At 43.4% G+C, this 64752-nt stretch overlaps 2 protein-coding genes across 4 annotated transcripts; one reads left to right on the forward strand and one right to left on the reverse strand.

Moving 5' to 3' along the window:
- Positions 1-15008: 15008 nt before the first annotated feature.
- MED21 (mediator complex subunit 21) lies at positions 15009-25469 on the reverse strand. Its single transcript, XM_030540798.1, has 4 exons — positions 25396-25469; positions 24049-24163; positions 21469-21569; positions 15009-17805 (listed from the first exon to the last, which is right to left on the reverse strand). Exons 1-4 carry the CDS (start codon positions 25435-25437, stop codon positions 17629-17631), a joined length of 435 nt encoding a protein of 144 aa, XP_030396658.1. The 5' UTR covers positions 25438-25469; the 3' UTR covers positions 15009-17628.
- A 4329-nt stretch (positions 25470-29798) lies between these two features.
- On the forward strand, positions 29799-60452 carry TM7SF3 (transmembrane 7 superfamily member 3). Of its 3 annotated transcripts, XM_030540780.1 has the most exons (13): positions 30137-30225; positions 31883-32028; positions 44220-44374; positions 45615-45765; positions 46473-46593; positions 48602-48773; positions 50030-50207; positions 52005-52091; positions 52606-52686; positions 53442-53594; positions 55200-55297; positions 56897-57059; positions 57925-60452. In XM_030540780.1, the coding sequence occupies exons 2-13, from the start codon at positions 31992-31994 to the stop codon at positions 58185-58187; spliced, it is 1659 nt and encodes a 552-aa protein (XP_030396640.1). In that variant the 5' UTR covers positions 30137-30225; positions 31883-31991; the 3' UTR covers positions 58188-60452. The 3 variants fall into 3 exon arrangements, with proteins under 3 accessions (XP_030396631.1, XP_030396640.1, XP_030396647.1); XM_030540771.1 differs by lacking the exon at positions 31883-32028 and having other exon boundaries at positions 29799-30225; XM_030540787.1 differs by lacking the exons at positions 30137-30225; positions 31883-32028 and adding an exon at positions 45429-45512 and having other exon boundaries at positions 44295-44374.
- The last annotated feature ends 4300 nt before the right edge of the window (positions 60453-64752 follow it).

A 64752-nucleotide genomic window follows, 5' to 3' on the forward strand; every position in this document is an offset into this window, starting at 1 on the left:
AGTGATGAAACCAAATCGTCCTATTGGTGGGAAGATCTTTTTATAACTAGATCAGGTGAATATAAAAAGGTTTAGGAAATCATGCTCCACCCAATTGTAGTAATACTCCTCATACAGGTAGTTAAAGTTGTATATCTAGTAATAATAGCTGTGTATGTGTGTAAAAAGAATTCTAAAGCTAAAGATTCTGCAGTAATGCCTTTGTAATGTGTCAACCACATTATGGGTTCAATATTCAGCGGTTTTAATATAACAATGCCAGATGTTTGTTAAAAATGTTCACATCTGTCAAGGAGGGGATATGTAAGGTGTTTTTGGTACATAGTTATATGCTGTTATGTATTGTAATGAATGATGCTCCAATTCAAAATGGAGCCTAGAAATTCAAGATGGTGCATATGATGGGAAGGGTTTGAACTCCATCTTGGCACCCTTTCTTCATGGCATTTTCCTGCCAAAACTCTATTTCCCACCACAACTTGAGGGACTGAGAACTGACTGGAACTGGTTGGGGGCAGTACCTGCCAGTGTGCCTCAGGAATTCGTGCCACAGAGAACATATGAGGGACTGTCAGCGGTGACACAGTCGCTGTCCACCATCGAGGCAGCCATGTCCAGTTTCTTTGTGCAGCATCAGATCAAGACCATTGGATCAAGACTTTGGCTACTAAAATCTGCCAAGGACTCTGATACTTACCTGACTCCTGTAGTCCACCAAAGGATCCAGTGAAGGCTTTGCTATCAGCTCAGATCTGTTGATCTCCTGCTTCAGCAGTAGAGAGCCAGATATGCCGATGTTCCAGAGATCCTGAGATGGACCATCCGTTGCCAGTGTCCTCCATCTGCAGTTAGAAGAGTCTAGTAATTGTTTTTCGGGCATTTATTAGTTCAACCAAGGGACAGTTTAAGGGTCTGGGCTTTATGCTCCCTTGCTGGAATCTATTCGTGGGTATCTGTAGCATTCCCCATAGTGAATCTTCCCCCAGTTGTTTCTATCCCTTAATAAATCTTCTTTCTGTTTAAGGTTATATTCTCTCTATCCTTTATTACAATGCAACACGGGCGGAAGGCACACAGATTTCTAACTCTCCCAGTTGATAGACACTGTTAGGAGTCGAACCTGTGGTATATATCACCTCCTTATTCTACACAGAGATTTTGGGGTAACACTCCTCAGTGCATTGAAACAATTCAGGAATTTTCATTCTGCTTCCCTATAAACAGAGTTTCTTTCAGTCCAACTTCACTTATGGCCTGATTCAAGGAGTCTTTCCAATTACTTCAATGTTGACTTCACTTGGCTTTAGATAAGGTTCATAAACAGGTTCCACTATACATTCTGTTGTAACACAAAGGGTATTTCTACACTTCACACTCAGTCTGGGTCTGTGGGATCTGAGCTTGTGGACTCAGTGTTTCCAGGCCCGTGCATGAGCATCCATACTGCATTGTAAACCTGGGTTTACAATTGCTGAACCTGGATCTGATTGCATTGTGGACAGTCAGAACTAGTGGTCAGAGCAGGAGTCAGGCCAAGTTGGGTACCAGAGAGTAAGAGTCCAAGACAGGCTAGAGGGCAAACAGAGTCAGGTATAGTGTTGCCAACTTTCTATTTGCAGAAAACCCAACACCTTAGCCCCACCCCTTCCCTGAGTCCATGCCTCCTGCCCTGCTTGTTCCCAGAGGCCCTGCGCTCCCAACTCTATACATTCTCTCTCCCTCGCTCACTTTCACTGGGCAGGGGTTGGGCTCCATCTGGGGGTGAGGGCTCCAGCTGGGGGTGTGGGCTCTGGGGTGGGGCTGGGAATGAGGGGCTTGGGGCATAGGGGGGCTTCAGACGGGGGTGGGGCAAAGGGGTTCAGGGTGTGAGAGGGGGCTGGGGCAGGGGGTTGGGGTGCAGGGGCGTGAGGACTCCATCTGGGGATGAAGGCTCTGGAGCAGAGCTAGGGATGAGGGATTTGGGGTGCAGGAGGGGCTGCGGGTTTGAGGGGGACTCATGGCTGGGGAAGGGAGTTGGGGCACAAGCTTACCTCAGGCAGCTCCCAGTCAGCAGTGCGGGGGGTGAGGCACTAAAGCAGGCTTCCTGCCTGACCTGGCTTATGCTGCACCCTAGAAATGGCCACAGGTCCAGCTCTTAGACAGAAGCATGGTAGGTGGCTCTGCGTGCTGCTCTCGCCCACAGGCACCACCCCCGCAGCTCCCGTTGGCCACAGTTCCCAGCTAATGGGAGTAAGGAGCCGGTGCTTGGGGGGGGTGAGCAGAGCACACGGAGTCTCATGGCCTCCCTGCCTAGGACCCAACCTACTGACCACTTCTGGGGTGCAGCACAGTGCCACGACAGGTAGGGACTAGCCTGCCTTAGCTCCATAGCACTGCTGACCAGACTTTTAATGGCCCAGTCAGTAATGCTGATTGGAGTTGCCAGGGTCCCTTTTCCACCAGGTGTTCTGGTCGAAAACCAGACACCTGGTCACCCAAGCAGGCATCGGGAGGCAGGCAGGTAGGATCTGGTTAGCTGGAGGTCTGAGTCAGACAGGCCAGAGCACAAACCAGGAGTCTGGGGTCAGTAGGCAGGCAGGGTCCAATTACCAGGAGGTCAGTGCCCTGGAAGGAAAATGGAAGGGAGGCATGGGAAGCAGGTATAATAGCCCAGGGAAGCTAAGAGTTTGCAGGATGGGGTCTTTAGTCCTCTGCATCTTACATTTTCATATAGCTGAGTAGTCTACAGGGTGGTGGTTTTGTAACTGCAGAACTCATGTAGCACTTGCATGATTTTAAATACTGTTTCCTAGGAGCCTGACAGGAGTTTGTTACTGTTTTTGAAACAATGCTGATTGAAAACGATTCATTGAAAACACTCATTGTCAAACACAGTCTGAGAACTCTCCTTCAAGTTCTACGTTCAGTACACACATACAATGCTTGCTGGGGCGTGAGAAGATGTTTATCTAACTGTAGGATCTTGAAGATGTCCAGATATCAAAATTAATGTGCTTGCTTACTTTAGCCATATAAATGTTTTAAATGAAGTTGGTGGCAGGCAAAAAAAAAAAATAATCTATACTTTTCAGATACCTGCTGACAAAAAGTGTGAGAGAACTTTACACAAAGTCATCTTATCCAGTTCTCAGCTATATCAAACAGCTAAGTCATATCACTTTCCCATGGCTGGTGCAACCACTTAGGCAAACTAGGCGGTCACCTAGGGCGCCTAGTGGTTGAAGGTACCTAAAAGCCTGCTCAGGGAAGGAGGTGGAGTGGAGGTGAGCTGGGGCAGGGGAGCACGGGAGGGCTGCCCGTGGAAACCGGGAGGGGGCCACACAGGGGAACCGCTCCTCACTCCAAATTACCTCCACTCTGCCTCTTCCTCTGAGCACACAGCTCCCGCTCTAAGTCTTCTCCAATCTGCGCCGCAAGCCTGGGGGGGGGGGGAGTAGAATTAGAGCAGCGCCAGTGTAACTGCGTGCTCAGCGGAGGAGGCAGAGCAGAGGTGAGCTGGGGCGGGCTCCCCGGGCGGAGTTAGCTGCTGCGGCGGGAGGTGTTTGCTGCCATGGAGGGGAGCAGGGTTAGCTTCTGCAGGGGGCTCCCCGGGCAGTGATAGCTGCCGTGGAGGGGGATGGGGTTAGCTTCCACGGGGGGCAGGCTCCCCGGGCGGGGTTAGCTGCCACAGCTGGCAGTGTTAGCAGCAGTGGAGTGGGGCGGGGTTAGCTTCTGTGGAGTGGGGGTGCTCCCCAGGCCGGGTTAGCTGCCATGAAGGGGGGACTTGCAAGGAAGGGTAGTTGCTGCAAGGGGGGGTCCCCAGGTGCAGGGGTGGATTAGCTGCCACGGCCAGTGGGGTTAGCTACGGGGAGGAGGAGGGGCTCCTCGAGTGGGAGGGGCGGGTGGACATGCTTAGCTGCCACAGGGAGGCGGGGAGTGGGGCTAGCTGGGGGGGGGGGGGTGCAAGGTGTAAGTTTCCCCTAGGGCGTGAAACTTCCTTGCACTGGCCCTGCACCTCCCTTCTCAAACTCTTCACTGCTTCCCACCTTCTCCAGAATCCAAGTCAAAATTATCCTAATTTTAAAACCTCACACATTCTTGCTCCCATAGAGCAGAATTGTTCAAGGGACTATCAGCATACTAAGGAGAGCAGGATTTGTCCCTTTCTCTCTCTACTCCCTTCCCATTCCTATTGCTTCAGAAGCTGCCTCATCTGCCTCATTACACAATTTTACTGCTATGTGGGTGCAAGAACCTCGTTCTCAGAGGTGTAGCAAGTGCTCTCCGTACCCTCCGACTGGAGGGGGCCCCGCAAGGAAGGGGGCCCCTAAAAGTGGCAAAAAAAATGTAAGGTATAACTAGGTAAGGGACATTTATTGACGCTATTGCACAATCCATGTCGGTTTTACTGACAAAACCGTGACATCATTATGATACATCATAATGCCATTGGCTACATCAGTTGTCTGTCGGTCAGTTTCAAATTTTAGTTGGACCATTCAAAGAATGTGTATTTGCGTTCATAATGGTGGTCGGTGGATAATGTTATTAATTTAGTTGGTTAGTTTTTTATCGTTTCCAACGCAGAAGCGTGCTTTGTGATGTCTAAGAGAATGTATAAGAGCAGAGCTAGTAAACGAAAGGCAGCAAAAGATGCCGAGAAGGAACTTGAGAAAATTCCAAAGTTGTCAACGTATTTTGCGCTGCAATCCAAAGTACAGGTACAGGCACATGAAACGGACAGCGCTAGCAGTGACGAATCGTATCCAGAAGTATCCAGAAGTGCTTCATGTGAGGTCGAAGGTGAAGCCAGTTGTTCTACCAAACAAACTGTGACAGATATTCCAGCTGCTGCCGGGAAAGAAGTATCTGAATCTGAACCACTGACTGATGATCCAGGAGATTGGCCGTCTATAATATCGGACAGGCAAGTGTGTGACATTGTTGCACGTGGCCCACCGCAGCTGAATGAAAGTTACGAATTTCCATTTAACGAGGAAAGACGGAGGTTCACAAGTACTCATTTCTGTCGAACCATGGCAAATGGCGAGAAAATAAGACGTTCATGGTTAATGTACTCAGTTCAGAAAGATGGCATTTTTTGTTTTTGTTGTAAATTATTTGGCACTGGCGACATACTGCTACGTCGTGGAACATCTGCTTGGAAAGCACTGTCAAAAAGACTTCAGCAGCATGAAACAGGCAAAGGTCATCAAGACTGTATGGTGAAATGGTTTGACCTTTGGTCAGGCATGGTAAACCGTACATCTATTGACCAACTCGAATTGCAGGCTTTTCTGAAAGAAAGAGATTTCTGGAGAAATGTTGTCAAACGCATGGTTGATGTCGTTATTTTCTTGTCCGAAAAAAATTTGGCATTTCGAGGAAGTAATGAAAAGCTCGGCGATCCTTCGAATGGCAACTTTTTGGGACTGTTTGAATTGCTTGCAAAGTATGATACTGTCCTCAGCGAACTTTTACAGAGGATTAAGAAGGCAGAGACACATGTTCAGTACCTCAGTCCACAGATCCAAAACAAGCTGATTCAACTTGTTGCCAGTAACATTCAAGAGGCCAACATAGCGCAGCTTAAAAAAGTAAAATATTATTCAGTTATTTTGGACTGTACTCCCGACGTGTCACATGAAGAACAGATATCTGTGGTGTTACGCTTTGTTGAATGCAACGGTGAAGATTGTGTCAATATTCGTGAAGCGTTTGTTGGTTTTCTTAATGATCATGATACAACTGGCAAGGGCTTATTGGAAGCGTTTCTTGAAAAGGCAAACAACTTAGGCTTAGACATTGCTGACATGAGAGGCCAAGCTTATGATAACGGCGCAAATATGAGAGGAAAGAATAAAGGAGTTCAAGTCCGCATGCTAGAAATAAATGACCGTGCCTTGTATGTATCATGTGGAGCTCACACTTGGAATCTTGTGATCTCAGATGCGGCAAAGTCATCGAAATATGCCGTTGACTTTTTTCGGTCTGATTAACAGAATATACGTTATCTTTTCTTCTTCACTTTCACATTGGGATATACTTCAAGAACATATGCCAATATCTCTTAAAGGGTTATCGGACACTCATTGGGAGTCGAGAATCGATGTTGTGAAGCCACTGCATTATCGCCTTGAAGAATTGTGCAAGGCTTTGTCATCTTTGCGAGAATATGCGCTCGAAAAGAAAGATGGCAATACAGCAACAGAAGCCGGTGCGCTTTTAGATCATGTTACTACGTGGCCTTCTGTTCTGACTGTGCACACATGGTACGATATACTATTTCATTTCAATAAAACCAGCAAATTAATTCAGTCACCAGATGTATCAATTGACGTACTGCAGGCAGAAGTCGGTGCTACAATGAAGACTATCGAAATACAGGATATAACTCTGTGGTCACAAATGCACGTGAAATAGAGCATATGGGTATTCAGCAGGTGTTTCCAGAAACCAGGTTGCGACGTAAGAAGAGAATGTTTGATTACGAATGTGCTGATGATTCGAGTCATCTTTCTGCCGAAGAAAAATTCAAATCGCAGTTCTTTCTTGTTCTCACTGATCAGGCCATATCTTCTGTTTCGTCGCGATTTGACCAACTCGTGGAGTGGTATAAGTTGTTTGGATTTCTGTACAATGCTAACAGCCTGTAGCAGTGTCACAGAGAAAATGAACTGGAGAATCACCGCAAAAATTTTGAAAGAAAAATGGGAGACATTGATGCCAACGAACTCATAATGGAATTGAATCGTTTTATTTATGTCATTGAGAAAGAGAGAGGACTTGTGACGGCAAACAATTTTTTAACGTACATATACAAGAACAGCCTTCAGGAGATATATCCGAATCTTTGCATTTGCATCAGAATTCTTCTGACCACACCAGTTACTGTCGCTGGTGCTGAAAGGAGCTTCAGCAGAATGAAACTGATCAAGAATATCCTGCGCTCAACCATGACAGATGACAGGCTTTCTGCGCTTGCAGTTATCTCAATCAAAAACAAGATTGCCAGATCTCTGGACTATGACACATTGATTAACCAATTTGTGGAGAACAAGGCTCGAAAGAAGGGCTTTGCGTAAATACAGAATACATGTACACTGTAGGCCTATGTATACATAATAGGAACCCTCTATATTGTATAAAATAAATACCGCATTCCAGTTTCTGCATTGTAAGGGGCCCTGGACCTATGTTCGGAGGGGGCCACGTTCTTTGTTGCTACGGCCCTGCTCGTTCTCTGCAGCTCCCGGCATCTGCGATGATCTTCCTGGGCCTCATCATCATTATTTTTTCAATCTTTTAAAACCTCAGCTGGAAACAGTTTTTTTTCCCCTCTCTCATTTCTCCTTTTAGGTGGTTATTCAGGAAAACACTGAAGCACTTGCTGATTTTAAATGTGCTGAAAGTGACAGCATGTGCTTCAGTGCTTTCCTTTTTATTCTGTAAGTGTAGTGGGTGGGGAAGGATGGTCTTTAGCTGCAGGACAGGGCCTGGAGCCAGAAAGCTAGGGTTCTATTCTCAGCTCTGCCACAGATGACCAAGATGGCCACATCACTGTCTCAGTTTCTCCATCTGTAAAATGGGATTTTTTTCTATTGTCCCTATTATTAAATCTATGAAATACTTTCAGCTACACCAGTGTATATCCAAAGTAATTCCAGTGTAACTGACAGTAGAAGCTGGTGCCCTCAGGTTTAAAGCACTATTACAAATACAAAATGTTATACAAAAACAAGATAAATATACAGATTTATATATTAAAAGTATGAAGAGAATAGAGCCAATTTCAGTAGAATATATGCTATATAGTTATTATTAAACTTGATTATCACATCCTTTTCCAACCTTGGTAAGCAATATTTACTCCTTTAAATAAGTAAATATCAAGTCCGTTAACAGAGGAAAAGCTGATGCAGAGGAAGGTATGTTTACATAAACATTGTGCTGTGCTTTCTGAATGTTAATTATAAAGAGAGATTCAGGAGAAGCCCAGTCCTGATACCGGTGGCAGTCTAACAGTTCATTGAAGAGACAACCCTTTTGTATTTGGAGTTGGAGTTAGACATGCATCTATATAATAAATCTGTACAGAATGCTGCATTTATATCTCACACTAATGAAACTAAGAAATGAAAAATCCCATAATTTCCCACCAAACAGACAGACTATACAATTCTTCTTGCAGACACTGAATGCAGAATTGAATGCTATACGAGTTTTTGACACTGGTTCCAAAAAATTGGAAGTTGTTATATGGCCTTCTGGGATTCAAATACTCACACGAAAGTGTACATGACCCTCAAATTAAAGATTCATTATAAAGACGGACACACACACACACACAAATCGTTAGCTGCACTAAAACAGCCAAAAATTTCCCAAACACCAGTTCCATAAATATTCCCAATCTGAATCTGAGTGTAATACAAGCAAATTAAACAAACACTAGATAGCATAACTGGAGCACTAGGAATACTCATTTGTAATATAAATCTAATATTCTTCTCTCTTTTGATGCTGGAGCAGATTCACAGAAGTTAGAGATGAAAAGAGCCTATTAGATTATCAAGGACATGATCCATAGCAAAATGTCCATTAAAATTCAATACCTTTATAGTCCTTTTTTCCAGACTAAGTTTAAATATCTGGAGTGACAGGGTTTCCATTGCTTCGTATGTAAATAGATTTAACAAACTAATGTGTATATGCAGAAATATAATTTATTTCCCATTATGGCACAGTAGCAATCTGAAAGCGATTGTAATGAAGTCTCTCTTTGTCTAGAGCACTGACTAGGAATCATCTGGTAGGAGCAGATGGGTGTATTACACATGATTGATTTTCTGTAATTACTGGATGCAGATCCTGCATGCCATGTTCTCTGAGGGCTTCAGATAAAGCATCAACCTCACCATCACCACTTTAGTGTGGAATTTCACACTCCACGTTAGACCCAGGGCTGGCTCTTGGTTTTTTGCTGTCCCAAACAAAAACATTTCTGGCTGCTCCCCCCCCCCCCCCGCTTTTTTTTTTGTTTCTTTTACACATGTTTGCATTTTGCAGTTTTGTTTTGACTGTTTAAAATTTTTTAAAAATGAGAACAGAGAATTTGTAGTTAGAGAAATAAAACAATTTCCTACTAGTGTAATTTTAATGTTCAATTTTAACCAAATCACAATTGCAAACAATTTGGGTTCAACTATATGCTGTAATGAAAAACATTAGTGTCTTCCAGTTTCTCATAAATTAAAAGAATTTATATGAACTGAGTTTTTCTGGTTTTTACACTTGCGTAGTCTTTTAATAAGTCAGTGAAATCTAATTTTTTTGCAATAGTACTTTCAATTGAAATTAATGCGAGTCCTGACAAACGATTTTGAGACATGGTGGACCTCAAATAATTTTTTAGTAATTTCGGTTTTGAGAAACTGCCCTCACCAGAAGCCACTGATACTGGTAATGTTAAAAGAATGCGTAATGCTACAGCAGTGTTTGGAGTGAAAAAATCATTTCTTGCTATAAATTCTAATACTTTTAGAGGAGAAGTTTTAGGACTTATTAGCTCAGATAAAGCTATTAATTCATCATGCAATTCTACTGCATCAGTGTCAGCAGTGTTACCAGTACTGAGAGCTAAATGTAGGTCTTGGCAGTGCTTCATGAGGTCTTCTTTGGAAAACTGATTTTTAATATTTCCAATATCATATAAAAATTCAAAAGTTTCACAATGACCATGCAACTGACAAAATCTTTCTTCAATGGAAGTTATAGCTACATCCAAATACAGTAGAAACACTCAACTTTAAAACTTTTGTTTGGATCGAGAATAGGATCATCATGAGCCTCATAACAAAACTTCCTTGTTTTTTTCTGAGGATGAATGAATTATTGAGGTGCAAATGTCTGTTCAAAATCAAGATCCTCTGCTATTGTTGTTGCTTCTTTGACAGTTTCTTCAAATCCTTCATCTGAATGGTATTTTTTTTTTAAATATTACAGCGTTTTATTCAAAATTGTCTTTGCCTCAGATATGTCTATGGTTATGTTCTGCACAACTTTGCTAGTCAAATTAATTTGATTTAGAATATTATGCCAAATAACTGTGCAACATGAAAATTGAAACTGCATCATTTTCTGAGCCAATGTTTCAGCTTAATGTTGAAAAGAAGGATCATACGACAAGTCCTGGCTTATTTTGAATAGTGCATCGTAAATCTCTCCTGATGAATATCAGAATGGTCTAATAGCATCTATCCTGCTTTCCCATCTAATTTGACTTAGAGGTTTAAGTGTGAGTTTTTGTTCAAGATGCTTCTTCAAGACTGCCCAACGGTTTGTGGAAGCACTAAAAAAGTTGTAAATTGCTTGTACTGTGGTAAAATATGAAATGGCATCTTTAGATGATTTGGTGGAGTCACTAACAACGAAATTGAGTGAATGCACATGGCAAGGAATGAAAAAAGCTCAGTTGTTTAAATTCAACATTCTTTGCTGTACACCTGCATGTCGTCATTGCATGTTTGAGCCGTTATCGTACGCCAGGCCGTGCATATTTTCTAAAGGTATTCCATAGTGTTCCAATCTCTGTAGAATTACATCTGTGAGGGCTTTCCCAGTAGTTTTGTTCAGTGGTATAAATTCTAGAAAGTGTTCACAAATTTTCACTTCTGCATTTTCATCAGTTTTCAGAAATGGTAAAACTATTGACATTTGCTCAGTTTTGCTCAGATCTTGAGTACAATCAACTATAATGGAATAATATTTGGCACATTTCAAATTCGATAACATTTAATTACACACTCCATTAGAAATTAATTCTATTACCTCATTTTGTGTACTTTTACACAAATCTCACCATCTTTCACTCTTCGTACATGCTCAGCCATAACATTATCAAATTTTGCCAATAACTTAACCAATTTTAAGAAATTTCCATTGTTATTCTCATATAAAATATCTGAGGATCCACGGAAAGCAAGGCACTGTTCAGGTAAGAAATTAATGATTGCCAGTAAACATTCCAACACAGCTTGCCAACGTAGAATTTCTGAATTTATTTGACGTTGCTGCACCGCATCGATTGTTGTACCGGAACATAATTTGTTTGACAGCTCAATCCAATTTGTCAATGAGTGTAAATGATTTGTTGATGTTTCACGTTCTTTCAAATACTGATGCAAATTTTGCCATCATTAAAACCTGCAGTTGCGAGAAGAATGTCCAAGTTACAGAACAGTTTGCAGCAAAAAGAAAAAACTACATCTTTGGTCTGTGAATACACTAACCATGATCTATTAATTTGTTCCCCATTTTTCATTTTTTTCTTCATACTAGATAATAGACGATTCGACTTATTAAATGGATATTCAAATGTAGGATCTAGTTTTGAAGGACCTTTTTTCACAATAATCATTTGCATTGCATCAGTAATTATTGTCGGTCATGTACTTGGATCCGATCCTATGTCAGTCTCTTCCCCCTTCCAATAATTGTTCTTCAGTTTTAGATTTGGATAACAGTTCTTCGTTTCTGGACTCTTCAGCTGAAGTAGTAAATCTTTGGATGGATTGTGATTGTTCGTCTTTATCAGTTAGCGAAGATAATCTTTGGTCAGATTGTTGTTCATCTTTATCAGTTGATAAAGGTAATCTTTGGTTCAATTGGTCTTCATCAGTTGATGAATAATCACCTTCAATGCATTGCTTAGAGATTTCTCCTTGATTGTCAACTTTTTAAAAATACTTTTTTGAAGTATGAGATAGTTTTTCTAATTCTTTTTCCATTTCTCTCTTCGTTGTTGGTAGGCAGCACCGGAAAGTTGTTTTCGTTTTTGTCCCAGCATTTTAGCCCTATAACCACTGGCGCCGACGTGAAACGGAAATTAGTGCAAATGGCACCAATAGGGCAGCACAGTACACACACATAATCATTATTTGAGTGACTATGTCACAATGTGACAATATTTTTCATGTCACGCTCCTATTGCACTACTGTACTTGCCGTAGGTAAGGCGCTAGTCATTGGGGTGAGAGAGCTTCCCATGAGCTCAGATACACACTGGACTCAGCCCTGCTGGCGTTTTCCCATTGCTGAGGCCGCCAAGCTGGGAGCCCGAGGAGCATGCAATGGAGAAGCTCTGGGGCTAGAGGAGCCAAGGAAGAGGTGCTGGGCTTGCTGGACAGATGCTGTCCCTCTCTGCCAGGTCGCTTGCCCCCTGCAGGGGGGGAAGCAGAAGGAAACTCCAGGCACAGGCACGCTGTGTGGGGCTGGGGAGGGAGACGGTAGTCTCTGGGGATCCAGCAGGCAGAAGCTCCCGAGGGGTCCTGGGGACCCTCCTGCCCGACCCGACTCTTACCTTGCTGCGGATCTGGCCCAAGGTGGATTCATTTCCCATTGCCACTGCTGCCGCAGCTGGGGGTTCGGGCTGCTGCTGGATCCCAGCCCTGCTCATCCTCAGTCTTCGCTTTGGCCCTGGCACAAGTTGTGTTTAGCCCGGGCTGCCTTTCCATTCCTCTCTCCCCTCCCCTGGCAGGAGGTGGAGCAGAGGGAAGGAGGAGGAGGAAGAGGCGGGGACAAGCCGGGAGGAGCGGCCCGCCCAGGCCCCATGTTCTACCCATCCTCTGCAGCCAGGGCAGGGCCGTGCTATCGGCTCCCACAGCGGCTACACCCCCTCACAGGCAGGAACCAGTAGTGCAGCCCTGCCCCGGCTGCAAAGGATGGGTGGAACATGGGACCCAGGTGGGACAAATTGAGGAGGAGAATCCCGCCCGGGACCCATGTTCCACCCATCTTCTGCAGCTGGGGCAAGGCTGCGCTACTGGCTCCTGCCTGGGGGGGGGGGCTGCTGCCCACAGGAGAGCAGCAGGGACATACTCCCCAATTAACTGGGTCCCTGTCCCTCTGCACCCTGGCAGCAGAACAACAGGCTAGTTACTGCCCCCCTGGGCGGTCAGGATCCAGCCAAGGATGCTGCCTCAGGTTTGAGCTGGGGTCCCAGCATTATGCCACCCCATATATTTTGCCGCCCTAATCACCTGCTTCTTTAGCTGGTGCCTAGAGCTGCCCCTGGTTAGACCAGCTCTGTGATGAATTGGTTTCTTTGTAGTTTCATGAGAGACCTTTGAGCTCACCCTGACGGTCATCACTAGGAATGAGACTGATATTTCATTGCTTTGCCCACAGGAAAAAAATAACCTTTGATTGAATAATACAGTAGGGAAAACACCAGCAATATAGCTCCTCTGCAACTTCATTCCTCCTTTCCTCTTTCATACTCATTAAGTGCTATGAACCCTCTTCTGATGCTAATATACCTCTGAGTATTTGTTCCCATTAGTGCTTGGGACACTTATTGCAAATAAATCACCCACTTCAATGTCTGTGAATAATAATACAGAACAGATGCAAATTCACACTATTTGAAAGTACTTTTCTTGCTGAATTCACCCCACTCTAGTCTGGTAGCTTATTTTGCTGAAACTGAACGGGCACTGTGAGTTCCTGTCCTCCTAGCATAGATGTTTATAGTAAAGAATGAGATTTTTTTATTCAGCTGATTGCAGTCTTTGCTAAAGGGTGCTGTAGGTTCTCAGCATAAAATGCTCTTGCTCAGTTGAAGTGGTTTAAATTATTATTCATTGGAATCTTCCGTTAAGTGCTGGGTCATCTTTCCTCAAAGCACAATTTGTTCCCTGGAAAGTATTGCTTGTCGAGCTCAATATTCAAAGCTATTTCACCTCTTGCTCAACATTTTTTTTGTTTTCTTTCCGTAACAGCATGTCTCCCTTTATTCTGGCATCTGTGAACAAAATGAGTTCTTTGCAAGGGGCCAAAAGAGATTTCATATTTTTCTAATACTTACTGTGTCCTATTATGTTTTTGAGCAGATTTCAAGCCATTTGATGGAGATAATAAAGGTCTCAGCTAGAATAAAGTGCCTTCTCTCAAAACCTTGTGATGAACAGACAGAAATAATGAAACAGATCTAAACTGTAGTCTCAGAAACCATAAGCCAAATAAAGAGAACTCAACTTCTTAGGTTTTTAGATTTCATTTTGGGGATTTTGGGGGGGGGCAGGGGGGGATCTTTGAAGTGTAGCTTAGTTTAGCAGTAAGCCACAACACAGGTAATATTTGGTGGTCCAAACATGTGGTTGCAAGATGTCCTCATAAACATCAGAATAAGGCAGCTACAGACAAAGGGAGACTCCTAATTTTCAAATGCACCTCATTATGGTAACCTAAAGATGAAGATATACAACCTCTATCTTTAAAGGCTCAATAAGACCGAAAGTGCAATTCATAGACCTTTTTACTATTCCTAGACAGCATGGTGAGAGATATATTACATATGTAAGCAGTCACCCTCAACTTCCAGATGACTTCCACGGCCTCATTTCTTCCCCTCAAGGTGCCTCTGAGCTGCACCATCAGCTTTCCTTCGTCTCTATTACCAAAAACTGAGGCCATGACAAACGCAAAGGATCATTAGTGCTGTCACTTCCCTCCCCTCCTCCCCTAGTTATGAGCTAAATTACTCCTTACACAAGTCTAGGTTTGTTTTTTTTTGCGGGGGTGGGGGGAGGAATGCACTGCACAGCCTCAGGTCCTTGAGGTCCTTCTAAGCAAGCAATTCCATGCTTTCAAGCTCTCCCTTGTCCTGAACATAACCAGTAAATTTGGGAGCACTGTACTAGTTTTAATCCACTTTCCAGTAGTACTGAAACAAATGCTGTCTATGAAAGCACTGCCATGACATATTACTACTTGTTATATGAATCATCCTTATTTCCCCCATTCTGTGCTGCAGACCTGTCTATGACTCAGGCTGGACAACAGAAGCAAGGGGGGGTGCAGATTGAGCTGTTAGGTTATAAAGTGCAGGTGAAAGTTTGCATTGTGGGACTCATGCACATCAGTATGTGACCCACCAATGCTGAGTAACAGATGGAAGTGTGTTCAGAGGTTGTAACTGAAAAACAATCATCCTCCTTAAAAAGCAAAAAAAGGAAGCATTTAACCAATTTCCTTGCTTTGTTTTATTTTTATTATATTGTCAATAAGCAAATCGTGACATTTTAGTATAAATACTGAGCTAGACATCAAAGGGACACACAAAATGTGTGTATGCCGTACTTCACAGTAGCATAAGAGTTAAAGTTCTTCACATGCAGGACAGAAATAGGTGTCGAGACCAGTATGCACTTTAATATTAAGGTGGCTGGCACATTAACATACTAGAGTAAGCCGCAAGCATGAAGAAAATACTACACTAAGGCAACGTTTTAAACAAGGAAATCTGGAATTCCAGCAGTAGCAACTTCCTAATATTGAAGCACAAAGAGCACAAAACTGAAGTATCCAAGGATGATGTAACCATGCACAGAGAACTTCTGAACGGCTAAGAAATATTGAGTTTGGGTTTGCTTCTGGCAAGTAAACAGCTGACACCACAGATCTTAGAGCCACTGTGCACCTACACAGATGTTAAAATGTAATTAGGGAATCCATTTGAGAGTGTGAATTTAAGATTTAGGTTACCCTGCCATTTAATCCATCTCTGTTGAACTCCTGTAGCAATATACCTCAAAACTCCGTTAAGACTGGGAAGTTTTCTCCATCTTACAGATGAGAAAATAGACTGCTAGCTCCAAGTTAAGCATTTATTAATTTTGGTACCTCACTTTCACAGCACACAAACTTGAGACATGAGCATTTTTTTTTTTTAGATGTGCTAAGCCGCATTTCCCATGACTTCAATTGCAGTTGGCGTCTGACATCTATTTAAAAAAAGAGTCAGGCCCTGAGAGTCAGCACCCAGAGTTAGTACATATTTGTGAAAGACTGAGCTCTAGTGATTTACCAAGAGACAAAAGAAGCCTATGGTATAGCTGGGACCACAGCATGGCCCCCACTTCTATTTGAATAATAGACCATGTTTCCTTTCTTCCTTGTATTTAAGTATCACAGGAGTCTCACAATAGCAGGTGAAGTTCTCCATTTAAGTGTGATTAAATCCTACATTTCCATTTTAGCAACAATTAGCAGTACTTACTACTTTGTATTTAATTATATTGTGAAAGTCTTTAGAACAGCATACTGTTACAGTAGTAAGTGTACAAGGCGTGTCCCATGACCTGCTCCACTCTTCCTTTTACAGCACCATTTAATGGATGTATGGCTCCTTGCATGCATTGCCATTGGTAGGTTGCCAAAAAACAAGTTCAAATTGTTTCAGACCAGCTGAACACAATAGAAGCATAATAGTTCTATGTACATTAGGGAAATTTTGACAGTAGACATAGATAAACAATCTGAAATCAAGAAAAGGAGTAGACTATATACACACAGACTCCAAGAGAAGCCAGTCTATCTTCAACGAAAAAGTGGCCAAAGTAAAATTTTTAGATTGCTAAGGGAGAAGGGTGTACACTCCAGTACTTTTGCCATAAAGTTCAAATATTGATCCAAACATCCCTAAAAGCTTACTGTTTGAATTGACCCCAATTTTTCTGTTTTTAATTCACACCATTGGGGCCCAATTTTTTTCAGTACTGAAGAATTCCTGAATATCTTAGGGACTACCCCTTTCATATTTACACTCACACAATGTCCATGCACTGGCTACAGCAACTGCTTACACAAGAAAAATATTAGAAAAGAAGTTAGAAGCCAGTGATGGAAGGTATCCCTACTAGACACCTTCCGTTCCTTCTCCAACTCCTCTGACGCAACTACAACCAGCAGCTCCTCCTCGGTAGCATCTGCTTTTACAGGCACACTCTGTCACAAGAAACCTGGCGTGTGTAGAAACAGCTGGAAGCAAAGGGGTACAGTCAATCCCATATGATCTACTAGCAGCCTGCAGGGAACCAGCAAGTGCATCACGAACCACTAGTGCTCCACAGTCCCATTTGTGAACAACAAATCTGACAGACACATGATCTTGGCATTGTCTTTCTTTTTAAGTATTAACAGAATGCAGCCGGCAAGAAAACTGTATAACAGCTTGCAGCCAAAGATGATAAAATACAGTCAAGTAATAAGTATGCCAAAGAGTCACAGTAGAATCGTAATTACGCAGTATATATAGCAATGCAGGAGGTGAGCACTGGAATAACCTCAATGTACAGCACTTTGCTCATAGAATTCTGCAAAGTGAAGCTCTATTTCTTGTAAAAGCCTCACAATAAAATAAGACGTCTTAATCTTGAAGATTTAGAGGCGAGGAAGGTTACCAAAAATATGCTGAGAAAATTTTCCCTTATTCCCCAGTAGGAATATACAAATTTACATTGCGAAGATGACAGCCCATTAGATACACATCTATGCATAAGAGAAGCGAAACTTTAAAAAAAAAAAAAAGTATTTTGAAACAAAGGAAATACATTAAATGTGTAGTGCTGGAGCAACATGAACACCAATTCTTAGTTTATAAATGCTTCTCATACCAAACATGAGACAATATAACAAAACTTTTAGGCTTTGACAAGTGACATGCTTTTACCATAATCAGTTCATTCAAAATATTTACGCAACAGTAGGGCTCAATATTACTGTGTTTGATACAGAACTTTGTTTTAAAAAATGATTTTATTCACAATCTAATAGTTCGCTTTTGCAGCAAAATGCTGCCCCCTGCTGCTATGAATCTGGAACAGGCTGGCTATGAGTACCACTTCTGGTCTTCAGCTGTGATTGAGCAATATCTGCTAGGGCACTCTGTATCTTTTCTAGTAGCATATCCCCACGATAAACAACCTCTTCCAGACGAGCAGCTGCTTCATGGTTTTCCTCCTCTAAACGATACAGACTAGCAGCCTTTAAATACAAAAGAAAAAAGGTAAGGAATCTTGAACATCACATAAGGCAGTTTTCTTCAAGGGGATGGGTGAAGGAGTTGTCCATGCCTGTGATGAAACACAGGCAGAGCCCCATCTTTAGCTCCTACATCAGTCATTGTCTGCTGGAGTTCATGAATATTATTTATCTAAAGTGCACTCCTCGTCTGGAGACTAAATTAATCAACAAAAATAGATGTTTTTGTTTCTCAGCTTGCCAATTTTAGATTAACTCAACTACAGCTTTCTTAAACAAAAATCAGAATCTTTGTCCCTATTCAAAAGAGATGAATAAACTGTAAGACTTTCAGATCTCAGTGTTAATTACTTTGTGCCACATTGTCCAACAAGCTCATCTTTGGAACTGCACAGCCAGTGCCTCCAGTGAGGGCCATTAGACATATACACGTAAAGGACAATGAGAATTAGACTCCAACTATTTGTTGGACATGTGATGGTAGCTGAAATATGGGCATTTATACTAAAGATGTGGTAATGGACTAGCTATCTGAACAGAAAAGTGAAAAAAGGTCATGTCTTGGGTGAACAAATGTGGCAGCCCTATCTATACATTTAGCATACTGTCTGTGGCACACTGAACGAGAGATGCCACTAAGGGTTACTTGATTAACAGGAACATGCTGCTGTTGTGAGATTTACACTGCTGCCGTGTTATGGACAGTTCAAAGCTCAAACTGACCTATCAGCCACTTACATGTTCACAGAAATAAACCTATCAGTGATGTCATGGTCATCTTCGAACTTGAAGGACGATCATCATTTAGGATAAATTCATGAAACCAGGTTTCAAGTCCAGCTACATTTTAAGTTACGCATTAGTGTCAATAAATTGAGTCTTTTTACATTGCACTTTTAGAATCTCTACTGTTTTGCTGAGGTAAGCATTCAGCCAGTTTCATCCACCCCTATAACATGCCTTGTAAGGGTGGATTGCGACACCTGTTTGTGACAACACACCAATTTAAGAATGGAAATAAAGAACAAACAAAAAAAACCCAATATCAGGCATAGGCACTAGTGCAATCAGCTCAGAGGAAAGCATGCTTTCTACTGGGTCATCAAAACCAGTTTCTATAGTGCCTTGGTTTTCCCACACAAGTGCAATTAGGGTCAGACATGGCTCCGCTATGAAACATGACATCATAATCTGTGGTATATCTGCAGATAAGACTAAAACCTATAAATAAACTGAATACGGACTGTGAAATTACACTGATGCTTACATAGTCTGAGTTTTTAATGTAACTACACCTCTAAGCCAACATAACGCAACTCGATACAGCACAAATTTGGATATAATGCAGTATAGCAGCACTTGGGGGGGCGGGGATGCACGGTCTGGCAGATCAGCACATCAGCGTGTCTGGCTCCACCACACTGCTCTGAGTGGCATGTTAACGGTGGAAGGCGAATGGGGAGGTGAGTGGCAGGCAGGAGAGTGAGGAGGCAGGCAGCGGGAAGACAGCGAGCAGGAGTGGCGGTTGGGCAGATGCAGGGAGGCACGCTGGACAGATGTTGAGGAGACTAGCGGGGAGGTGAGCGGTGGGCAGGCGGGCAGTAGGTGGGGTAAGGAGGCGAGCGGCAGCCGGGAGCACTGGGCGGACGGTGAGGAGACTAGCGGGGAGGCTGATTTGTCCCAGACCCCACACCCCTCTAGGGATGGCTCCAACACACTGTTCTGAGCGGCGTGTTAAGGGGTCAAGGGGTTGAATAAGGGGCAGAGGGTCTCGGGGGTTGGTCAAGGGACAAAAAGCAGGGGGGAGGGATCAGATGGGACAAGGGTTCTGAGTGGTCAGACGGGGGGGGGAAGTAGGTGGGGGTCAGATAGGGAGCGAGGCCAAGCTGTTTGGGGAGGCCCAGCCTTCCCTACCCGATATAACACAGTAAGATTTTTTGGCTCCCGAGGACCACATTATATTGGGGTGGATGTGTAATATGTTTACACACTATTGTAACTAGAGATCTAGCAGAATATAGCACTTTTGTTCGATATCCTTAAACTATTTGGGACAGTATTTATTAAGCCTTATTTATGCTTCTCCAGTTTAGACATGTCTAATCTCTTTTGTAATCTGCAGCGATCCTCTGCAACTCTGAGACTATCAACTCATCTCCAAGAACTGAAAATACAAAGTTTACTCTTCAATCTTAAAATTGCTTCAGTGTAGCATAGGGAATTAGGGCTTGTCTTTGCACACATAATTACAAAGTAATTGGGAAAAAAAAATAATCAGAAGACCGGGCTAGGAAGAGCAAGATAGGAGGACCACCAAGCAAGACTTGTAGAAGGAGATGAGCACTGCAGTAAACTGTTTCATGAAGTAGGACTGATTGCTGGAGAGACCCTAGCAGGAGCCACACAGGCCCTTTGGAGGGAAAAAGGTTTGGGGAAGCAAGTGATCTGCTGAGCTGCAGGAAGGTTTCCTTATGGAGCCAAGAAGTGGAAAGAACTAACATTTCAGAAATGCTGAAATTCCTTTAGAATATGAGTGGTCTAGACATAAAGCAGTAGGACCATGTCAGATACAGCGTTTAAGTGAAACTCGCTTGTGACATGCGCTTATAGAGACTGGGTGAAACCTGCTTTGAGAGCCAGAAAACTTGCAAGTTTCTTTTAATAAGAAAAAAACAAAACGTATATTAAAACAGTTGTGTGTTTAAATATTAACTTAAAAAAAAACCACATGGCTCTCAAAAGTAGTTTCAAATGGTGATGGAGAGGGCAGAATATTTAGGAGCCCTGTGAAAAGAAAAATGAATTTAATAAAGCTCAGATTTCCAAAATTTAAGTCTTCCCATCCTGTTTCAAGTTTTAATTTAGGCTATGTAATATTTCCAATAAATGAAGCGATTGATTACAGATACAGTGAAATCCCGCTGTAACGCGATCTCTGGGGTCCAAAAAATCCCATCGTGCTAAATGCGGTGTCGTGGCATTGCGGGGTTTCAAATCAGTCAGGTGGTCCCCAAAGCCGTGCATTGAGGTGCACTGCCTAGTGCCCCTGGTGCCTAGTGCCCAGCAGGGGAGAGGAGCTGCATCTCCCCACCTGCTGGGGACAGAGAACTCCGGTGCTGCGGGCACCGGTGCTCGCTGTCCCCAGCAGGTGCGGAGCCACGGCTTCTCTCCCGTTTCAAGAGGAGCCACGGCTCCCCTCCTGCTGGGGACAGAGAACTCCGGGCGCTGGTGCTCTGTTCTCGGCAGGCGCAGGGCCGCGGCTTTCCCCTCGCTTCAAGAGGAGCTGCGGCTCCCCACCTGCTGGGGACAGAGAGCACCGGCACCAGCAGCCTCGGAATTCTCTGTCCCCAGCAGGTGCAGGGCTGCAGCTTCTCTCTCCTGCCATGGTGTTGGGGACCATTGGTACAGTACCATACTGTACCTTAAAGGGGAACCAGCCTGCAATCACGTTATATGTGATTTCACGTTATGGCAGAGTTTGACTGTACTTTTTTCTTGGGGAGGTGTAGGTGGGTGGACAAAATATTCCCTCAAACTGAGCTAAGATTATATCCTTTACACCACCTGCTACTTCGGGCTGGGATATTCAGAGGGGACTAAGAAGTTGGAGTTTTGGGGGTTTTTTTGCTGTGTTTCAAGTGTTTTAGATTTTACTGATATTCTTACCTGCAAAGCTGCTGTTGATTCTTCACTAGGTAATGAATCTATTAAAACATCAATATCCTTAGCAGTTCGTGCAATCAATGCTGCAAACAACTGAGCGTATTCTATTAAAAAATCAGATCAGACTATTACAATTTAATTTACCTTTTTAGAGGAGAACTGTAATAAACAGTGCTCAATGAAGGAACAAATGACTTAGAATTTTACTCTGAATTCCAGAAGACTTGCACTGATTTCTAACTCCAATGTATTCTAAAATTTTTAAAACTCTTTCTTGTATTAAAGCCAGTGGTAATATCTTCCATCTGAGAGAAATCTAGTACATGCTAATGTTCAAAGACTGATTCTAAATCTTATCAAACAATTAAACAAATGGCATTGGAATAGCAGTCCCCTTACAAAATAAGGCAGGTCTTAAACCAGATTCGCCATTCTAGCAACATATCAAACATTCCAGTTACAATGTGTTACATATTCTGGAGCATCGAGATAATCTTTCCATTCTTTCCTTGAATTTGGCCATTGTGCTAGTTAAAAAAAAAGAGTAAGAATTAGATTAGGATAGTGTGATTAAAGTCTGAATTTTATGAAATGTTACACCAACTTGGTAACAGATCAAGAAAAGAAGGATTCTCAATATGGTTGGTTAATAGATTTACAACTACCACAATCAATTTTACCACTTAAAACTTAAAATGCTTTTACTATGTTAATGTACAAATGCTTAGTTATCACTTTGTGACTGGATTTTAATTTAACTTCTAAATAACATGAAAATGTGTGGCGTACTTTCAAAAGGATATTACTAATTTAAAGTCAACTCTGAATGAAAATGTTTTAAATCATGTTACAAGTAAAACCCCACGTTATTATAGTTGAAAAATTAAGAGGGAGAGCTGTATTTCCTCAGCTTACTTTGTACATTTGCCAAACTTTTAGTTATATTCACTATTTCCCCTGTTTGTATAGGTCTCTCACACAGCTGCGAGGGAGAGAAAATTTTTAGGAAACTGATTATACAACTCGGAGATAGGTGTAGTAAACTGTATTTTCAAACTTGATTGTATTTCAAAATGACAATGTTAACTTATATGGTGATGGCACAGTACACATTTACCACCTTGATATAGAAATATTAAAGTCGTACAGATTGTACTTAAGCTTTCAAAGTTGTCACTACCTGAAGATAAGAAACTTACAGGGAGAATGATCTGCCAAGAAAACTTTGGCTTCTCTAGAACCTGGACTTTAACTTGAACAGTTACAATATTCTGAAATATAACTTGACTTGATCTAACAGTCTTAAACTCTAGACAAGGATCTTACATGATCTAATGCCTGTAAACCTTAAACAAAAACTTGGGCTCCTGAGTCATCACTTAGCAGATACCAGTACCTGGGATTGGACCAGCTGCCACTAGAAAGGGAGTAAATGAAAGCTCTGCTTTTTGCACTTTTAACTAGCTCCTCACAGCTGTCTCTAATATCAGATGGCAAGCCCTTACAGGCCACTGTAGGAGTGGTTTGACAATTTTCCAGAACTGCAACAGAGCATCATTTGTGCACAGTGCTAGCCTCAGTTGAGATTCCTTAGGTCAGGCCTAATCTGATCCAAGAGATGTGTAAAATATAGGGGACTAAAGAGCCATTTAGGCATACAATGTGTCTTAACTAGAAAACCATGTTTAAAAATATTCAAAAAATTAGGGCCATCCTGAGCATATAAATAAATATTTTTTTTCCCCTAAATATACATATCCGCATGACTCAACTTTCTTCCCAGCTTGCTTTGTTTTTTCATATGACGTATGATAATACACCGCTACCTTGATATAACGCCACTTGATATAACACGAATTCGGATATAACGTGGTAAAGCAGTGCTTCGGGGGGGGAGGGGGGGTTGCTGTGCACTCTGTTGGATCAAAGTGAATTCAATATAACATGGGTTCACTTATAATACGGTAAGATTTTTTGGCTCCCAAGGACAGCATTATATCGAGGTAGAGGTGTATTCGATCATATATTTGCTTCATCTTTAGAAAAATGCCCAGAATTAATCTATAAAAAAGCACAGAAGGAAAAGAGTTTTGGGTAAACTAATATGGATGTTAAATTTTATAATTGCAGACAATAGAGAAGGTATTATTCCAGAAACATTAAAAGCAAAAACACAGATAGATAGATAAGCTTTATACTCAAACTAATGTAAAATTTCACAAGACTGGTACATTATTGGTTTGGCTTTTAGAAACAGAAGTTTCCTGAACACTGACTGAGAATCTCCTCATAACAGTGATTCTTATAAAAGGACTGATGTTTGAATTATTAGAGCTATATTTATAAAAAAAGGACCATGAGACACACATTTCTGTGCTTAACTTTGTCTAAAAATATTTCACGTCTCAATCAATTCACATCCCTACAGAATGTGCAATTATCCATAACTTGGCCTGAATCACAACAACTGTTACAACTTCTGAAGAAAGTTTCTTAAGCTTGAAGTAACTTAATTCGAAACTGACGCTAACTATTTTACTAGAGAGTAATCATGTTTAGTTAATGAACACACATAAAACTGACCTTCTGTAGGATTAGCCGGCTGGTCTTTGTTTATAGCTGTCTGAATGTTACTGAAGGAGGCAGGTGGGCCACATTGCTGCAATACCCCAATGGCATTACAAAACTGATCTGCAAGCTACAGACAAGATGAAATAGGTTTACACAATCATACTATCATTTTAGTCTGTATTTACACTAAAAGATAATCAGTTCAAACTTTTTGTCCCAACAACCATTACATAGAATTGCACTTTAATAAATTAAAATAGTTAATCCAAGTCTGTAGTGAAGATCCCAATCCTGCCTTCTGTGCAACTGGATGGCCCTGATTGCACTGGGACTTCATGACAATGCAAGTGTCCACTCCCACATATCAACTAGAAGGCTTAGGGATTAATTAAAATGTTATCATTAGCATACTCAAGTCCATGACAAAACTTTGGTTCCTAAATCCTGGCCTTTAGCTGCTCAGCCTGCTGCAGAGATAAAATGCTTTCTCCCATTCCCCTGGCCACATGAATAGGTGCTACCCAACCAGTTACTGAGCCCAGTGAAATTAAGTGGGAAGATTATTGCAATCAGAGCTAGAAAGGGAGCAGTGTCCTCTCACCAGCACCTATCAGAAGGGCTTACTGAAGCAGAGTAGACTCATGGCTGCATTCTCACACCGGTAAGTCCTTTCTAGCAAAGTGTTCAGCCTCAAACCAGCCATTTCAAGAGGGACCTGAAAGAGTGACTTAAGCCTACATCTACTCAAAGGGCTTGCTGGCTGCTTCTCTATAGGGTGATCAGATGTCCCAATTTTATAAGGACAGTCTCAATATTTGGGATTTTTTCTTATGTAGGCGCCTATTACTTCCCACCCCCATCCCGATATTTCACACTTTCGAGCTGGTCACCCTGCTTCTCTGGGAGCGACTCCCTGGAAAAGCAGCATTCCCCCCTCAGCAGCCCAGGACGGGGGAAAGTCCCCCACTCCACTGCCCCAGCAACAGGCTGCTCCGGCCATTCCTCACACTGGCAACAGCGCCGAGTTCCCGCCCGCCGCTCTGGATGGCGCGAGCTCAGCGTGGGGCGCCCCGCGGAGCTTCCCAGGGGGAGGGGGGCGCGGGACCAGCCGAAAACGCTTAAAAGCCCAACGGCCTCCGCGGGGTGTTTTCAGACCGATTCCGCCCTCACCCCAGCTCCGGCCAGCCCTGGGGCGGAGCGAGCGAGCAGACGCCTCAGGTTTGTTACCCCGCCCCCGCGGGGCCCAGAATCCCTCCCCCTAGGGCACGGGAGCGACTCGGAGATGCAGGGACCGACGCGCGCTCGGCGGGAGCCGACTCGGCCTAACCCAGTTCTGAGCCGCCCCGGCTCCTGCCTCACCGAGTTCACCGCGTCCTGCAGCTGCGTTAGCCGATCCGCCATGATGCTCCCCGAACGCCCATCCCGCTTCCCTCCTTCCTATTGGACAGAGCCTAAGCGAGGCCTGGCCGAGCAGCCAATGGGCGCGCTCGGTGTTGGACGGTTGGGCTGGAGCGGAGAGTGGGCGGGGCTTTCCGTTCTCTTTCGGGTTCGACTCTCGGCTGTGGCCAAGCCGATGGCTCGCTGCTGTGGGGCGCGCGCCCCCTGCTGCCTGAGAGGCGAGTCGGCAGAGGCCATGGCCGCCCTCCGGAATGAAAGGCCAAGGGCGGGGTCCAGGGTCTATTGAAGTAAATGGAAAGAGTCTCGTTGACTTCAATGGGCGTTAGATTAAGGGGGGGGGGGGGGAGGAGGAGGGGTCTGGGTGTGCTGAGCGATGAACAGCTTCATGTGATATAAATAGGGACGGAAACAAGCTGGCCCAGGATTGTTTTAAATCATCCTGGCAGGAATCACAATTTATTAAATGTTTTTCTAGACTTAGGGCTTGTCTACATCACAAAGTTGCAGCGCTGGTGAGGGGGTTACAGCGCTGCAACTTAGGAGGTGTACACATCTGCAGTGCATCACCAGCGCTGCAACTCCCTGTTTGCAGCGCTGGCCGTACTCCCGTTTTGTCTCGGGTGTAGAGGATCCAGCGCTGGTGATCCAGCGCTGGTAATCAAGTGTAGACACTTACCAGCGCTTTTCTTGACCTCCGTGGAATAAGCAGGTATCCCAGCATACCTGAGGAAGCCTCTGGTAATCAAGCAGGTCTCCTTCCCCGGTTTGCTCTCGCATTCCCTGAACCCCCGAGCAAGCAGGTCTCCTTCCCTGCGGTTTGCGGGGGGGTTCGGGGAACGCGAGAGCAAACCACGGCGAAGCTGGTCTCCTTCCCCGGTTTGCTCTCGCGTTCCCCGAACCCCCCGTGCAAGCAGGTCTCCTTCCCTGCAGTTTGCAGGGGGGTTCGGGGAACGCGAGAGCAAACCGCGGCGAAGCTGGTCTCCTTCCCTGCGGTTTGCTCTCGCGTTCAGCGAATCCCCGAGCAAGCAGGTCTCCTTCCCTGCGGTTTGCAGGGGGGTTCGGGGAACGCGAGAGCAAACCGCGGCGAAGCTGGTCTCCTTTCCCGGTTTGCTCTCGCGTTCCCCGAACCCCCGTGTAAGCAGGTCTCCTTCCCTGCGGTTTGCAGGGGGGTTCGGGGAACGCGAGAGCAAACCGCGGCGAAGCTGGTCTCCTTCCCCGGTTTGCTCTCGCGTTCCCCGAACCCCGCTTGAAGCCGCCCAACAGCGCTGCAGTGTGGCCATATCTAACACCACTTGCAGCGCTGGTTGCTGTAAGTGTGGCCACTCTGCAGCGCTGGCCCTATACAGCTGTACTAATACAGCTGTAACAACCAGCGCTGCAAAATTGTAGATGTAGACATACCCTGAGTATCAGAGGAGTAGCTGTGTTAGTCTGGATCTGTAAAAGCAGCAAAGAGTCCTGTAGCACCTTCTTCCAATGGGGGAATGGCTCAGTGGTTTGAGCATTGGCCAGCTAAACCCAAGAATGTGAATTCAGTCCTTGAGGGGGCCATTTAGGGATATGGGGCAAAAATCAGTTGGATGATTTAATTGGGACTTAGTCCTGCTTTGAGCAGGGGTTTGGACTAAATGATCTCCTGAGGTCCCTTCTAACTTTGATAGTCTATGATTATAGACCAGGGGTCAATAACCTTTCAGAAGTGGTGCGCCAAGTCTTCATTTATTCACTCTAATTTAAGGTTTTGTATGCAGTAATACTTTTAAACATTTTTAGACTGTCTTTCTTGTCTTATGTATAACTAAACTATTGTTGTATGTAAAGTAAATAAGGTTTTTAAAATGTTTAAGAAGCTTCATTTAAAATTAAATTAAAATGCAGAGCCCCCCAGGACTGGTGGCTGGGACCCAGGCAGTGTGAATGCCATTGAAAATTAGCTCACATGCCACCTTTGCATCTGTGCCATAGGTTGCCTACCCCTGTTATAGACCAACAGACATATTGGAGCGTAAGTTTTCATGAATATCCACAAAAGCTCATGCTCCAATACATCTGTTAGTCTATAAGGGGCCACAGGACTCTTTGCTGCTTTTCTAGACTGAGTTGTACCTCTATAAGGGTTTGGACACAAGCAAGACTCTCAGGTCTCAAGTATCTTAGTGACAAATGCAATGCTTTGTGATAGCACAATTTGGCCCATCCTTCTGTCTTAGCAACAGCTTTGAGCTAGGATGGAAGCAAAATTGTAGCTCTTCCATCGATGCACAGATTTGTCATTCATTTGCAGTATTACCAACTCTCAAGCCCAGGCTCTAGTAGTCCAGTGAACACACCAGAAATTCAGATTTTTAAAAAAAAAAAAGTTTCTACTCTTCATACTCCCAGAGAAAAGTTGGAAAACATGCCCATGGGATACTCTAATGACTCAGAAAGCACAAGGAAAATAAAAAGAACTCAGTATTCATTATTTTAAAAATAATCTCACAATTTTTAAGACAATCTCATGATTTTTGTATTCTTGGAACTAGCAAAACTGCTTGAGCATATTGTTGACAAAGTAAACTCTCAGTCAGCTGGGGCAATCAGTTGTGCAAGTAAGTACAGAATCTTAGGCCTGGTCTACACAAGAAAATTAGATCAGTTTAACAACGTGGATCAGAAGAGTGAAAAATCCACACCTCTGAGCAGCATAATTAAGTCAACCTAAGTCCTCCTGTGGCCAGCGCTAGATCAAGCAAAGAATTATTTGATCAACCTAATTACCACTTATTAGGGAGGTGGATTGCTTACATACAACTTTCCCATGCTGGCCACGCTTTAGATTGGAACCTTGTCACAGCAGCTGTTACTATGTGCGTACAGCACCTAGCACAACAGAGTCCTGATCTCAACAGGCCTCTGAGAGGCACTGGTCCTATTCAGTTCTGGGACACGGGCAGGCGCAAGCCCATTGTTAAAGGACCTTCCCCCAGCCTAGGGGAAGATCCACAAGGTCTAGGAACTCAAATAATTACAGGGGACAACCAAAAATGTAACAGGGGCAGGTATGAGGGTCAAAGGGTCAAATAAAGGGAGCCCAAAGGGGACACCAAGCAGAGAATCCCAGAGAGTGCCCACTGCTTCTTGAAGATGTCAAGAGAGCCAGCAGACGCCACCCAGAGGAACCCAGATGTGTGAATGGAGGGAGGACCGACACGTGAATGGAGGGAAATAGGCCCACAATAGCAAAGAACCCCCTCAGCCAACATCCTCTGCCTGGTGTTGTAGATGGCAGCTTTGGCCATCGCCAGGAGGACGTTGACTAGGAGGTTCTGTAACTTTGTGGGTCCATGGCTAGAGTGTGAGTATAGGAAAAAGTGAAGAGAAAAGTGCAGCCAGAAATGTAAAAGGATGTTCAGGAGGAGCTGGAACAGTGGCTGCAACCTGGTGCACTCCAGGTATACATGTGTCAGGGTCTCTCTCACGCTGCAAAAAGGGCAGGTGGTAGGGACGGGTGTGGCGCGCCAAGTAAATGCCCATGCTCACGGCTCCGTGGAGGAGCCACCAACAAATATCCCCGGTGGGCCTTGGGACTAGGGTGGAATATAGGCTGGCCCACTGGGGTTCTTCACTCTCAATAGGTGGCAATAGGTGCCGCCACTTCGAATCAGGGCAGGACATGAGGGTGAGGAAATGGAGGATGTGAAGCACAAGCATGTACAGGTGTTTCCTTGGTGCGTTCTGGAAGCGAACCGGCTGCAAATTGTGCAGCTAGCTTGCGGTGTATGGGTGGGACTAGGGTGGCCAGACTTCCTGATTTTATAGGGATGGTCCCGATATTTGGGGGCTTTTTCTTATATAGGCTCCTATTACCCCTCATCTGTCCTGATTTTTCACATTGCTGTCTGGTCAGTCGTGGGACATTTGGGGAGGCTCATGAGGCGGAGGTCTGATGAAAAGGACTGTAGGGCCTGGGGTGCAGGTTGGGTGAGGAATACCCAGCCGTAGGACCTGGTCACGGTAAACTTGAGCAGTGGGCACTAAGGCTGCCCTCACCTCCTGAAGTACGCACTGGGAGCGCGGAAGGTGGAGAGCCCCATGCGCTGAGCAAGCATCATGGGATCTACCCAGTCTCCGGGTCTGTGGTCATAGTCCAGGAGACTTCTGCAAGAACCAATAACATCTCTGACAGTCAGACATTCCCTAATGCTAATATTTACCTTGACACAAACCCTAGTGCTGAGACTTGAAAACCACTGACAAGGAGACGCACAAACAATACAAAACGGGAGCCCTTCCTCCGTTAGTATTGGACGATTAGTTTTTGTCCCTTGCGCAACTAGTGCCAGCCACTCCGGAGGCCCCTCGCGTGCACTGTTAAGCAGAACTAGCCCCTGCTTAGCTCCGCGGCGCCCGCACTTCCCTGGGCACTTGGCATCTCCAGCCCCCGCTGCTGTTCTGCGAGGAACCAGCGAGAGCGAGAGGCGCTCGCCGCGGACGCGAAGCGGAGCACGGGGCTGATTGCCGGAAGTGGGGGCCTGGGCTGAGCCTGCCGGTTAGAAATGGGGCCGAGCGGAGGCGAGGCCGGCTCGGGTTGGCGTTAGGGCGCATGGGGCTGGCTGCCGGGCTGCGATGAGGGGCAGTGCCTGCTGCCTGCCTGCGCCGCGGAGTTAGCGTCTCGCGAGCCGCCGTCTCGGGGAGTCCTTCCCCCTCCCCACCTCGGGCTTGCAATGTGGCTCCTGCGCTTCTTCCCCAGCGCCTTGCTGGTCTTGGGGCTCGTTTGCAGGCGTGAAGCCTTGGTCAGCTCCAGCGCGGGTAAGATATTAACCCGGGTGGGCTAGGGGAGAAAGGATCCCCTCTGGCCGGCACTATCAGAATAACCGCCCCCCCACCCCACACACATACACACGGCAGAGGCCCCCCGTGGCTTGAAATAGAAAGTTGGCTCCTCTTTCACATCTGCACGGTCAAAACAAGCATGCGTGTGTTTTAAAAACAGATCGCTGCTTATTTGTCCTTCTTGAATATTTTTGAACTGTGTTTGCGAAAGATACTTTCATAAGCCGGTGGACACCTCGAGATTGTTTGCTCCACAAAGATAGTTAAGAGTCAGGGATAATCTCCTTCAAGCTGCAAAGATGATCCTGGATCACAGCTGCTAGAGGCTTCAATGAGCTGAAAATAAAGGGTGGCTTAGAATAGTTTGTCAGGATTCCTAATAATTTCTCTGTCCTGGGGTAGTCGTGTTCTTTCTTGGGATCTTTATTTATTTGCAAATAACATTTGAATAGCTGTCAAAGTACTTTGCACACCAGGATGCATTCTGCACAGTGGGGAACTGGCATGAGTTGGGTTGGTTACCAAAATCAGGTGCTTTGCATAAGCAGCAAAGTGATCATGAGCACTATAGGCTTTAAAGGAGCATGTCATATGTTTCCTGGGTCAGGACTCAGTCATATGTTTTGGCAACAGTGAGGCTTTTTTCCTGCTGTGAACAAGCATTTCATTATCGAGGAGAGAATAGTAATAGCACTATGGCTAGCCTGTAAGCAACTGTACTGTCCTTCTGGAGGGCTTGATTTCATTGAATGGTAAAACAGAGCAGTCCAAAAATTGGTTAAAACAAGAAATTGAACAACTACTTGTATGCCCTCTTTGAAATATGGGCAGTTTCCTTCAAACTGTTGGATTGTGATGCACAGTGAAGGTTGGACAATGTGTGTGTTTGAATAATAGATGTGGAAAATAAAGGTCCACCTGATGGACGCAATCTGTTTTATACAAAGATATCTCTGAAATCTTTTGAAGTTCTAATTGTAACAAAATTTTCAGTATGAAAAGATTATAGATGTATTATTCACAGCACTATAGTTTGAGGCTGTATTGGCATTGCCCTAATTATCCTTCTTGTCCCTGGTTCGTAAACTGAATGAGAGTCTGGATACACTGGACTTGAAACTTCCTTAATTCAGAAATGGTTTTTTGGTTGGTTCCAAACTTTTGATTATATCTGTCTGTTCTAAGAATTGCAGAAATTGATTTTAATCTCATTTTGCTGACAACTAGTAAACAGTGTGGTTTGTGTTTTAACTTGATATTTCTCTTTCAAAAGCCCTAAGTTGTGCAAAAGTGTTAAGCAAATACATGAGTTTTAGTTCTACAGGTATCATGGTTAATTCAAGCATATGGACTCTTCTGGATCAGTGTGTCACCCTGTCAAGTCAATAGGCAGTAGAGGTTTAGAGAAACTGATTTGTCTATTAGACCTGTTTTTTGTGTTTTAAAGCTTGCAAAGTGTTGGTCATCTCTTGGTTAATGATCCAAGAAATAGTAATGAAGCAAACTGTTTGAAAAGCCTGGTTCTTGAATCCAAATTAGTTCAGCTGTGCAATGTTGTTATATTGACATAAGTCTGTAGTGTAGACCAATCCATGCATGGCGACTTGACCTTAACTCTGAATTTCCTTTTTAGCTTGTCTCTTACAATGGCGAAGGCACTCGACTACAGTCCTGAAGCTCATGAGTTCGAGTCATGTTCCATCTTACACTGAAAGGCCACCTCCAGTTCACCCAGCTGCAAAATGGATAACTGGTTCATGGGATTAGGGATAATCAAAGGTAGTCAGGTGTGACACTGGCCACATCTCTCTCCCTTATGTACTGTTGGCTATGAAATTGACTTGCCTTCACCACATCAGTCCGATGGTTTGGGAGATCTTTGATTTGTTTCTTACAACTTTGCTTTAAATTTTAATATCATTTAGTAAAGCATAGAAAATATTTGGCAACAGGGTACTTCCAGCTCTTGTCATATGTAATAAGATTTTAGACCAACATTTAAAAAAATTATGTGTGCGCTAATTTGGTACTCAACTTGAGACACATTGAGTCTCCTTTTCTCCCTCCCCTTGGAGATGCTGAGCTGAACTTAGTTGAGGGTGTGCTTCTGAAAATCAGGCCCTGAATATCTCAAATTGGGCACCTAAAATTAGTGAGTACTTAGGAAAATCTGGGCTGAAGTGCACTGGATTCCTGTGTTTGTAAAATGCTGGTAATGGCTTCCTTTCTGACCTAAAAGAGATGAGAGAGAAATAAGTCATTTTTCACACTTTTTATGGTTGTGTTGTTGGTTTCTGCAGTACACTGAAGTGGGGAAACAGCAAAATACTGAGCTAACCCACTTCCCCTTGGAGGATGCCTGGCTACGGTTGCAAGGCAGACCTACATTTTTATAAAGCTGGTAAAAAAATGTAGGAAACACTCTCAACCAGCTTTAGGTAAAAAAACATTTAACACATCTATGACCAAACACTTTTTTTAAAGTAAACTTGAAATATAAATTAATAATCCACTTGGCTAGGAATATCCAGTGGTTGTTCATGTGCTTTGTATTAAAAATATATCTTCTGAGTTTGGAGGAAGTGGCTGGGTTTTCTTTGCTAGCTCTCTAATTAACCCTTTCAAATGTATATTGGTGTCTGAAAGAAGTTAGGTTGATTCGATCTGTGTCCTTGCAAATGCATTACAGGATGTGTTTGACAATCTAGTTTCTAATACTCCCCTTGTAATCTCTGCTGAAATTCTAATTCTGCACAGTAGTACTTCTGGGTGAACAACACCAGGTTGGTACAGGAGACTTAGGCTATCGTATTCCACCGGGATTCTTTTTCTTTTTCTCAAATGGAAGAAAACAGTTGTACTTGCTTGTCACAAATGGCACAGCACTACAACAGTTGTTTTTATAGTGCAGATAGGGTAACAATGCCTTTGTAACAAAGTGAAAGCTTTGTGTAGTCTATGCTGTCCTTTCATTTCAGGGAGACAGTTAAGACACCTAGCACAGGTGGAACTTAACTGACTTGACTCCCTTTCCAGGGCCTGCTATATTTGTAGTGTACTGGGGGGCTTGTCAGTGACCCTTCCTTATGCTGCACATAAAATACCACCATATAAAAGGCCCCTCTCGATAATCTTAAAGACTCAGAGTGCCTTGTGACATTTAAGAGTAAAAGGAGGGACTATAGAGGAGTGGTTGGGTTTCCCCTACCCTTTTGTTTGCTGAGTTAATTTGGTTCCGCTGCCAATGTGGTTCCTTGATTGAGAAAGTTTATATGGAATGATTGAGACAAACATGGAAACAACTCAAGGTGATTTTTCCCTAGTGGTGAAAATTGGGCAATAATGTGATGAGCGAAAATTGAATGGCTTGGGGGAGTAGTCTGGTAGCGAAATACAAGTTTTTGTGAATACTTTGTTTTAGTGTCCATACAGTGTTTTTTGTTTGTTTGTTCTTGTGGATTCCGAATTGAAAAACCCTAAATTCTTTAAAAAAAAAAAAAGCTGCCTGATGACCCCCTGTTGCTGCTTAGCACTTAATTCCACCCTGCTCCAGATTCACAAGCGAGGTGACAGTGAAACCCCCTTTCACTGAATTTCAATTTTTTAATAAACTTCATACTAATATTTTGTTATGGAACATAAATTAGTTAAAAGGGTACATATGTTATCTTCGTATTAGTGTCTGTATTAGGAATATACCTTACTAGTGTGCTTCCTCCTGTCCCAGAGACACTAGCCAATTTATTGTTCTCTGAACACGCTCACTTAAATTCTCACATACTCACTCCTGAGAAGTAATTCTGAAATATTGGGCAGTTATAAACATGAACAGATTATAAACAAACACGTGGTGCGTGAGAACAGCTGACCATGTTCCAGGAATATGGAATGGCATATGCAATGACATGTACTTCAAAACCACCTTCATGAGGCAGAAATACAAGAGATCCACAAAGAAGAAATCAAGTCAAGGATTGCTGCAGTTGCAAGGGACCGAGAAAGCATTAATAAGAAGCCAGAGCTATGTATTGATCCCTTAAACCCCACTAAGCACCCAGAAGAAATAATAAACATTGTCAGTGGTAGAGTGGCACCGCTATCCATCAGTGTAGATGACACTTACAATTAAAATTCACCAAATGCAAGAATTTGAACAAAGCTGGCCCACAGGGTTCTGTAACACAATACCAAGAATAGCAGAGCCACTGGCAGGAACAAAGCATGTATAGGTTTGTCCAACAAAGGCATTTGACACTTGTGTACAAGCAAGTTCACGAGAGGTTGACATGAAGTATATTTTGTCCCACGAGTTTGACACTGGTACAGGAACTATGTTCTCTGACTCTGATGACATGAGACTTTCCAAGACTAAGTTTAAGCTAAAGAACCAGCTGCAGATAGAGGTGTCAACTAGACGTACTTAACAAGACGTCACCTGTAAAATCACTGACCATTCCACTTCTTTCAGTGGTATGCTGGCCAGCAAGTGATATTCAAGGACTTTGTGTCCAATTTCTGAGTTTGCAACTGAACACAAGCTAGCTGTAGGTGATGTACCCCTTGTCTTTGAAAAGTGCAAAGACGGCATCAAAAGGGTGTCACAAGATCTAGCAGAGCTACAGAAGCAAGCAGTGTGCATCAGCTGAGTGCAAGTACAGAGCTACTGCCACAGAAAGTTGTTTTGACAGTAACTGGAAACAAGAAACTTCTGTACAGAACTCAGGCAAGACAAGAATTTTGACCAAGAGAAACTATTAGAGCACAAGCTAGTGATTGCAGGTAGAGACCATACCCCAGCTGAAGTAAAGAGGAAGGTGTGGTGATCAATAGGAAAGATATGGCCACCTGAGGAGTCAGACAACCTCCTTGTACAACAAATAGTGATGGTTGCGAAAGAGAATCCTGTGGGAATTATCAGATAACACTGATGATTGTTTTACTCTTGCATCATCACCTTGAACAGGCCTAATTTCTTAAGTGATTATGGAATCTCTAGTTCAAGAGAGCTGTAATAGACATTCCTGCTACTGCAGAGCAACGCGAGAACATTGTGCCTGGACTGTTAGCTGCCCTTGCACCCTTGGGCAGTAATGCAGTAGCATCCTATTTTGGCCTTTGCACTGTGTTGAAGATTTTGTGAGCTGGTTGACATCCGTGCAGCAGTGCCTGATGGCTTTGGCAAACTGTGCCACCATGTCAGAAGCATGGGAGAAATAACGTGCAGTGAAAATTGGTAAAGGTACCACATCAACACCAAAGGTCAACTCCCTACCACCACCAACTGAAGCATTTTATAGAAAATGAGCACATCTTCAGGCACGAGTGTGGGAAAAGAGCTTTGGAGTATTTGGTTAAAATATTACTATAACTTTAACAAATATTTTGAATGTTTTTTCACATTAAAAAGTGTTCAACATATGAATTGAAAATTGAGGTTCATACTGTATCCTCCCCCCTCCTGCCTCATATACGTGTATTAGTCATATACATGTTAATGATACTGCAAATATTAATATGTGAAATGCATGTATTAACAACTCTTGTGCCTTGTTTTTTGTATGTCCCAAATAATGTGTGAACACTTGTTGATGGGTGGGGTGGCAAGGGGGGGATGAAATGTTGATAATTCCAAATGCTCAACAGTGATAATCATCAGGCAGACTTTTAAAATGTATAGTCTTGAGATACAAAATTCAAAAAAACTTGTATGGCCCCTAAAGCAAGCCTGACCAGACTGACTGCTGGACTAGAGTGGTAATGGGACATTTATGTCCCAGGGTTATTAAGCACTCTACAGAAATGCAAGATCCCTGGCCCCCAAAAAGGTGACTTTCAAAGGCCGTGATGCTGCACTGAGCTTGACGCAGGTGAATCCCTGCCTCCTCAGTCCAGGAGGAGGGCCAAAACTAGCATCCTCCAGAGAGAAGATGGGATACAGTACCAAGTGATGAAGCAGTGGGTTTTGAGATGCACCTAATTACTTAGTTCTACAGTTTTTCTGTTCTACATTGAAATCATTGTGCTCTGATCTTAATGTTAATGAATATCCAGTAAGCAAACAGTAAGTAATATTTGCCAAGTGCAGCTGCCTCTGATTATATTTTGTTTTTAATTCCAGGTCCAGCAAACAAAATTCCTTGTTATCTCTAGGTCCCCAGTTCAAATCCTGCCTGGTTTGGTAGCAATCAAGTCATCACTATCTGACTGTTTATTAACCTTCTAGAAGGGAGGCTAAGAATGGACTAGACCTGTAGACTGAACTAAGCTAATATCCCCTAGAGGTGATCATTCAGGTTTGGGTTTCCTAGTCTCACTTTTTTTGTCCAGTGACTAAGGTATAGTCTTGGAGGACCTGGATTCTATGTCTGGCTCTGCCACTGACCTGCTATGTGAATTTGGGCAGATAACTTCACATCTCTGTTTCCCTCCCACTTTTGCCTACTTAAACAGAAAGCTCCCCAGCGCAGAGGGGCCTCAATCTCAGCTGAGCCCCCTTAGTGCTACTGTGATACCTATATTCAATACAGGGATGGCTGCAGCAACACAGTCAAGTGGTGGTGCAGGCTATGTAGTGATCTATGGGTGGAGGACTTTGTTCCCCTGGCTGTCAGTATGACACTTTTCAGCAGTACTAAGCTTCCCGAACTTGTAAAAATTGTGTATTAAACTGCCCATGGCTTAAACATGTATTTATATGCCTTTATACACCCTGACATTTAATGGTGAGGGACTCCTAAGTAGACTGTTTCTTTTCCATTCATCACTTGTTGATGCAACCAGTAATGCTGTACAAGCAGAACACATGTGTGCTTGGTATGACAAAATAACTAGAGACTTTTAAGAGGAAACTTTTAATAGTAAACCTCAGAGTAAGGAATCTTCCAACTTGATATAACTGAATGGAGGGAGGGAGGGGGGGAGATGTCCTCTCTAGTACCTCTATCTTGGCTCTCCTAAACTCTTAATAAATGATACATTTCATTTATTGGTAGCTTTGGCTGTTTACAGGCCTCCGTATAAACAAGTTGATCAGGTTTCGATGGACAGACAGATCTTGGACACTGCAGAACAAACGCCTCAGTTTACAACCTTTTGGGGCTTTTTGCATAGGCATGGAGACTGAATTGCCCTCTCAGCTTACTTAATAAGATGAATTGAACCCTTATTCCCAGTGCTTAATTTGTAATGAAAAAGGTGCTGGGACTCAAGCCATTTTTTAATATTCATAACTAATGCGCCAGCCCAGAGATGCCAGGGCTATGAACTGCCAAGCCTAGAGGTGCCGGGGCTCAGCACTGGCAAGCTCTGGCATAAATTAAGCACTGCTTGTTTCTGTAGTTTGGGGCTGAGGCAGTGGGGAAAGCCTTTCACTAGCCATATGGTGTCTGTACTGTGGCTGAACAAGAGTTAAAAAGGTTATGGAAAATTCTCTTGTGTGTGAATTTAGTGCCTGTGAAAAATTCCTCTTTGATTGTAGCTGTTGAAACCGCTCGATTCTAGAAGGCAGCTTTTCGTGATGGTGGTGGTGGTGTTAAAAGCCAAACACCAAGAATCCATTTTCTTTTCCTTTTGGAGTAAGAAATAAGTTCGCTTTCATTAATCAGGCTACTGCTTTAATTGTGAAATTGTTTATAAATGATCTTTCTTAAATCTAAATTTCTGAAATGATATGCTCAGAGACTGCACTGAGGGGAAACCTAATATGTGACAGATGACTCAAAAGAAGGCATGTTAAGTCTATCAAGTGGCGTTTGTGTGGCTTGCATGGCATATTAGTTCTGCAGAATCTGTAGAAACTTCTTAATATGAAATCTTTTAGCACTCAGGAAGGTAACTATCAGAATGCGAACAGAGGGTAGCTGTGGCTGTGTTGTCTTCTTGAATTTGCAGACCACCTGAAATAATGATTGAAAACTGACTGTTTCATTGCTGATAAGGTGGAAGGGACTGGAAGTTGTTGCATGGAAGAAACTATGGAAGGGAGACATTCAAAGAAAAGAAACTGATGACAAAAAAAAGAAATAACAGGGATCCTAAAAGTTAGCTTATTTCCCAGCGAATGATGCTGAATGCAGCATCAAGGTACTACAAAACAAAAGCTAAGTTTTGAGTTATAACTCTGCCCTTGCTTTTTGTATAAACTTCTTGTTGACATAAATGGGAATTATCCCTATGGACTGAAGGAGATATGGAGTAGTAAATCTGTAATTATGGCCCATGAACAATAATTAGAACTGGACTTCAGACCTCTCCACCAAATATGTTTGAAACTGACTCTAAAAGAACTGCTGTTTGTGTGTTGACCTTATTTTTTCTGGATGAGCCAGCTCGAGGCCACAGAATAAGACTGGCAAAATCATTTAACAAACACTAACTGTATATAAGGGCTTGTCTACACATAGGTTATTCTGAAATAACTCCCAAGTGTGTACACTCTTATTGTGGATTAAACTAAACTGATAAAAGCACTCTTGTTTCCAGAATAAGGGCTGGTCTATACTGAAAAGTTACATCAGCATAGCTACTTCTCAAGGACTGTGAAAAATCCACACCAGAGAGTAGTTAAACCAGTCTAATCCCTTCCAGGAAAGAATCCTCACATGGTCCCACTGATTAATGTTCTGCTGGTGTGAAAAACAGCTGAGTAGACATTATGAAGTAGTAAGCAGTTTTGAGCAGTCAGCATATTGAGCAGTTACTTTAAGCACTGTGGGTTTTGTTGCTACCTGTTAACTATGGTAAATGGTAGTTTTTTAAAGTTGCAATTCCTTAGGCCGCCAGTGATTCTCAAACTTTTGTACTGGTGACCCCTTTCACATAGCAAGCCTCTGAGTGTGACCCCCTCCTCCCTTATAAATTAAAAATACTTTTTTATATATTTAACACCATTATAAATGCTGGAGGCAAAGTGGAGTTTGAGGTGGAGGCTGACAGCTCGTGACCCCCACATAATAATCTCACTACTCCCTGAGGGGTCCCAGCCCCCAGTTTGAGAACCCCTGCTTTAGGCTATGTCTCCACTATAGAGATAAGTTGACACAAGTTACGCTGACGATCATAAACTGCTCTAGTTACGTTGCTTGTGCATGTTCACACAACATTCCTTTTGTCAGCAGAGCCTGTTCAGTTTCTGCTCTAGCATCAACAGTGAGAGCAGTGCACTGTGGATAACAGTCTGTGCTACTCTGCATCTTCTGTAGCTGGGAGATGTGGGAAGGCGAAGTGGATCACAGTGCATCATAGGTGCAGGTTCAACATCTCATGATGCAGTTTTTTCTGTCCCATCATTCCATGGGCTTCCGACTACATTTCTTGCCATTTTTCAACAGTCCCTGGTTACTGTGTGCCTGTCATCTCCACTTGAAAGCATGGATCCGGCATTGCTCTCTACTGTTGTGGTCAGTATTATAAAGGACAGTACAGCTGATCATGCAGTATCTCATGAGCTTCAAATCTGAACAAGAATCTGTCATGCCTGCCCTGCTGTGTGCCATGGAAAGAAACAATACCAGATTACTGTTGGCATTCACAGAGCAGCTGCACACAGTGGGGGGGATCGCATCTTTATTCACACCTGGGATGATGAACAGTGGCTGCAGAACTCTTGAATCTGCAAAGACACCCTCCTGGAAAGGTGTGCAGAACACACCCTAGCTCTGTGGCACAAGGACACTAAAATGAGAGCTGCCCTCTTGGTGGAGAAGTGCATGGCGATTGCTATATGAAAGCTGACAACTCCAGACTGCTACTGTTTAGTTGTGAATCAGTTTGGAGTCGGGAAGTCCACCATGGGGGGTTGCTTCCTAGCTGTGACTTGTAGTCTGCAAATGTGCCAGTGTATTAATTCCAGCAGCAACCACTGTGTGTAGAAGACAAAACAAAGTTTCTTTGAATTTTTTTTTTTATTAAACAGCAATAAACAATGCACAGAAAATGCTTTGTTGAAAGGGACCTACCACTGAGAGGAACACTCTTGTGATGGAGGCTCTTGTAGCTGTGTGTAAATCCAGTTTTCAGTTTGGAAGTGGTAGAGTGAACGGGGTACTGTGATGGACCAGGAAGATGCAAGGAATGTATGGGAGGAGTTTGGGGAGGACATGGCAAGCGGTTCTGTATGGGCCGCGGAGTAAGGTGGGTGAGCGCACAGGTGTTCTGTCTGCAGCTCAGTTAGGGACTTCAGCATCTCTGTTTGGTCCTCCATCATCTGTTCCTGTTGGTATCATCTGTTCCTGGCCCACTAAAATTCCCTCCTGGCCCAGCTTCCTGTCCTGGCTATCTATTTAAAATCATTCATTAATTGTCTCCCCAACCTGTGTTCTTGATCTGTGGCATTAGAGGATTGGAGCACCTCCCAAAACTTGTCCTCCTTGCTTCTCCTGGGTCGCTTCCTTATCTGGCAGAGGCACTCTGCTGGTGTATAGGGGGTTGCCCTGAAGGCCACATCTGCAGAAGCGCAAGAAACAATAAACAGAGGCATGATTGTTAGAGCACTTACAGCATTGAATCATAATAGTAAAATACACCTTTCTCACTGTCCCTTGGCAAGCACACAGCTCAGCGAACACCCTAAATGTGGTGAGTTTGGCCTGGGTGGGGTGGGGAGTGTCAAGATGGGGCAAAAGGTCTAGGTGACTTTTTAAAGAGATCACTGCAAGCGACTACGGAAAATATTGTAAATTCTGCCACCATTTTGCACAGGCGGGGGTAATTGAAGCCGATATCTCACTCCTGAAGGTAAGCAAGGTTGCATCTGCATATGTGCGGCTTCAGACCTGGTCCCTATGTGATTACTGATTAGTGTGGAAAAGTTATCTACAATGGGGGAAGGAACAAAGCAGTTCTGCCAAGCAGAGGATTGGCAAATACCTCCAGGAAAGTTCCCTAGAGATCTCTCTGAAGGATTCCCATGAAATCTCAGTGTGTTCCACAGGGTCTCCACTGCATAGCTGCACAAGGGAATGTGAAGCAGACACAAACACAGCTAGTTTTGTACATTTCTATCCCTTAACTTACTTCCAGCATATAACAAAATAAAAGATAGCTCTGCCTCATGTAACTGAGCAGTATCAACTCAGAGTGAGCACTTACCAGAACTCCCATCTCCTGCATCAAGTGTGCCACAGCTAGAGTGCTGGGACTGGCTCGAATCCTCTGGGGTTAAGAAGCGTTCCTGGCATGACATTCTACCAGATGACCCTATTGCTTGTCCCATCTCATCCTCCAACTCCATTTCTTCTTCCACCTCTTCGTCCTCGGGGTTGAGTCTGTTGGCCGCTATATCCAACGCCCCTGAAGTATCCATAGGGCCCTTGGTGGTGAAGATGGGGTCACTGCCGAGGATGGCATCCAGCTCCTTGTAGAAGCAGCAGGTCTTCAATGCAGCACCAATGACAGTTTGACTCTCTTGCCTTCTGATATGCTTCCTTCAGCTTCTTTATCTTCGCACAGCACTGATGCATGTCCCATTCATAGCCCTTATCCAACATGCCACGGAAATCTGCCCGTAGATATAGAAGTTGTGACTGGAGCGGAGCTGGGACTGTCCAACCTCCCCTCTGTACAGAGCCAGCAGATCCCACTACTCTAGTGTACTCTATGTGACAGATCATTCAGTGTGTGGAGCTGCTACGGTCAGCTGGAAAGAGGCAATGTGAGCTCTCCATGCTGAGCAAACAGGAAGTAGAATTTCAAAAATTCCTGTCCCTTTAAAGGGAGAGGGGCAGATGCCTGTGTACCTTGATCTGCTGACCAGAGTGGTCAGGATGGACATTGTGAGATGCCATAAATGACCTTTGGGAGGTGACATCACCAAGTGCAGTGTCTACACTGACACTGCATCAATCTAACTTTTGCTGCAGAAAGCCCTGCACGTCTCCTCAAGGTGGCTTTATTTTGTTGGCATAGCAGGAGAGTTAAATCAGTAGGAGGAGCATTGTAGTGTGTACAAATCTACTGTTTTGTCAACAAAACACTTTAGTGTAGACAAGGTCTTAGTGAATGTTGAGATGGGGAAGAATATGCATTCCTTGCAGGCTTGGTGCAAGGCCTGTGTTGTATGAACTAAAACCATAAATGGGGCTATTGTTGCAATCAACCGGACCATCTGAAAGCATAGAGCCAGGGGTAGGCAACCTGTGGCATGTGTGCCAAAGGCAGCACGCGAGCTGATTTTTTTCAGCGGCACTCACACTGCCCAAGTCCTGGCCACCAGTCCGGGGGACTCTGCATTTTATTTTAATTTTTAAATGAAGCTTCTTAAACATTTTAAAAACCTTATTTACTTTACATACAACAATATTTAGTTATATATTACAGCCTTATAGAAAGAGACCTTCTAAAAATGTGCAAGGATTAAGTTTTTTCTTTTGATAGTTCTGAATTCCTATGCATATAATCCAGTCTGGCTGTGGTTGCTGCTACTGTAGACCTCCCAAGTCTTATAGCCTCACTTAGGGTAACTTTACAGTATCCTCTTGAGAGTTTAAAAGGACACCTGACCGCTGCATATTCTGTGAGGGGATTGGGAAAGGGAATCAGCAGCGCTGTCCTCAAAGCAAATCCAGTCCATCTAACAGAGGCAACATCTGTGTCAGCATTTACTCCATGATAAGAGTTGTTCTGCTGAGGAAGTAGCTCACATATGTTTTTATGCCCGGTTAGTTCTCTGCTAGCTAGACTACTGGTTGGGAGCAGAGAGAACTTAGCAAGAATTGTGCCTCTTGGTTTAAAACTGAAGGCTTGTCTACACTTACAGCACTGCAGCTGTAGTGCTTAGTGAAGATGCTCCCTATGCCTCAAGAGGCGGTAGCTGTATCAGCGGGAGAAACCCTCTTATCGACCTACTGCTGTCTACACCAAGGGGTTAGGTCAGTGTAACTTCGTCACTCGAGGTATAGAAAATCCACACCCCTGAGCAATGTCGTTATACTAGCATAAACTTGTAGTGTAGACTAGGGCTGATAGAGACCTAACCTAACCAATAAAGAAGCTATTAAAACAAAAACAGAAGACCAACTGATTTAAAAAAATTAGCTTCTTTAACTAAGTGACAAATAGATTCTGAGGTCTTTTATGTAGATTTTTTTTTTTCCTCCCCTCAGCTACTGGCACTAATTAGGCTTTCTTGCAGAACCTGAATAACTAGTTAACATGTTAATTCTTATTATCTGGTATGCGGGGTCACGCAGTGTGGTTCTTTAATGCAGAGGGTGTACCTCTCAATTTAAGGATCACACTCCAGCAAGACTGCATTATTTAAGAGAAATTGTCCTGGCTTCAGGCCCCAAACTTATCTTTGAATGAATTAACTTTTATCAGATCTCCTCACTTAGAGACTTACTGTGCCATCAATGCAGAATTGAAAGATCAACGTGCACCTGGGAAAAATGTTAAACTTCTCTAAAGTGGCTGGGCCTGTCTTCACTAGGAAATCCTGGGTGAATTCTGGAAGTTTTGCCATTGAGTTCAACAGGCTCTGGATTCCACCTGATATGTCTAAAGTGCACTGACCAGTCAGTTATGCCAGTAGACCAGGGAAAGTGGCATTCAGCATCATGTCAGCTAATTCAACTCATCATATTTATTCCATACCAAATGCCGTTTGCCTTGTTTGCAGTCAGTTCAGGCATGGCCAGCATTGTTGGCTAACTCAGTTCTGCACAACATAAGGCTTGAGTGAGGACAGCCCCTTTGATGGACACTCGTCGTGGGTCCCAGGCTTAAACTCTCATTATGGCTTTCTTCTGTAGAAGCAGATCTTTTTATGGTCTGTGGTGTTCTGATGGGAATTTAATTAATTATTTTTTTAAATTTAATTTTGTTTATTTTTTGTACCAAATTCTGCTTTGTCTCCAGATAATTAATTTTGTACCCTGTAAATCTTTAAACTCATTACATCTATCTTCTTCCTTCTCTCCTTTTCAAAGATACCAACATAACTTTTTTGACTGTTGGATATTTATGTAATACAGGTCTTCTTGAACTCTCTTTGGACAAGTTCAGAAATGTGCTACTTAACAAGACCATCCCAATGGAAGCTGTAATAAGGAATATTGCAAGCAACGTGACTGTTGTTATTTTTCAAGTACATTCCCACCAAAAAAATGTAACCATCTCTTTTGATAAGGTATGTATGAAGTTGGAATCCAAATTCCTCTGTTGTGTTCACATTAAGTAATGGTACTCACCATTAGAAGAGGAAGATAAGAAAATCACTCTGTAGTGTAGTAAGGATAAATTTTATGTTGGAGGGGCAAGGGGGAATGAAACTGTATGAACCATACATATGTTTTTAATGTTTTAGTCTAGCTCCCAGACTTTAGAATAAGAATCTTTCTCATGTCTACTCAACTTCCTTGTAGCTTATGTCTCGCAAAAAACATAGAGCCATTTTGTATATTGGGATTCTGAATGAATGAGCAGTTGGCTGCAAACTGCTCTGAGGCAATTGTGATTCTGTCACATGACCTTTGAAACATGCTGTAACATCTCATATTTGATCTGGGACTGACATCAGTATACCAGTTCCTCACTCAGTGCTCTCCACTAGGCTACAAACCTTTGGCTGTTGCCATTCATATTTATAGGTGTAGATGTTATAGAGCCCTTCTTAAAATCTTGTGTACGGCTTTTTTGTTTTGTTCGCCTAATTGCCACTTCTGGATTTATCTTTGTTAACTTCAGTGTGTGGGATGAGGGGGAGATATGCTCTTGAAAGCTCAAAATCATTCTCTGTTTTGATCTCTCTCTCGCACACACACACGTACGTCAGTATAATCTAGCTTTCCTGTGACTAACCCCATTCTCCTAAGCAAAACTTTTATGGGCATTTCAGCAAGGACTCACTAACAGGGTATTTGGAACAAAACTGGGGAACTTGTGCTTGATGGAGGTGGTGGCTCTGCAAGTTTCTTCTCCCAACGCTTTAACCCACTCGGTTTTCTGGAATATTCAGTAGTACTGAACTATTGCTGCAGAGGTAACTGCATAAAGCATTGCTTTTTGTGTAGGTCCTAAATAAAACAAATACTGTGATCATTCTGTTGCTTTTTAAAATTATTATTTAATGTAAAACCATCACAAATGCAACACAGGGATTTAGAAGTCTGAGAACATTGCCTCAGACTAATCACTCCAGTGTCATATTTTGAGCCCAAACTAAACAATATTGTCTCTTAAAGGAATAAAATAAAAAAGCCTGTGGCTGGCTGACTTGTCTGGAGTATGCAATGATCTAATAGCTGGCAATGGGATGCATGCCCCAGGTAATGTGTGCCTTCAGGAAGGAGCTCTCTGTGTGTCTGTCACTCTGCAAAAACCTAGTGATGTGCTGAAGGTATGCTTGGGTTTTATCTGTTTGTTTTCAGAATCCCTCTGCAAATAGCTCAGGAACTGGAGTAGACACAGGGTTAGTTTCCATCCTTCGGCCTCAGCAGGGTGTGTGTACATGGTACCTGCAGTCTCCGGATGCCAGCCAAGTGTTGAGCACAGCTGTTTCTTTCGCTTATTCTGAGAGAGGTAAATTTTCGTTCCCTCTCATTCTGTTCTGGTATAAGAGTTAAACTACAGATCTTTTCTCTGGAAGGCCATATTGGTTGCACAGTACTATATGTAGCTTGCAGTAAACACACCAGAAGTCCTGACACTTAATGGAGAGTGGATACCAAATCTGGGTTCAGCATTAATCAACTGATTGATAATGTTAAGATCTAACATTTAAAGCAATTGTTATCTTGGAGCTGGGTGTAGAGGCTTTGCTCAGTCCTGCAAACATTTATTCCCATGTTTAAGACTAGTCAGAGTTTCACTGAAGTCCAAAAAGAACAGGAGTACTTGTGGCACCTTAGAGACTAACAAATTTATTTGAGCATAAGCTTTTGTGGGCTAAAACGCATTTCATCGGATGCATGGAGTGGAAAATACAATAGGAAGATATATACACACAGAGAACACGGAAAAAATGGGTGTTGCCATACCAACCACAACGAGAGTAATCAGTTAAGGTAAGTCCATGTGACTTACTCGCATGTATATACCTGTAGGATCAGGACCCTAGATTTCAAGATCTTTGGAGAACGGACTATGCCTGTTGGTACATACCAAATGAGGCCCTAATAATAAATACAACGAAAGCAAACTGTAGCTTCATTCCGTTGCACTGCTGAGAATTCTGCATGAGGGAGAAGAAGACTTGCTACATCTAACTGTCTTGTTTGTGTTTTTAGATCCTATCCCTGGAGGCTGCAATCTGGAATTTAACTTGGAAGTTGATCCCAATATTTATTTAGAGTATAATTTAATTGACACACGCATCAAGTTTGCCCCTGCAAACTTGGGATATGCCAGGTGTGTGTAACTTAACAAATAGCTTTCCTTGTATTGCATTTGTGCAGAGCTGGAAATGCTTAATAAACAATATTATCCTGCTGGAAAGGTGGTTTCTCTTAGCAAGAGAGAATTTTGTGTATAGCAAAAGGACTAGACAGCAAATGAGGGGAGATGCGTAGCTGATCCTCAAAATAGGTTAATTTTGTGAGGGAGAGAGGAAATGGGGTGAAGAGACTATCCATAGATTTGTGAAAGAAACTATACTAGCTAAAACTTCTGATGTTTTTCCCTGGTGAAGAATACACAGTTATTGGGACTAATGATTCTTCATGGGAAAATGTCTGTTCTGTTCTGGAAACCATTCTGTACTACTGTTTTTTTTGTTTTTCTTCATTCTATTACTGGGCTGGGCAACTATGGCTCGCAGGCCGGATCTGGCCTGTGAGCCATTTTAAGCTAGCCTCCGAGCTCCCACTGGGGAATGGGGTCTGGGGCTTGCCACGCTGCAGGCTGGGTGCTGAGTCAGGGGCCGCACCATGTGGCTCTATCCCACTGTGGCTGGGGCGCTGGCTTGGGGGCTGCACCGCGCAGCTTGGCCCCACTCCAGTGCTCCAGTTGGGGTGCAGGATCTAGGGCTGCACTGTGCAGCTACCGGAAGCTGTGGCATGGCCCCACTTGGCTCCTATGTGCTCCAATGGGAGCTGTGCCGTGCCTCCGCATAGGAGCCAGAGAAGGGACATGCCACTGCTTCTGGGAGCTGCTTGAGGTAAGCGCCGCTCGGAATGTGCACCCCGAGCCTCTCCCCACGTCCCAACCCCCTGCCACAGCCCTGATCCCTCTTCTGCCCACTGAACCCCTCGATCCCAGCTCGGAGCACCCTCCTGCACCCCAGACCTCTCATCCCCAGTCCCACCCCAGAACTCGCACCCCCAGCTGGAATCTGCACCCCTTCCCTCACTTCTGCCTAGCCCTGATCCCCCTCCCACCCTCTGAACCACTTGGTCCAGAGCACCCTCCTATACCCTGAATTCCTCATTCCCACCCCAGACCACGCACCCCAAACCAGAGCCCCCACTGCCTCTTGCATCCCAGCCTAATTCTGTGAGCATTCATGGCCTGCCATGCAATTTCTATTCCCCAATGTGGCCCTCAAGCTAAAAAGTTTGCCCACCCCTGTTCTATTACCATGATACCAGGATCCTCCTCTGGAAGTCTTATCTAATCTTGCTGCTTATCACTTGCAGTCCTAATCTTCTGCATAGTGTAATGTATCATGATAGATGGCTGTTGGCAGAGGGTGGGGAAGGATATAAGGCCAGATGGAATTTGTGCCTTTGTCAAAGCAGAAACTCTAAGGAAGGGCTTTTCTAAGGGAACGTCTTCACTAGCAACATTAAAAATAGCTGCCAGCACTGGGAATGCGGCTCCCAGCGCTGGTGCACTGTCTACGCTGGCACTTTACAGCACTGAAACTTGCAGCACCGAGGGGTGTGTGTTTTCACACCCTTGAGCGAGAAAGTTGCAGCGCTGTAAAGTGCCAGCGTAGACAAGCCCTAAAGCTCTATGTTGTTGGATGGATTCTAAGGTAGATCTGTTTCTTCTGCATTTTAATCTACTCGAGGGGAAAACGTGAATTCTCTCCTAATGTCTGTCTGGCTATTGTGACAATTTAAATGACAACTTGGAAAATCTGTGATGTATTTCCTTGCAATGGCTTATGTTAAGCATTAGCTATAATGGCAAGGTCTGTTGTATGTGCTGTAGAAATGCCAAGTAAAACATTATCTCTTTCCCAGAAGATTTTACAACCTGCATGTACAGCTTGGATACAGATTGAAATCTAAACTCTGAGCCTGAACTTCTTTAGAATGAGCTTCAGGGATTTGGCTCTGACTTGGATCTGAATGTTGAAATATCAGTATTCAGATTTGGAGTTCCGCTTCTGCCAGTTAGCGATACAAATCTAAGATCGGGACTCTTGATCTGGGCATGTAGCTAGTATAAACTTTTGTTTGTCTAATTCCAGAGGTGCCAACCCTCCCACGTGTGATTCAGGGACAGGCCAGAACTCTAGATGGCGACTGCACTATGACATCTATCAGTATTTCTTACCAGAGAATGATCTCTCGGAAAGTGCACTTCTGAACCACCTGCGAAAGATGTCTGATGTGCAGAGTGTCCGAGCTAATGGCATTAGAGTAAGTTTGGCCTTTTGGATTGCCAACAAAGGAATGTGTGGGGGAAGGAGTGAAACTGTTGCAGTGTTGTAACACCTGGATGCTATGTTCCCTCTGGGTTCTGTTCCATGTCATGACACCACAACTATTGACCTCTACTTGTGGAGTGTGACATCTGTGAAATGGATATCTTGTAAACCTATTAACTGTCAGAAATTGCTGTATATATGCCTTGCATTCAGGGGTATGATCAGCTAGCTGGCCCATTCTGATAATGGGAAAACTTCTAAACTGATGCTCTGTTATAGACCTTTGGTGTAGGGAGCTGCCTGGAAATTGGGTTCTAACTTCCTGTTCAGTTTGATTCTATTTGCCTTGTGACTTTTTTTTTTAAACTTTTATCACGAGTCTCTATACAAATTTAAGAATGATTGATTGAAAATCTGATTTCTGCCTTCAATCTTGAAGTTTAGCCTTAGCCAGTATGGCCACTGTCTCCTTTTTAGCAATGGTACTGAGGCCACGAGCTGGCCCCAGTAACATGGCCACTGAAGAGGAAATGTGGGGTGGGAGCAAATGAAGGTAGGGGGCTTGCAGGAGACTGGGGAGCACAGAGGAGAATGTGAATAGCACACTACTTCTCCTGTCTAGCTAGGGAGAGGATTAGAGTGGGATAGAATGGCAGCTCTCCACACCGCAGGGAACAAGACAGGGGAAGTAGAGTTCCCTGTGAACAGGATGGCTGCACTTGCATATTTATTTAAGGCTGAATTTTTGACCCTTTTAGCTCTCTCCCAAATTGGGAGCAGGTCGCTTCCTCCTAAAAGTACAGAAGAGGGGTCAAATGCAGGCCAAAAAAATGCAATTCATGATTTGGTGTTAAAAATCTCAGGGGGTGGGGGGAATATTGCTGACTTGGGGAGCAGATGTAGAGTCTGATCCATGAATTTTGGGTTGGATTGGCAATACTGAGTGACGGCTTGTGCGAACTGGCTCTTAATAGGCAGAATTCCCACTGAAATCAATGAGACTTTGGCACACAGATGACTCTTGGATTACATCCCACATTTACTTAACTCTGCCTCTAGATCTTTAAATGCTGTTCCAGAGTCAGTACCCAACATGATTAACTCGGAACTTTCTTAGATAGGCTTCCCAAGGCATCCTGGTCGGATGGCATGTGCCCCAGGTGTGATGCAAAGGAGGAAAGGGGCAGAGCCCTTTGTAAGATGACAAGAATGTTTATCGACAGTGACAAATTTTTTGTTTTTTTTCAGCTGGTTTCCTTAACAACTGATGAAAAGACCAATGTACACTTCTCCTCACTCCCTGGACAAGGAGTGATCTATAATGTCATTGTGTGGGATCCACTTTGGAATACCTCTGCTGCATATGTACCTGTTCATACCTATGCCTGTAGCCTCACTGCTCTCGTGGATAATTGTTTCTCTCTTAGTAAGTCCAGTAGACTTGTATGTTTTTTTAATAGGCACTTGTGCTTTCAGTGTGAGTTGATCTATTTAACGTGCTCAGACCTGGGCTTGGGCTTCTGCATTTGTCAGCAGCTTTGGAGAATATCTAACACAGAGCAAGAAACGGCCAACTTTATGGCATTTTAGTGTGTTACTAGCATGAGAAGTGATTCTATGATAGGGAGTTTCCCTAGCTTCTTTCAGTGACCCCAGATCTAACTTGTCAAGTACCTAAGTGCAGGTATAGCATTTACACTTCAACTGCCTACCCAAGCTGTATTCTTAATCTCGTGCACCACCAGTAAGAAGGATGCAGCAAATGAAATTCATTGGCTAATGAATATAGCATATGGATTAGAATAGGACCAAGCTCTCTCCAATAGTTGTGTTAACATGGTAGTGCAAAAGGGAATAAAAAAAGTATGAAGTAAATCTGTCACCAAGCTGTTGAAATATGACTCTGCATGCAGTGAATGAATCTCTTGAGTCAGAAGGTGACGTTTTTTACATAACTGCCTTTCTGACCATAACGGTACAAGTGAGTGTCGACAGCAGGAAAGCGTAGTGCCTGATTCGCTGCTTCCGTGCAGCTCACAAAGTTGCTTACACCTGTACAAAGTGAGTGGGAGGCATGGGGGATTATTGCGAGGGAGGGACGCCAAGCTGTCATTCCGATGCTTATAGCATGTTACGCCTGGCTGATATATGGGGGTAAATGACTGTGCAAGAGACAGGAAAATCTGACCCATGATGTTTGAAAGTGAGTCGTGGCAGGTAAATACTCTTCTGAAATCATATATTGTAACTCAAGCAATGGTATTTAAAACATTCTGCAGTCTGTGGAAGATCTGGATAATCTTCTTAACATGTTCAGAGAATCAAATGAACTGTAGTGTCCATTTTCCAATGGTTGTAACACCAATAAGAATATTACATGCAGTGTCTTGCAATGGAATATTTGAGGAAACTCTTCAAGCGTCTTTTTGTTTAATGAAGATGAGGTATTAAACAAATGACTGTAAGTAACTAAGCCTGGTCTACACTATGAATGGAAGTTGATTTATCTACATCAGTTGGGTGTAGAAAATCCACATCCCTGAGCGATGCAGTTATACCGACCAAACTTCTGACAGAACTGTGTCAACAGGAAAGCTTTTCCCATCAAAATAGCTACTGTCTCTGGGGGAGGTAGAGGAGCTACATGGATGGGAGAAGCTCTCCTGTTGGCGGCATCGGGAGCATCTTCACTAAGCGCTACAGTGGTGCAGCTCCAGTGCTGTAAGTGTAGACAGGCCCTAAAGGTCTTTAAATTGTTGCATAGCGCCATTACCTGTCATAGCATTCTGGCTCTATGTCAAAGAGGGTTGGGACTCGCTGTCTAAAAACTGTGGTTGGGGTTTGGTATAGTGTTGTAATTTAACTACAATTGGTAACTCGTACCATTGTAATTTTACTTACATGTTTACATGACATGTAACGTAGTTGGAGATCTTGAACTCTTGCTTCAAGCTCTGCTCTTCGGAGCCCCACTTCTGCAGTGATATTAGAATGGGAAGGAACTACTAACCTCTGTGGGATGGAATTGGAACTGTCCAGTAGTTCCAAACCCTGTTCTGATAAAGGAGATGCTCCTTCAGCTCATGCTGTACTTTGAAGGAGTGTAGGAGCTGTCAATACCCATAGTGTCCACAGCGAAAGCATATGTAGTCATGGGTTGTTACCTTACTCACACCCGTGCCTGTATATGCACACCCAGCTTTATTTTTTTGTTTCCTTATAGGAAGACTCTCCACCAAAATATTCTTCACCGCTTTTGCTGTTCTTGGTCTCTTTATTTGCTTCTTTGGTCACAGGTTCTGGAAAACAGGTACTGCATATTGTGGGGGCTGAGGTGTGGCTGTCTTTGTTTTGAATGTAATAGGGCTTTCTGGCTGTACATTGAACAAGCATAATCTGCATAATGCTTACTCTTGATCCCACATGTATCTCCTGTTTAATGAGGTTTGCTGTAAGTGTTACAGGAGGGGACCCCCTGTTCTTGATCCCACAATTTTATAATGGACTGAAAATTTGTATCTGCAGTTGGTTAGAAACTGGCTATAGATGTCACAGAACAGGAAGCTAAAACTAGCTGGCGGGGACAGGGCAGTCTTATCGTAGACTGGCTGAGTTTTGATGAAGTGAGCTAACTTTATTTACCAGTGCCAGACATTTGGGTGGGCCTGTGCTGTTTGGTTATTTACTCTATGCAAACTACATTTTTATAATGAAAATCTCATTTCCTGGAGAATAGGTATCTTTTTAACTGTACATAAAAGTAAGCTTAGAATGGAAAATTGTCAGAGAGCATATCAAACTATTTTTTTCTCTATTTTTTTTAGATTTGTTCTACATGGGCTTCATCGTCACAGGATTCATTTTCTTTGTAATATTTGCTAGAATAGCCTCCCTTAGCTATGATGGTAAGTAAGGACAAACTTATGCGTGAGAGCGAGCAAGAAAGATTGGGGTCAATGACAGTGTCCCATTGAAATCAGTTGGGACTGGATCATGGCTCTTCGATAGAAATAAAAGTTGTCCAGACACAAACAAGGTCAACAAGATTCTGTTATGGTGAATTAACATGTGAATGTGCCGTCCTTAAAATTAAAAAGCTGGATCACTTTTCTGAGCCATAATACACATTGTCCCAATAGTATCCAAAAGCCCAGACTAACTGCTGGCTTATGATCTACTACTTTTGACTTAGGGTGAACTGTAGGATGGCAGAGGTTAAACTGGTTGGATTTGAATACTAGAGGAAGGCCATTATTTTAGAAAGTAGTGAAGTTGTATTGTGCCTCTTCCTCCACTGTCATTGCAGTAAGAAGGGATGGTCTTGTGGTTAAGGCACAAGCTTGGTACTCTTATTGCAATGACAATAGAAAATCCAGAAATACTTGTCTCATACTGACTCTCTGGTATTCTGATCAGTGACAGGAGGCATTTCAACAGGTACACATGGCTATAGCCAATTTTAATGGCTTCATTATCATTTGGGTTTCATCAGATAAGGGTAGACTTAATAAACTTATATAATTGAAGTAGCGTTGCATACCAGCTCAACAACTGCGATCTTTTAGGACCTTACCAAAACTGGTTTTTACAGGAATTCATCATCTTGGACATGCTTTTCTTACCACACCCCTTCCTCCCCCCCCCCCATTCTCTTTTACAGTTTGTCTGATTCTGACAGCAGTAGCAGGACTTGTTGGAGGGCTTCTCTTGGTTGCTTATTGGTGGAGATTTGGCTTTGTCCTTCTCTGTATGTTGATTGTTGGACTTGTGCTGGGATTCTTCTTCTCATCAGTGATCTTCTTCACTCCACTAGGTATGCCTTGTAGCATTTTCTGTTACTGTCTGAATAGTTATTCAGAGACTGTACTGCTGCAGTGACACCAAACTACAGGGATGGGGGCTGGCTTCTGAAGTAGATTCTGATGTCTTGCTACTTGTGTAGCTTGAGACTTGGCTTCTAGGGAGGATGCCACATGCTGGCTGATCTGTGGAAAGTGACTGGAGGATTAAAATGGGTGTTAACTAATTATGTACTTCCAAAATGTTGGGAGAATTATGTAGTGTGTCTGCAGCACTTTTTGAAGTGATGAGTGTCATTGCACATGGACAGGATGCTGTTTATAATAGGAGCTTTAAAAAAAAAAATCCCCTAAGATGTGGCAGACCACAAATGACTTTGTATTTGAACATGTTGGGGCTCTCCCCAGAGTGCTTGGTATTAAATTAGATTTCTGAAACAGCAACATTACTCCCTGTGCATGTAGATCCATTCTTGCTTCTCCATTCCCCCCCCCAAACTGATTCAAAGTCTGCAAGCCTGTAACTTGGGGAAGGGATGGTGCTTGAAGATGTTCTGAGGGCGGCTCCTTGTCTAGTGTTGAGTGTTGGGAAAGTAAAATACAAACAAAAAGCCTTGTGCATAGTCCTGTCCTGGAGGGAGGAGTTTTACTCCTAGCTGTACCAATGTGCTCCTCAGTATCTATTCTGACTTAGCTAACAGGTGCGGCTGCTGTTCCCCCTAGTACATCTTTAATAAGACACTATTTAAAAGGTTGTTTGTACAGCTAGGCTATTGAACTGAAGTACTTCTGGGATAGTGTTGTCAGCAAAGCTGTTTCCTTCTCTACATCTCCAGAGACTGCATTCATCTTGCTGTGCCATGGCAATACTGAACTCAAAGTTCTCTTTTTCTCTCCAGCTAACAAACCCTCAAGCCAAAGATCAGACTGGGAGAAGGGACAGCTCCAAGCTGTAGGTTTTCAGTTAGGTTAAATGAACTGTATGAAAGAGTTCACTAGTGCGTGACTTAGAGATTATTGCAGGATCAGTGTCTGTGTGCAGACCTCTGTTGAAGTCCAGTGGCATTCCAGACTGGTACAGGGATCCGCCCATGCAGAGCTTGTGAGATTGGGGCCTTGGATTGTAAACCCATCTAGTCAGTAAGACAGTCTCTTATTTGTGTGTAAAACTGTGCACTAGAGTGGCTTGGAATCTTAAGGATTCTCTCTAAATCTCTTTTTGACATTTCAGATGTTAACATTTTGCAGATTTTTTCATCAACTTTTTCACTTCTCAATTAGTTATACTGTGTACATTTATCGTACAGTAGTTATAGTAAACTCAGCAGACTGGCACTGACTGTTGTGATGGACCACAAATGATGAAGATGTTGATTTTGTGTAACACGATGGACAGAAATGGACAGTAAGGAATTCAGTGGCTGATCTGTCCTGCTGCCCATATGTAACTACACGATTTCCCCTCACAGTACTCTGGGAACTTATTCCCAGAACTCCCTGTATATTGGGATGAGACTCTAGTCTTAAAATATTATCAAGTGTTGTGGTCCTTTACTTTGCAAAGTCAACTCCATGAAGTCTCACTTGTGGCTAATTCACAATGTGGTGTGTCTCCACAGGAGACTACAAGGTTTTTCGTGATGATGCTGTGTTTTGGGTGACCTTTTCCTGCATAGCATTGATGGTGCCAATAGTCTTTGTTGGCTGTCCAAGAATTGTAAGTATTTGCACTACCTGGCTTCACTTTCTACAACGGTTGAGCATATGTGTATCTCTGAAAACAACATACTCCTCTAAAATTTTTGGTAGAGGAAGATGTTTGCCTAGGGATGTAATCAAAGAGCCTTGTGCAGCTCTCCAAAAAGTCCAGACTCTGAAACCTTTAGAGCCTGTTCCTCACTTGTATGTTAAATACATAATTTGTGGCATATTTTGTTTGCATTGGGACCCCGTTGTGCTGGGTACAGTACAGACACACGCAAAATAGTCCTGAAGAGACTATAATCTTTAAGGGTATGTCTGCACTGCGTCGGCAGTGTCACTGTAGCACATGTGGGCATACCCGAATTAGCTTTGATTCGACTAGCTCAGACAATAGCAATGAAGCCATGGTGGCATGGGCTAGCCCCTCAAGCAAAGGTTCTCAAACTTCATTGCACTATGATCCCTTATTGCTACACGACCCCTGGAGGGAGGACCAAAGCCTGAGCTTGAGCTCTGCTGCTACAGGTAGGGGGCCAAAGTCAAAGCCCAATCATCGCCGGGGGCGAGTGGGGGCCCAAAATCTAAGCCCAAGCACTTCAGCCCCAAGAGGGGGCCTGCAACCTGAGCCCCACCACCCAGGGCCCAAGCTCTCAGCTTCAACCAGGGGCGGTTGGGCTCAGGCTTTGGATTTGGCCCCAGGCCCAGCTAGCGTAAGCCAGTCCTGGTGACCCCATTAAAATGGTGTCATGACCCTCTTCGGTTGAGATATGGGAGGGGGTTAGGGCTCTGAGTTGGGGGGTGCAGGCTCTGGGATGGGGCTGAGGATGAGGGGTTTGGGGTGCAAGAAGGGGTTCTGGGTTTGCAGGGGTTCAGGGCTGGGGCAGGGGATTAGGACGCGGGATTAGGGCACGGACTTGCCTCTAGTGGCTCCCGGTCAGTGGCACAGTCGGGATGCAAAGGCAGGCTTCCCGCCAGTCCTGGCACCATAGACCGCACTGCGCCCCAGAAGTGGGCAGCAGCAGGTCCGGCTCCTAGGAGGAGGTGCGCAACCAGCTCTGCGCAGCTCTCGTCTCAGGCACCTCCCCTCCCAGCTCCCATTGGCCAGGAGTGTGGAGCCAGTGCTCGGGGTGAGGGCAGCACGCGGAGCCCCGTGGCCCGCTTGCCTAGAAGCCGGACCTGCTGCTGACCACTTCCAGGGCACAGTGCGCTGTCGGAACAGATATAGGTGCTGACCAGAGCCGCTAGGGATCCTGGGCAACCCACTGTCTTACATGCTGTGACCCACCCAAACTTTGAAAAACACTGCACTAGAGTACACCTCTAGAGTCCTGGTCGGGCTTGTACAGCTCAGGCTGCCATTGCTTCATGGCTCTGATCTAGCAAACTTAATAACAAACTCGGGTATGTCTACACATGCTGCAATTGCCCTGCCGCAGTGTAGACGTACACTGAAACAAGCTGCAACAAGTGTTTTGAAACAAATAAAAATGGGGAACACAGGAGGGAAGACAGAGTCAAAAAAGAACTCTCCCTGTGCTGTCTGTATGGAAAAGATAAAAAGAGGATATTCTTTAGCTGGCTACTGAAAGATCTGACCTTTCTGTCTTTGTAGCTGAACATATTGGCCTGTGGCATAATAGGCTCTTATTCAGTTGTCTTAGCTATTGCTTGTTACCTGTACACAAGCCTCGCTTACATCACATTGGACCTACTCAGGAGGATTCTGAATGATGATTTCAGCCAAGCTTACACCAATGTGCCCTTCCAAACAAATGGTAAGTAATTAGGTTTTGTCTCTTCACAAACTACTAAGTAAGTAAAATGATTCGGAAGCTTTTATTGAGAAGAGCTACTCCTTCTGGCGCCATAGCTATCTGGTACTTCCATGGCCTCTGCGTTGTGGTATGTGAGCACCTCCCATGAATTAAGATGACTGTTCTCTCTCTTCCTGTCCACTGAGGGATTTTTTTGAGGCTTTTCTATGAATGTAACTTAATGGGTGAGGAAGTGGGTTTTGCAACTTTCTTTAGAGCAGCTCCAGGCTACTTGGTAAGGATGGACTGAAGTACATGGCCCCCAGATGCAACTAAAGGCTCTGGGCTTCTGTAAGATCCCAAATTCCAATCCGATTCTAAGAGAGGATAACTTTTACCCAGTGTGAATCCTGTAACAAATGCCTGGATCATGCCAAGGCAAAGGGGTCCATTTAATGATTAATAACTGGTTTGGGAAACTTTCTCCCCACATACTAATCTTCACTTTAAAAAAAAAAGAATCTTAATCACCACAACATGCTTGAGACAAATGATCTCCTATTTATAGATGTAGCAGTGGAGTTTAAGTGAGTTGCCCAGAGTCCTATAAGAAGTAGCGAGGCAAAACTGGAGTTTTAAGTTTAACTCAGTCCTGTACTTCAACTACAGGAGCACCCTCTCCCGCTACAGACATACTGTGTGTGTAGGAGGTACCCAGCCCTGAATTTTCCATTCCCCTATGACAACCTGCTCCAAGCCATGTCAGTATGCAATCAGCATCTAAATCTGAGCCTGACCTTTCCCCCCACAAAAGCAACGTCGCTGGACTGGGGAAATCCCTTTATTCTGATACTGTTTGAATGAATGGCTTCCTATTCCCCTACAGATTTCATCATCTTGGCAGTATGGGGGATGCTGGCAGTCAGTGGAATAATGGTGCAGCTTCGCCGAGAGAGACGTGAGGTACCCTTCCCACCACACCCTTATCGTATCTGGAAGCGAGAAAGGGAGCGCAGGATTACTAACATCCTGGATCCTAGCCACCACATCCCTCCTCTGAGAGAGAGGATCCATAACAAACTATCGCACATCAAGGAGTTCTTCCGAAAAGAGCAGCCAGCTGGGGAAAGAACTCCATTGCTTCTGTAATTAACCAAATGGTACACATTGATAGCTACTTAAAATGGCTCTGAGCATCTAAACTGAGCTGGTGATGACCAGCATCTGTCCAGCAATACTGACTTGGTGTTCTTATGACCTAATCCTGCTTAACAAAGCTACAGTGTATGCTGGACGTCGAAGACAAACCTTTATCTAGCTGATACGCTGAATGGCGTCCTGTGCTTTTTCTCAGTGGCCCACTTGTCCTGCTGTAAAAACTTCTGGTTCCTGCAGAGACCTTGCACTAAGGGTGGAGTATATTTGAGTGCAATGACCAAGGTGTTTCTCTTTGAGTCTTGTGTTTGTTGGAAATGTTTAGGTATGTAAAGTCTAAAAACAAACGCCTGAGAAGGTAACTTGTGATTTACATATGTGCAATGTCAAAACTCTTCCCTTGTAATGGATTTTCAAGAGACCACCTTGATTCTCACCAGACATGAGCATCCTATGCTGAACATACAAGGGAAGAAATACTAAAGACAGACTAGATATTGAAGTAGCCTAACTGCAGTGTCTTCACAACTATTAAACCTTCAATATTGGTACGAAACCTTTTTAATAGGTCTTTCATAGGTTTGTGAACCATCACAAACTGTACAGTACTTGCGTTTTAATTGCACTGGATTAACATTTGTATTTCTGTGTGTTCAGCAACTGGACTCTGCCTCAGAAATCGAATAAGTTTCCTTTTCACCCTCCCTTTTAAGCTATCTGTGGGGTGGGATGACGTCCTTTCAGTACCAAGATGCTTGTCTGGTCTCTGCTTGAAGAGTTGCCCTGAGTCCTACAAGAAGCAGTGAGGCAAAGCTGGAGTTGTAAGTTGTCGGCTTGCTGATCGAACACAAGAGTCCCCTCCCTTGCTTTAGCTTCCCTAATTGCTTCTTAGAGCTAGGAACACCTAAGGGCTAATGGCCTCCTTGTTTCAGCTACTGTACTTTGTAAATAGCTTTGGTTCCTGAGAACTGATTTGAGTTAGCTCTTCACAGAAGAATAACCTCAAATTCAGCACTTCTGTATTGAAATGCAGATTTTTTTTTTGAGCTTGCTCAAAACACTAACCCTGCCTCTTAATCAGTGCTTTTTCCTCCCCTCCCCTTTTGGGTTGAGGATAGGAAGAATATACTGCAGGTAAAGTATCGACCTGAAGCCTTGCTGGTTGGTAATACATATACTTCTCTGACACTCCAGTTAGCACCCTGTGTGAAAGGAGTTACTAGACCATCCTTCATATTCCCGAGAGCTAGTGTCCTTTGCTTTTTAATCACTACTGGAGAAGTGAACAAGAGTGGCTTAGTTTGGATCACTCAGTAAAACCACAAATCCAAGCTTTCCTCCAGCTCCTCCTTCCTGGCCTCTAAATGCAGTCCTTTCCCTTGGGTGTGTGTGTGGCAATAAAGTCCATACCTCCCAAGTCCTGATCTAGCTTATGCTGGCAGTTGTAACTCCTTCCACTTCCCTCATCGCCCCCACCTGTATACCTCTAACTCCTAGGCAGCAAACAGCATTGACCTCTCTTGCTTTGTTGTAATGCTCTTCAACTTCATATTAGAACAACCACTAACAAATAGTAAAATACTAAACTTAACAGTGCAACTTGATGGCTAAACTGAAATTCTTTCAATATGGGATACCACCTTGAATTACAAAGTGGTAAAAGAATTGAGTTTTTAACTATAGCTTTTGAAAGCTGCAAAACATCTGATGGCATGAGTGGACCAGAACCTTAACAACAACAACAAGCCTTCCCTTGAAATCTTGATACTTCAGACCATTTTAATACTACTTAAGCTAATTTTAAAAATGTTCATTATGGGGTGAAAATTAGTAAAGAAAAATGTGCAATAGTTTCACAGTTTCTTCAGAGGCTGATTTAACTTAAATCAGTCATTCATTGTGGGAGCTAAAATGCAAGGGCCAGATTATAGCATAGCTCAAGTGAAATCAATAGAACTGTGTTGACTTGCACCAGTTGAAGATATGGTCTTGAACATGCTGTCTTTCAAGTGTCTCAAGGCGAAACCTGTTTCTCATCATCTACTGGACTGCTGCTCACTGACTACCTTTTATAGCACTGATGATACTAAGTAACTTTGCCACATCTGATGGCTAACGTAGCAAACACTTAACTTGGATATAAAACTACCCTTGTATATGTTTACCTTGTTTTTATAATTGCCATGATTAACATTGTGAAAGAGAAAATGAGCGTTGCGTTTGTTTCTATCTTTTATAATAAAGATTTTTTTAAGAGTACGTGGAATTGAAGTCTGCTCTTGTAGAGGATTTTATCACCTTTGGTACAAACATGATCAAAACCAATCTGTGGAAACACCTTTTGTCTGTTCTGTAAGTCTCTCTTGTGGAGACGTTGAAAAGGTGAGTATGGAGGCTTCATTTTATTGTTTGTACAGTAAAATCGTGAGTTCCCATCTGAGATCTGGGCCACGTTGTGCTCAGAGTCCGTGCCCCAAAGACCTTATACCATAATCGAAGATTTGGAGAAAGAAAACTATAGCCATATTTTACACATTGAAGAAATTGATTAAGCAACTTGCCTAAAGTCACACAGGAAAATATTGGCAGGGATGGGAATGAAAATCAGATCTCCTGTGTCCCAGTCACAGTCTTAAAACTGTGACCATCCTCTTGAATTTTGAGCAAAGCTTTTTCTAATCCACTTGAGTGCTCTGAGAAATGTCCTTTTGCGTGGTTTTTGTAACTCTACCTTCAGCACTGCTCCATGTTTTCCAGCATTGTTTCCCTATGCCTGCTTAACAAATCAAGACATTAATTCCTAAAGATTAACATGACACCAAGCTCCCCTTTTAAAACAAAGCCCACGTGCCCTGACACTAGGTCAACTTAATGAAGCACTGCAGCTGTAACAACATTACTGTAATCAATTACCAGCACCAAACTCTTACTTTGCTATGACAGAACTTTTTAGCAACCAGGACTTTAGAGCTACTTCCTCCCTCAAACCACAAAGGTTTCTTGTGGCTGACTCTTACTTTTTCAGGGATAGCTGTAGCATGGCCAGTATTCTACCTTCTTTAATCATTAGGACTACTCATTTTGGGTGAGAGAAAATGGCCCCTGTCCATTTCCACAGTGTAGGCCAGAGAGCAAGGGTCAGATTCTCCATGGAGTGTGCTGTTTGTCAATTTAATGTGAGATTATCACTATAATGCACATGGGTTTGTAAAGCACTCTTAAGATTGTTATAAATGTCAGCCAGTGGGAACAGTACTGATTGTTGTGGGGATGGTTGTATTCAGTGCCCTGTGGCTGCAGAATTGTTCCAGAATCTGTTTTTATTCAAGAATCTTTTTAGTTCTTATAATGCTGAAAGCATGAGCAGAATGTAAACTCAACAAGTATATACAGTCAATCTGAAACAAAAGCTCAGACATGAACTAGCCTATTTTTTTAAATGATTAAGTGACAAGTTTCAGAACTTAGATTTTTTTGAAAATGATGCATCAATCTATCCCAGCCTTCCCCGCCCTACGCAGCTCTCAGGCCCTCCAATTTCCCACTACCACCCCTAATGCATTTAGGTATTATCAATACAAAATCTACAGTCTAGTGAAGACAATATAGAGACAGCATGAAATTGAATTTGAAACTAAAGAGGCTACTGTACTAACCAACTCCATATTTAGTTCAATAAAACCTCCAAGTTCTAAAACAGCTTGAAATAGGTTTTAAAACTTAAATCCAGTAAAGGACATGGTCAAGCAATAAAAAAAAATTGCAATTAATTGCACTATTAATAAAATACCATTTAAATATTTGAGGATGTTTTCTATGTTTTCAGATATTTTCAATTACAAGTGTACAGTGCTTACTTTTTTGATTACAAATATTTGTACTGTAAACAAGTATTTTTCAATTCACCTAATACAAGTACAGCAGTGCAATCTATCATGAAACTTGAACTTACAAATGTAGAATTATGTACAAAAACAGCATGCAGATGTAAAACTTTACAGCCTACAAGTCCACTCAGGCCTACTTCTTATTCAGCCAATCACTCAAACAAGTTTGTTTACATTTGCAGAAGATAATGCTGCCTACTTCTCGCTTACAATGTCACCTGAAAGTGAGAACAGGTATTCACATGGCACTGTTGTAGCCAGTGTCAAGATACTAGTGCCAGATGCACTAAAGATTCCTATGTCTCTTCATGCTTCAACCACCATTCCAGAGGATGTGTTCCCTTGCTGATGATGATTTCTTCCTGATCACAGTCCAAAGCAGTGAGGCCTGATGCATGTCCATTTTCATCATTTGACTCAGATGCCACTAGCAGAAGGCTTATTTTCTTTTTTGGTGGTTTGGGTTCTGTAGTTTCCACATTAGTATGTTGCTCTTTTAAGACTTTTGGAAAGCATGTTCTACACCTTGTCCCGCTCAGACTCTGAAAGGCACTTCAGATTCTTAAACCTTTGGTCGAGTGCTGTCGCTATCTTTTAGAAATCTCACACTGGTACCTTCTTTGCATTTTGTCAAATCTGCTGTGAAAGTGGTGTTAAAATGAACACGTGCTAGGTCATCTCAGACTGCCATACATGAAATATATGGCAGAATGTGAGTAAAACAGAGCACGAGACATACAGTTCTCCCCCAGGGAGTTCAGTCACCAATTATTTAATGCAGTTTTTTTTAAATGTCATCAGCAAGGAAGCATGACCTCTGGAATGGGGGCTGAAGCATGAAGGGGCATATGAATGTTTAGCATATCTGGCACATAAATATCTTGCAATTGTGGCTACAAAAGTGCTATGCAAATGCCTGCTCTCACTTTGAGCTGACACTGTAAATAAGCAAGCAGTATTATCTCCTGTAAATGTAAACAACTGTATTTGTCTTAGCGATTAGCTGAACAAGAAGTGAGACTGACTGGACTCGTCAGCTCTAAAGTTTTACATTGTTTCTGAGTGCAGTTATGTAACTTGTGTGAGGTGAATTGAAATACTATATTTTTATAAGTGCAAGTATTTATTTGTAAAAGTGAGTATTGTACACTTCATTGTGTGTTGTAATTGAAATCAATTTGAAAATGTAGAAAACATCCAACATTTAACACTGATTAAAACCTATTTATCACAATTACATTTTAGTTAGTTGTGTGAATGAACTGCAATTAAACAGTCCTAGTAATCGCCCAACTTTCTATTATACATGTGAGTTAATGTTCATAGAAGTAGCAACCTGAATGCTGATTTAAATTTATTTTTAAACCATGAAGGAAAAAAATCAGATTTTAGTTAAATGTTTTCAAAATTTAAGAAAAATGAATTTTTTGTCAAGTGTTCTGTAATAGCAAACTGCTGTAATACTTGGTTTGAAAGCTGCATGACAAGCTTTGATAATGACTAGGCAGTTACTTGTCCAAACTGACCAGAGTCTACAGAGATTAAGTGAAAAGTACGTTTGAGGCCTGGTCCACACTACAGCGTTACATCGATTTAACGCTGTACCCGTCCACACAAGGCACTTTAAATCGATTTTAAGGGCTCTTAAAATCGATTTCTGTACTCCTGCCCAATGAGAGGAGTAACCCTAAAATCGATATTACTAAATCGATTTAGGGTTAGTGTGGACGGAAATCGAAGTTATTGGCCTCCGGGAGGTATCCCACAGTGCACCAGTGGCTGCTCTGGACAGGTAACTGAACTCTACTGCACTGGCCAAGTATACAGGAAAAGCCCCGTGAACTTTTGAATTGCATTGCCTGTTTGGCCAGCGTGGAGCTCTCAGCAGCACAGGTAACAATGCAGTCTCCTGAGAATAGGAAAAGAGCTCCAGCGTGGACCACACAGGAGTTATTGGATCTGATCGCTGTATGGGGAGAAGATTCTGTGCTATCAGAACTGCGTTCCAGAAGATAAAATGAAAAAACTTTTGAAAAAATTTCTAATGCCCTGAGGCAGAGAGGCCACACCAGGGACTCAGTGCAGTGCAGAGTTAAAGTGAAGGAGCTCAGACAAGCCTACCATAAAACCAAAGCAGCAAATGGCAGATCCGGATCTGGGCCAAAAACATGCCGCTTCTACGCTGAGCTGCATACAATTTTAGGGGGCTGCGCCACGACAAGCCCCCCTCCTTGTTTGTGGATTCCGAGGTGGGGGTGGTAATCTTACACATGGCTAAGGATTCAGCGGAGGGGGAAGATTACGAGGAGGAAGAGGAGGACGACCTTGCTGAAAGCACACCACTCCATTCTCCCCAACAGCTAGGAGCTTTTCGTGACCCAGACAGAATTAAACTCCCAGCCTTCCCAAGCCACTAGCCCAGAGAGTGAAGCCATGGAAGCGACCTCTGGTGAGTGTACCTTTGTAAATATAAAACATAGTTTAAAAGCAAGCATTTTTTAATGATTGATTTGCCATGAGGGCTTGCATGCATTAGCTGGCCTTAAAGTTACTGGAAAAGTCTGTTAACATGTCTGGGGATGGAGCGGAAATCCTCCAGGGACATCTTTATGAAGCACTCCTGGAGGTACCCCAAAAGCCTTTTCAGGTGGTTTCTGGGCAGCGCAGCCTTA

The sequence above is a fragment of the Gopherus evgoodei genome, chromosome 1, assembly GCF_007399415.2.
Source record: "Gopherus evgoodei ecotype Sinaloan lineage chromosome 1, rGopEvg1_v1.p, whole genome shotgun sequence".
Taxonomy (NCBI): Eukaryota; Metazoa; Chordata; order Testudines; family Testudinidae; genus Gopherus; species Gopherus evgoodei.

Bases quoted from the DNA above. Each gene is read 5' to 3' on its own strand.
- TM7SF3 (XM_030540771.1), top strand. From the start codon at position 30,141: ATGTGGCTCCTGCGCTTCTTCCCCAGCGCCTTGCTGGTCTTGGGGCTC. The intron at 48,774-50,029 runs GTAAGTTTGGCC...GTTTTTTTTCAG, and splicing joins TCCGAGCTAATGGCATTAGA to CTGGTTTCCTTAACAACTGA. The intron at 50,208-52,004 runs GTAAGTCCAGTA...GTTTCCTTATAG, and splicing joins GGATAATTGTTTCTCTCTTA to GAAGACTCTCCACCAAAATA.
- MED21 (XM_030540798.1), bottom strand. From the start codon at position 25,437: ATGGCGGATCGGCTAACGCAGCTGCAGGACGCGGTGAACTCG. The intron at 24,164-25,395 runs GTGAGGCAGGAG...TCTTGTCTGTAG, and splicing joins TGCAGGACGCGGTGAACTCG to CTTGCAGATCAGTTTTGTAA. The intron at 17,806-21,468 runs GTAAGAATATCA...TTGTATTTAAAG, and splicing joins AATCAACAGCAGCTTTGCAG to GCTGCTAGTCTGTATCGTTT.